Source organism: Pelodiscus sinensis, chromosome 10 (genome assembly GCF_049634645.1).
Source record: "Pelodiscus sinensis isolate JC-2024 chromosome 10, ASM4963464v1, whole genome shotgun sequence".
Classification (NCBI taxonomy): Eukaryota; Metazoa; Chordata; order Testudines; family Trionychidae; genus Pelodiscus; species Pelodiscus sinensis.
The window spans coordinates 50,184,090-50,253,997 of record NC_134720.1 but is presented as its reverse complement, the minus strand read 5'-3'; the positions used below and the strand labels follow the sequence as shown (position 1 = coordinate 50,253,997).

Genomic DNA, 69,908 nt, shown 5'->3' with positions numbered 1-69,908 from the left:
CTTGGCCTCTGGAGATAGGACAAGAAGCAATGGGATTAAACTGCAGCAAGGGAGGTTTAGGTTGGACATTAAGAAAAACTTCCTGTCTGTCAGGGTGGTGAAGCACTGGAATAAATTGCCCAGGGAGGTTGTGGAATCTCCATCTCTGGAGATATTTAAGAGCAGGTTAGACAAAGACCTGTCAGGGATGGTCTAGAGCAAGGTTTCCCAACGTATGGGTCGCCATTGCATTTCAAAAGGGTTGCCAGATATCTCCCCAGGTGGCTCTTAAGGAGCCATTCCCACATTTTTTGAATTGTCTTGGTTCACCGAGTTTTCCTGAATTGTCAACACGGGTCCCCATCTGGAAAAGGTTGGGAACCACTACTCTAGATGGTGCTTGGTCCTGCCATGTGGGCAGGGGACTGGACTGGGCCTCAAGGTCCCTTCCAGTTCTAGTATTCTGTGAAAACCAGTGTCCAAGCATCACAGTGACCCCACAGATCCCTGGAACCTCCAGCAAGTGCAGGACTTTCCACCATGGCTGGTCCAGGACTCTCAGGAGTGGGGCTGGGTGTTTTACAAGCTGCCCCCAGGAGTGGGTACTGCTAGAGTAGGTGGGCCCTTGCGATGGAGGCACTGAGAACACGCACTGACTCGCCTAGGGGGCGCCCAGGTTCCCTGGCGATGGAGCGGCCCTGAAAACACTTAGGATATGTCTACACTACAGCACTAATTCGAATTAGTTAGCTCGAACTAAGCTAATTTGAATTAGTGCATCTAGACCTAAAAACTAATTCGAATTAGCGTTTTGCTAATACGAACTAGCATGTCCACATTGAGTGGACCCTGAACTGAAGTTAAGGCCGGCCGGAAGCAGTGCCGGCAGGGCATCAGGTTAGGACTTAGGGTATGTCTACACTACAGCACTAATTCGAACTAACTTAGTTAACTTAACTTAGTTAATTCGAACTAAGCTAATTCGAACTAACGGATCCAGACTAAAAAACTAGTTCGAATTAGCGTTTTGCTAATTCGAACTAGCATGTCCACATTAAGTGGACCCTGAACCGGGGTTAAGGATGGCCGGAAGCAGTGCCGGCAGGGCATCAGGTTAGGACTTAGAGCGTGGAGCTGCTGCCTCAGGCTAGCCGAGGGCTGTGCTTAAAGGGTCCCGACCCCCACCCCGGACAGACAGTTCTCAGGGTCCCCGCTTGCTGGTCTACCTCGATGAGGGACAGCAAAGCAGTCCTGTCTTGGAGTGCCCTGAGTGCCCACACTCGGCACATCACAGCACTCGGCCATCAGCCCGGCTGCACTTGCCGCAGGCTGCCATCCGGGGAGGTCAATCGGGGGGCTGTCAGGATCCAGGAGGCCCTGCAGGAGAGCTTCCACCCCGAGGAGCCCGTAGAGCCACCCCAGTCCTCCCCATCAGGGGCTCGTGCCCCATTCCTCCCCCACCTCCTTCCACTTACCCCTCCCTAGCCCCCCTTCCTGATGTAAAAAATAAAAGACACGTGTGTTCAAAAATAGAAACTCTCTTTATTTAACAAAACTGGGGGGGGAGGGGGATTAACCTCTGGGGAGACTGGGAAAAGGAGGTGGAAGAGGGGAAGAGAGAGGGTGGGAGGGGGAGGGGAAAACCTGGGAGGAGGGAGCTGGAAGGGGGAAGCCAGGGGAAGAAGGAGGAGGGGAAGTATAAAACTATGGTACGCCATATCTTCAGTACTGTGTACAGATGTGGTCTCCTCACCTCAAAAAAGATATTTTGGCCTTAGAAAGGGTTCAGAAAAGGGCAACTAAAAGATGAGGGGTTTGGAACAAGTCCCATATGAAGAGAGGCTAAAGAGACTGGGACTTTTCAGCTTAGAAAAGAGGAGACTGAGGTGGGATATGATAGAGGTCTATAAAAGCATGAGTGGTGTGGAGAGGATGAATAAAGAAAAGTTCTTCATTAGTTCCCATAATAGAAGGACTAGAGGACACCAAATGAAATGAATGGACAGCAGGTTTATAACTAATAAGTGAACGTTCTTCTTCACCCAGCACATAGTCAACCTGTGGAACTCCTTGCCACAGGAGGCTGTGAAGGCTAGAACTATAACAGAGTTTAAAGAGAAGTTACATAAATTCATGGAGGTTGGGTCCATGGAGTGCTATTAGCCAGGGGGTAGAAATGGTGTCCCTGGCCTCTTTGTGGAAGGCTGGAGATGGATGGCACGAGACAAATCGCTTGGTCATTGTCTTCGGTCCATCCCCTCTGGGGTACTTGGTGGTGGCTGCTGTCGGCAGACAGGCTACTGGGCTAGATGGACCTTTGGTCTGACACAGTATGGCAATTCTTATGTTCTTATGTTCTAAGCTCAGGGCTTAGGGTTGGGGGTCTCACTGGACCAACTTGATTTTCAGGCAAACCTGCTCCTGAGTTCACATGTGGCCTTTGGTGGCCAGGGTGGCAGCTATCCTGCCCTACACGGCCGCATTCCTGTGCCTAGTGCAGAGATCGTGGACATTGGAGGCCTCCCCCCAAACCTCGATGAGGTCCACGATTTCCACACTAGACCAGGCGGGTGCCTGCTTCTTGCAGCTCGGGCAGGCTCCTAGGAGCCACCAGCCTGGTCCTGGGAAGAAGCGGAGGGCTGGGTGGCAGCAGGTGGCTGGCTCATGCTGTGCCAGGTGCAGGGTCTGCTGGCTGGGTGCTGGCAGGCTTGCAACTGGCACGGGCACCATAGCCAGACCGTGTCCCTTTAAGGGCTCCGGGGCTGGGAGGGGGGCAGAAGAGTTTCCCTGGTTGTGCCCAGAGTGGCCACCAGGGCAAGCTGGGAAGGGCTAGCCTCCCACTAGTTCAAATTAAGTGGCTACAAAGCCCTTAATTCGAACTACTTAATTCAAACTAGGCGTTACTCCTCGTAGAATGAAGTTTACCTAGTTCGAATTAAGCGCTCCGCTAGTTCCAATTAATACATGTGGTTTGCATGTAAAGGTGCTGTTAAAGTTAATTCGAACTAACGGCTGTTAGCTCGAATTAACTTGGTAGTGTAGACATACCCAGGGTGATCAAACACTGGAATGAATTGCCAAGCGAGGTTGTGGAATCCTCATCACGGGAGATATTTATGGGCAGGTTGGACAGACATCTGTCACTCAGAGGTGGCCTAAATGGTGCTTGGTCCTACCATGAGGGCAGAGGACTGGACTCAATGACCGCTAGAGGTCCCTCCCAGTTCTTTCTTTCTTTCTTTCTTTCTTTCTTTCTTTCTTTCTTTCTCCATACACCCACCTATTCTCTCCCCCCTATGTAGCCACCACTGTAGTATGTAGGCATTGGACGTAGATTTCTCCTCCGCCTAGGAACTAGAGATGGGAGGAGTTCACGGGATATAAGAACTGCCGGACTATTGCCCCCAAACTCAAATGAACACACGTTTAAAGTGCAGACCACTTTCCACGTTCACCCCCTGTTTTGAATGGAAGGGCTTTGAGCCCCAGGAAAAGCTCTTCCAAAAAGAAGGAGAAAACTCATCCACGTCTGCCCGACACTCAGACCCGGTGGAAGAGGGTAGGGTGATGTCATTCAGGTCCAACGTTGAGCACTGCGGGTGCGTTTCCACACTCCTCCTTCGGAAGGAGGAGTTCCACCCGTCACCAGCAGCGACACCCCACGGCTGCGCTAAGGAAGTACAGAAACCCCCCTGACTTTGGCGTTCAGGAGGGAGATGTGGGGAAGATGCCAGCATTCTTCAGGCTCATTTATCAAAATACGCAGGACATCTGAAATAAAGCTGCGTTTCGCTCCACAAGGGAGAGAAAAAAAACCCCTCTGCTGCAAACAACCACTGTAAAAACAGCCTTACAAGGCTGACACAGCCTGGTGGATTGATGGCTTTTTAATCCCAAAGCTGCGGTGATAAATCTGCTTTCTGGAAGCAGGGTAGACAACGTCACTCCCGTTGTCCAGCAGCATGGGGAGAGATAGCCCCATAAGCCACACAGGGAAGGGCAGCGACTCCTTAGACAATGGAAAGGGGCGAAATTCAGGGTGTTTGTTGTGGATGGGACATGAGCCGATTCCCTCTCCCGGTGGGGATGACGCCATCCTAAATCTCAGAAGATGGATGGCAGGGGCTGGCCAAGGATTCTTTTGTACAAACTGTTTGCGGTGGAAATTACACCCCGGAGCCCGGCCCCTGCGGCACGTCTGTCTTGCTGCATCTTCCAGGCAAGTCAAGCACAGACATCGCCCTCTGCTCCATCACACTGTGACCTCGGTGCCAACTGTGGGTGCAGAGAGAGGAGACGACATTTGCAAAATCTCCCCCCCCCATCCTGTTTCCTTCTAATGGATCCTCCGCCTCAGCGAGATGATGCTGAGCGTGGTGGCCACCAGGCCAGGCACCGAAACCTGCCTGGTTTGGAAGGGGTGACTTGCAGGAGGTGACCCATGAAACGGTATCATGGGGCTCTTGAGAAGCCATCTGCAGGGCATAATCACGACGTTAGTTGGGATTGGTCCTGCCTTGGGCAGGGGGCTGGACTTGATGACTCCTGAGATCTCTTCCAGCCCTTGGATTCGCTGATTCTATGATACTCAACCCGCAAGTTTCTGAGCAAGGCGAGAAGCTCTTATTGGCCAGCAAAGGGCACCCTTGGTATCCGCGAATGACACAGATACTGTTCTGCATAGATCCAGAGGGGGCCCATCGGGGGACAGTTTGGGGAGGCTGCCCCAGGCCCTGTGCTTTTGGGAGCCCTGCCATGGCTGCCCCAATCCTCTTATGGATGGGAGGGACTCAGGGAATTATGGGGGCCTGGCATGGCAGCAACAGGGTTCACCTCTGAAGCGGGGCACCGTGGTCCAGGAGAGCAGCGCGGTTGAGTGGAGCAGGCTGCTGGAAGAGTGGGGCGGGGGCGGAGCAGGGGCGGGGCTTTGGGAAGGGGCGGAGCACGGATTGCCCTGGGCCCCATGCCTGGAGCATGAGGAGGGTTGCCCTGCACAGAGCCCTATGGGGATATAACATTTGGTATCCGCAGCTGTATCTGTATCTACAAAAATGAGCGGCGGATTTCCCTGACCTCTGCGGATGCCTGGGGATGGAAAGCGGAGCTCTGCAGGGCTCCAGCTCTGCAGCTCTATCTCCTGCATAGAACTCCCAAAACAGCTGTGAGATGGTGCTTGACACTGGGAGGGGGGGCAAACGTTTTGGCCACAGGCCACGTTAGGGTCTGGGAATCGTATGGAGGGCCACGAATGCTCACAACATTGGGAGTGGTGGGGGGCTTCGGCTTGTGGTGAGAAATCTGGGATGGGACCGCCAGAGGGCCCTGGGGACCGGACCCAGAGTAGGGGGCGGGCCTGGGTCTCCCCCTTTCCCTTTACACCGCACCTTGCCACCAAGAACAGCGGCCTGTATGACTGTGGCGTGCCCTGAGGCCGAGGGGCCAGGCTTTGGGGTCGCAGTCGGCCACCGTGGCAGGTGAGACTGAGGACTGCTGATTCCCTGGAAGGGGGGCGAGAGACCGCTGTGGCGGGCACTGCCGGAGGACAGTGTCCCCAAGAGGACACCTCTCTGTCTTGCTGGGGCAGATCTGCTGGTCTCCCTCGGCCAAGGCTGAGATCACCCCCCTTCTCTGCTCCGAAGAGCAGTACAGACACTGCCACTCTTCAGCTCCGAGGTAAATGCAGTTTAGGGGCCAGCTTCCAGGGAAGCCAACCCCCAGATGGGATCAGAACCCCAAGGGGATTATTCAGGCAAGCCCCCTTTAACAATGACAGGAGGAGGTACACCGTGATGGCTCCCCCAGGGAATAATTATTTACACTGGGCTTGCTAGTAAATGAAAGTGATTTCAGGAGGTACAAGCGGGAGGGGGTAAGTGGTTGCAAGTGAAAACAGGCGGAGCAAAGCGAATTGCAAATTGAAAAGAACAAAAAACCAGCATCGCTAATTCTCTCCCACACTCCCACGCGGTACAAACTCACCCTCAGCCTGTTCTTAGTCCAGCTAAGCCTCCGAACCAAGGAAGCTCCCGGGGGCTCCTGCTGGAAGTGCTCCCCGCAGAGGGCTTGGAGGATGCGGGGAGCAGGGGAGCCTGCTTCATTGACTGCCCTTTCGTAACCCACTTCTCTCGGGGTTGCGTCCAGCCTGCACCAGCCTCTCCTGAAGGCATCTGCACCAGAGCCACCTGCTTGGTTGATGGCAGTTCAGGGAGACGGCACCGAGTGGCCTGCTCCGGGCCTGCAGGGTTTATGCAGATCGCTCTCTGGGGGAGCCGACAGTCCAGGTTGGCACTGCCAGACGCGAGCCCACAGACCGGGTGCAGCGCAGTGCCCCCCCGAAAGGGATCAGAGCAGAACTGAAACTCCCCGTCCCCTTCCTGGACCAGTTGCTCTGCTGAGAAGTGATGACTATGGCCGTGGCTTGGGACCCTTTGTCCACTAGTCATCACACGGAGAACCGCCCATGCCTGCCGCCCAGGGGCTGCCGGCCGGGGGTCAGCTGAGCTGAGTCTTGTCCTGGCAGCCCTGCAGCCATCCTTCAGGGCCAGGTGGTCCCAAAGCGGCAGCGCCATCGGAGTGGCGAGGGATGGTTATCACGCCGTCTCCGCCCCAGCACACCGACGGGGGGCGCCCTTGGGCAGGAATTCTTGGGGCTCTGTTCAAACTCTTCTCACTTGGAGCAGAAAAGTAAAAGATCCAAAACGAGTTCTAGCATCAGGTGGCCTGGTCACATGTCCTGGCAGGGCCAATCACAATCCAGGCTTACAGGAACACCAAACCTATTCACCTGGTTGGTTTGAGGACCGAGCCGTTACGTGTCCGGAGCTGCCCTCGTGAGCACCTCTAGATTTATCAACAGATGCTCACTCCCTACTTCTAACGTCACGTCCACGAATGCTGCGTGCACAGAGATAGAATAAACACAGTCAGCAGCTCCTACCTTTAGCGGTGCTGCGTCACGGGCGGCATTTTGCCTAAAGCGTCTTCCAGTTATGCATATTCATAAGCCAATTTTCATAAAGCAGCTGGGGGCCCGTGACATGGGGGTGAGAGGCAAATCTGGTATTTGAACAGCTGGTGAATATGGGCTTGATTCAGGCATTAAAAGTTAATGGCCAGGCTCCCGTGGACTTTAATGGGGGATGGATCAGCCCCTGCATGGGCTGGAAGAAGGCCACAGAGACAAAACAGAGTCACAGGGCCTAAGAATTGTATCATCTAAAACAGCAAAGGCCTATGGCATCGTGTTGGCAGCCATGGCTCCCTGGCACCTCCTGAATTTGCTTGGCCCATCTCTCCCAGCCGGGCACTATGGGCCTCAGGCTGAGCTCAATGCGGTTGCTATCAGATACATTAAGACCTGTCCTGCACCTTGTCTCATTGCCCACGGAGGGTGTAAAAGGCCTCCGAGCCTGAATTCGCCATCACCCTGTGCCCGTGGCGTAGAGCTTAGCACGGGTGCGACTAGTCACCTAGAGCCAGGCCCCCTGCAGAAACAACTAGCTAGAAACCCAGGATGTTAAACATCCTCACTCGACCACTCCACGCCAAGTCCCAGAGGTCCAGGGTCCTGCGACGTGTCGCTCCATCCCGCCTCCTGCAGGCCTGGGGGAAAGTGAAGTATCCCCCCTTCCCCGAAATCACCGGCTCAGGTCTGCCATGGGGCAACAGGGGTGACTGGGGAGATTCTGTCCTGTGCCTGGAAGCTGGCGTGGCCTCTGGTCGTCCCTGGCTAAGCCGCACAGCCGCTGACGTTATTTTCCACCATCAAATCATCCCACCCTTCCTTTAAACCCCAGCTGCCGCATCGACGCTGGACAAATTGCTCCCGCTGTCAAGAACGCAATTCAGATTGCTCGTTTAACCTTCCCTTCCCGTGGCGCGGCGCTACTGCTTCCCTGCGGCCTCCGGAGGCGCCGAATCATTTCTTCCATTTGTCTCGCTACCTTGGCGGGACTGAGACGGCGCTCATGCGCCCCCACGAGCCTGCACTCCGAGGCTAGTGACGTTCGGCTCCCTCACTCCTTCCTCTAGGAATTATTAAGAAAGGGATAGAAAATAAGACACCAAATATCTTACTGCCCCTGTATAAAACTATGGTAAGCCCACATCTTGAATACTGTGTACAGATGTGGTCTCGTCACCTCAAAAAGATATTTTGTCCTTGGAAAAGGTTCAGAAAAGGGCAACTAAAATGATTAGGGGTTTGGAACGGGTCCCATACGAGGAGAGGTTAAAGCGACTGGGACTTTTCAGTTTAGAAAAGAGTAGACTGAGGGGGGATATGATAGAGGTCTATAAAATCATGAGTGGTGTGGAGAGGGCCGATAAAGAAAAGTTATTTATTAGTTCCCTAAATAGAAGAACTAGAGGACACCAAATGAAGTTAATGGGTAGCAGGTTTAAAACTAATAAAAGAAAGTTCTTCCTCACACAGCGTGTAGTCAACCTGTGGAACTCCTTGCCAGAGGAGGCTGCGAAGGCTAGGACTATAACAGAGTTTAAAGAGAAGCTAGATAATTTCATGGAGGCTAGGTCCATAAAAGGCTATTAGCCAGGGGATAGAAATGGTGTCCCTGCCCTCTGTTTGTCAGAGGCTGGAGAGGGATGGCAGGAGACAAATCACTTGATCATTGCCTTCGGTCCACCCCCCCAAAAAAAAATACTGGGAAAATTTTTTATTGAAGGAAAAAAGGGGTGGGGGGGACGACCAAAGTTGTTGAGCAAAGAACCTGGATCACTGTTAGGGGTTACCAGGTATTCATTTAAAAAACAAAACAAAAATGCTTCATGGAGGGAGTGGGGGGAAGGACCGTCCAGGAAGGGAGCGGTGCTGGCCGGGAACGGTGGGGCCTGGAAACAGCTAAGGGGGGAGCAACGGGGCTGGCCGGGGGAGATGGAGAGGGCCAGTGGGAAGCAGAGCTGGGGGGGGTTGGGGACCACGGGGCTGGCCGGGAGGAAGGGGGGGCAGGAAGCAGAGCTGGCGGGGGGGGTTAAGGGCTGCGGCGCTGGCTGGGAGGAAGCAGAGCTGGGGGGGGGAAGGGTGCAGCGGAAGGGGAGGGGCAGGAAGCAGAGCTGGGGAAGGTTCAGGGGGGCTGGCTGGGGAAGATCAGGAGGTGAAGTGGGGGAGCAGGCTCCCAGCGACGCATGAGCCAGGAGGAGGCTTCCCCTCCTCCTCACACTCAACCGACTGAGGGCTCCCTGCGGCAATCGCGGCCCCGCCTCCCAGCTGGGACTCCCGGCCGCTCCCCCGCCCACGCCAGGCTTCCATCCGGTGCGCAGCCGGAAAAATCAGAAAATACCGGACATTGCACATTCCACATGTCCGGTATTTTCTGATTTTTTTTCCCGGACAGAGCGCGCAAATACCGGACTGTCCGGTACAATGCCGGACACCTGGCAACCCTACCCAGGCCTAGGGCACCTTTGGACAAGGCAGATGTTTTCCCCCTGCAGGTGCGGTCTCCCACCCAGCCCTGCCTCCCCCTTGGAGATCTCGCGGAGGGAGCCGGTCGCTGCCTGGCCTGCGACAGAGCCAACCAATCCTGCTTGCTAAGCGGGGGTGGGCTGGAGATCGGGGCATTACGTGGCTCTGGGATCTCGTAGGGCACCGTGGCTCCGGTGCCAGGGCTAAACATTGCAATGTAGCTACTCAGGCTGAGAGTGGGGCCCAGACTCCGGGAGGCCACCAATAGGTAGGGTCCCAGCCGGAGCATCTACACTGTCCCACAGACTGATCCAAGCCAGCCGAGCAGGGCCGGGCTGCTGTGGGGCTTTTATTGCAGAGCCGCTGCGCCTTCGCTGCAACCCGCTTTAGACCAGCAAGAGGCAGGTTCTGCTCCTCCTAGGGCACACGCTGCCCCAGCCTGGCCGGGGTGAACCGGGTCAGATCAAATGGAAAGAAACCCAGACTTTCCTCCCTCACCCTCTGCCATCGGCTCCGGACTTCCAGCACGCGTATGGGCGTGGCTATGCAAATAAGACGATGCCACATTAGCATGGGAGTGTCTGCCCACTGCCCAGCATGGCCCAGCTGTTGACAAAAAGCCTGCGTAGAGTCCGGCAGAGCCCGTGCCCACCCCCTAAGGGCTGGCCCGTTCTCCTGAGAAGGGCAGCTCAGTCTTACAGACCCGTGAGGGTCAGCGAGCTTGTGGGGGAGTCAGAGATCCACCCCCATCTTGGGGAGTTTATCTCCCTCCGCTGTGCTCAGCAGATATCCGGCATTGCTGGGGCCCGGCTACCTGAAGTCAGCTGGCCTCCCTGTACCGCCCTACACGGATCCTGTAACATAGGGGTTAGCCCTTGGTGGAATCCCAGTGCTGTAGTTAGTTACCTGTGCGTCTGCAGGTACAGCCGCTCACAATTCCTATTGGCTGGGGATCACTATTCCCAGCCAATGGGAGCTGCGGGAAGGAGCTCAGACCAGGACACTGTTTCCTGCAGCTCCCATTGGCCAGGAATGTCAATCTGTGGCCAATGGGAGCTGCGAGCGGCTGTACCTGCAGAGGCACAGGTAAACACAGCATCGGCATCCCACTGGGGCTGAACATGGTGAACCATGTCCCCACCCCGATGTAACACCTGGGATAGATTTGTGCAGGATCCGTCCCCAAAGTCCTGGTCAGGAAGAACAGGGGACTTGGCAAAGACTGTGAGTTTTGTACAGCACCGGACACAATAGGGCCCGAATTCACATCTGGGGCTGCCCAGCACCACTATATCTCCTGCAGCCTCCTGACAAGCCTTCCCTGTAAACTGTCTCCCCCCAGCGGGTGCCCTCGAGCTCTGGAGAGGCCTGGTAGAGGCATTTAACAACAGCCGCACGCGACAGTCTGACCTGACCCTGCCGGAGGAAAAGGCAGCTGCAGCACAGGACACCTCGCTAGCCAGACGCAGGGTCGGCTGCCTGCAACCAGAAGGAGCAAAAAGCAAAAGAAGCAAGAAATGACTTCCCCAAACCACCCCGAAGCAGCCATTTCTGCTGTCGAGCTCTCAAGCACAGGCTGCCCAAGCAAGCCGCGGGGAGCAGATTTCGGTCGATTTTCCTTGCTCCTGTTGCGTCCCTGCCAGCCGAGCGCCAGCTGTGTTGGGCCACTCACCAACCACGTTTTTCTTCCGGCTTCCGGCCAGTTTCATTTCTTTCTTAGGGCAAAAAGAACGGTGCAAAAGGGTCCTGCCGAAGGGCCGGTGCCCACTCATTGATCCTCCTTCCCAGGTTGCATCTCGCAGCAGGAGGCTGCTGTGATGGGACCTCCCCAGACACGCAGTGAGAGCGCCGTGGAGTCTGAAAGCAAGTCGAGCCAACCTGGTCGGTTTCTACAGGCAGAGTCATTAAAAATGGGCCACAGCCGTGGTCACCAACCAGTCGATCGGGATCTACCGGGAGATCGTGGAGCCTCTGACAGGGGATCCTGGCTGGTTGGGCCGGGAAGCTGCCAAGCGCTGGCACTTCAGTTACCCCCCCACCCACTGTCCTGCTGCTCCTGCCCTCTGCCTTGGAGCTGCCCCCCTGGGAGCCTCCTGCCTGCTGTGCCAGATGTGGGAGGGAGAAGCGGGGGCGCTGATGTCAGGGTGTCTCTCCTCCCCCCACTCCTGTACCCCGTCTCCACACGGAGAGGAGGGGCTGGAGGGAGCGTGGCAATGCAAATCTCTGTCACTGTCACACACTGTGTGGGTCTCGGCCATTCTCTCTCTCTCTCTCTCTCTCTCTCTCTCTCACACACACACACACACACTGTCCTTCCCTCTCAGCTCCAGACCCCACACACACGAGGGGGTGCTGGGGGAGGGTTGTTGTTACTTCTCGTACTGTTTGCAAAGTGGGTTAGTTTGGGGGTTGACTGGTCTGTGCACGTCAGAACTTTCATTTCTCTCTCACACTTCATTGCATTCGTTGAGTGGTGAGTTCTAAAATGCCGAACCCGTCGGGGCTGGAGTCATTATCCCCGTGGTAACTGCTGCTCCTGGACGTGGCCGGCATGTCCCTGCAGCCCCTGAGAGAGGCAGAGCGGGGGTCTCCACATGTCGTCCTGGCCTGCAGACACCGCTCCCGCAGCTCCCATTGATTAATAACCGGGAACCGGGGCGGTAGAAGCTGTGGGCTCAGTGCCGGTAGATGAGGGGCAGCACATGGCGCCATGGGGCCATTGCTGTCCATGCCAGCTGCTTTCAGGGGTGGTGCCGGGCCAAGGCAGGAGTAAACCTGCCTTAATCCTGCTGCTCCACCACCCGGAAGCCATCGCAGTTAAACGGTGCCCAGCCAGAGCCTGCATCCTGAACCCCTGTCCCAGTCCTGAGCCTCCTCCTGCTCCCAAACTCCTTCCCAGAGCTTGCACCCTGAACCTGCTTCTGGACCCCAATCCCCCACCCTGGGCTAAGCCCCGAGCCCCTCCCACACTCCAAACCCCTTGGCCCAAGACCAGAGCCTGCACCCCAAGCCCCTCCCCCAGCCTGGTGCAAGTGAGTGAGGATGAGGCCTCTGGGAAGGGGTGGAGGAGGGGCGGGGCCTCAGAGAAGGGGCGGAGCCTCAGAGAAGGGGCAGGAAGGAAGCCGGGCAAGAGTATTTGGATTGGAGGCAGGTCTTGCATTGCACTTACATTGAAAGAGTGACCTTGCGGTTAAAAAGGGTGGAGGCCACGGGGCGCTAGGACCCAGGGTGTTTCACAGAAGACGGGAAAGACTCGGAGGAATTGTCGTGGTCGTGTCCACAGGGAGCTGGCCCTTTCCCCTGCACCCCACTTTGCATGTGCTGAGGCCATGCTGCATTAACCAGAGGGCACACAGAGTCCGTGGGCTGGCTTCTCTCCTGCAGGGTGACCCCCCCTCCCCCAGCCACAGGGGATGTGAATGTGTTCGGAGCGTCTCGGCGGCAGGACATCACAAGCCCTTGCTAATGGCCCTTTTGTGGGCTGCACTGGCAAAGAAACCAATGAGCAACTGGCTATGTGGAGGCTCGAACACCTCTCTAATTTGACCCCTCCCAGATCCAGGCAACAGGTTCGCCCACTGCCTGGATCGTACCTGTTCTGCGGAGACACCGAGAATCCCAGCTGCGTTCGCCCTACAGGAAAAGCCTCCCGGCTGAGAAGTCAGGACTGTTTTAATTGAATGCGGAGCCTCCAAAGAGCCACTCGGATGGTTTCACTGATGCGGCGCCTCTACCTAGGAGGTATTTATTGGGATATTAAAAAATATTGCCGCTGCGGTTTGCTTTGCTGGAAACGCTGGCTGTCATTAGAGCCGAGAGAGATGGTCCAAAGACAATATCCTTCTGCCCTCTCTTTGGAGCTGTCTGCCCACCCTGGCATTCCATCCCACCGCTGGCACCAGCGCTGAAACCTCCTGTGGCCTGCATCCCCGCTAACTCCGCCTCTTCCTTGTCTCCTTGACCACAGTCCTTTGGAGACCCAGCTGATGGGTGTGAGGGTCATTTCCGCATGTGCCCACTGGCTGGTAACTTTGAGGGGGGGGGGTTCCAGAGAATCCTGCACCCTTCACCGTTTCTACTTAGAGTGACTCCCAGAGCCAGAGAAGGGTCGATTTCTGCCCTACTGCAGGCAGGTTGTGCCTATGCAGTTCCACGGTACTACAGCGTGCATAGCATATCTCACAGGAATACACTGCACAATCCCAGGAGGTGGGGTAGCTTAGTCGCAGAGGCATCTGGTCAACCTTTGAAATCAGCCCCCGAGCAGCCTAGAGGTTGCTCCTGCTTTCCAATCCCACACTCCACATTTCAAGCCACCTCGGTGTTCACCTCCAGTCCCTTGATGTCCAGGTGTTTTCCCAGAGCTTCTTAACAACCCAGACAGCATCCCGGAGCAGCCCCCTCTGCTCTGCTGAGCCATGCACACTTAGGTGCTGACAGACAGCTGCAGTGCTCCCGGCCTCCGGGGGACTGTCTGGAAAGGGGGAGAATGACCTTTAGCAATGCTAAACAGCTGCCTTCAGAGGCTTCGCTCCCTCCACAGATCTTGCCTGCTAGACGAGCCTCGTTCTCTTCCCCTTGTCTGGGATTAGACAAGTCCTTCGCAGACATCCATAACTCACCACTCCTCTCATTTTTTGCCCCCTGTTAAATCCTGGGTCTTGACAGCTTCCAGGCCGTGCTTTCTCCCCCAGAGATCTCAAAGCACGCTAGAAAGGAGGCCAGTCACTGCATCCCCATGTGACAGATAGGGGAAACTGAGGCAGAGAGCGATGGGGTAGCAGCTTGCCCCAGGTCACTTAGGAGACCAATGGCAGAGCCAAGCCTAGAAGCTGGGTCTGCTGAGTTGCAGCCTGTCGAGTCCACCAGCCACGATGCTGCAGGCCCCCACCACAATGGCAGCTGCAGAAATTCCTGCAGCTGGAGGAGACTTGGGCGTCCTCCCTGTGCCGTTGCAAACGCCCAAGCAAAGGGGGCTCCAAGTGGCTAGTCTGAGAGGGGAGGAAAAGTCCTTAAAGGGGCACGGGCTGGCTACGGTGCCCGTGCCAGGTGCAAGCCTGCCAGCACCCAACCAGCAGACCCTGCACCTGGCACGGCTCGAGCCACCCACCCGATGCCCCCCAGCCCTCCCCCTCTTCCCGGGACCAGGCTGGAGGCTCCCGGGAGCTTGCGCAGGACCGCAAGAGGCGGGCGCCCACCTGGTCTAGTGCAGACATCGTGGACCTCATCCACGACCTCCACACTAGGCACAGGAAAGCGGCCGTCTAGGGCAGGAGAGCTGCCAGCCTGGCCACCCAGGAGCAGGTTTGCATGAAAATCAAGGTGGTCCACTGAGACCCCGACCCTGAGCCCTGAGCTTAGAATGGCCGTCCTGGGTCAGACCAAAGGTCCATCTAGCCCAGTAGCCTGTCTGCTGACAGTGGCCAACCCTAGGGACCCTGGAGGGGATGGACCAAAGACAGTGACCAAGTGATTTGTCTCGTGCCATCCCTCTCCAGCCTTCCACAAACTTTGGGCAGGGACACCACTCCTACCCCCTGGCTAATAGCACTCCATGGACCCAACCTCCATGAATTGATCTCACTTCTCTTTAAACTCTGTTCTAGTTCTAGCCTTCACAGCCTCCTGCAGCAAGGAGTTCCACAGTTTGACTATTTGCTTTGTGAAGAAGAACTTTCTGTTATTAGTTTGAAGCCTGCTACCCATTCCTTTCCTTTGGTGTCCTCTAGTCCTTCTATTATGGGAACTAATGAAGAACTTTGCTGTATGCACCCTCTCCACCCCTCTCATGCTTTTATAGACCTCTATCATATCCCCCCTCAGTCTCCTCTTTTCTAAGCTGAGAAGTCCCAGTCTCTTTATCCTCTCTTCATATGGGTCCTGTTCCAAACCCCTCATCATTGTAGTTGCCCTCCCCTCTCCCACCCTCTCTTTTCCCCTCTCCCACCTCCTTTTCCCAGTCTCCCCCAGTTTTGTTCAATAAAGACAGATTCTATTTTTGAACACAATTGTCCTTTATTTTGTACATCAGGAAGGGGGGCTAGGGAGGGGTAAGTGGAAGGAGGTGAGGGAGGAATGGGGTACGAGCCCCCGATGGGGAGGACTGGGCTGTCTCTGCGGGCTTCTGGGGGTGGAACCTCTCCTGCAGCCCCCCAATTGCCCCCTCTCCCCAGATGGCAGCCTGCGGCAAGTGCAGCCGGTCTGATGGCCGAGTGCTGTGATGTGCCCAGTGTGGGTAGTTCGGACAATCCAAGCCAGGACTGCTTTGCACACCCCTGAGAACTGTCTGTCCGGAGTGGGGGTCAGGTCCCTTTAAGCACAGCCCTTGGCTAGCCTGAGACAGCAGCTCCACGCTCTAAGTCCTCATCTGATGTCCTGCCGGCACTGCTTCCGGCCATCCTTAACCCCGGTTCAGGGTCCACTCTGTGTGGACATGCTAGTTCGAATTAGCAAAACGCTAATTCGAACTAGTTTTTTAGTCTGGATGCGTTAGTTCGAATTAGCTTAGTTCGAATTAACTAATTCGAACTAAGTTAGTTCGAATTAGTGCTGTAGTGTAGACATACCCTTACAGCCCCGTGAAATTTCAGATTTAAACATCTGAAAACCTGAAACTGATCCATGTTCAAATCCTATGGCTGTGAAATTGACCATAATGGACCATGAGTTTAGTAGGGCCCTACACAGCTCTAAACTAGTCTGCCCGGATCATCGCACTCCGCCCACGGATGTTTCTCTAGGCTTCCAATTATTTACACCACCCATCTCCAGCCCCCCCTTTCGCCTGCTTTTTTGTAATACCGTGACTGTGAAATTAGACTGGTCAGTTTCACTTCCTGCTTATGGACTTTCCCTTCCCAACCCTGCAGCTGCTGTGTTTGCATCTCTAAAAATGATGAGGGGTTTGGAATGGATCCCGTATGAAGAAAAATTAAAAAGACTGGGACTTTTCAGCTTAGAAAAGAGGAGATTAAAGGGGGGTAGGACAGAGGTCTATAAAATCATGGCTGGTGTGGAAAAAGTAAATAAGGAAGTTATTCACCTGTTCCCACAATATAAGAACGAGGGGTCACCAAATGAAATGAATAGACAATAGGTTTAAAACAAACAGAAGGAAGTTTTTCTTCACTCAGTGCACAATCAACCTGTGGAACTCCTTGCCAGGGGATGTGGTGAAGGCTAGGACTTTAACAGGGTTCAAAAAAGAGCTAGATAGATTCATGGAGGTTAGGTCCATCAATGGCTATGAGCCAGGATGGGTAGGAATGGTGTCCCTAGCCTATGTTTGTCTGGAGGTGGGTGACAGGAGAGGGATCACCTGAGGATTACCTGTTGTGATCCCTCCCTCTGGGGCATCTGGTATTGGCCACTGTGGGCAGACAGGACACTGAGCTGGATGGACTGTTGGTCTGACCCAGTGTGGCCATTGTTATGTTCCTATATTCCAGGAAAGCCTAAAATGGGACATTAAAATTCTCCCCCCAAATTCTATTTTCCCCAGGACACCAGTTCTGGTGTGACGAGGTTTTTTGCCCCCACTCCTTGTGTTACAAACTCTGGTTGTTGGGTTAAACATCTCACTTTGGGGGTCCTTTAATTTTGGCATCCCCTGGAAGGCAAGCTGATTTCCCACGGCTCCAGGAAGTGCTTTGACCCTGTGTGCGGCCGCAAGTTGGCACAGCTGCCTCCCAGCCGCTTCCCTTGTACGTAGCAATGATACTCAGCGCACGTAGAGATCTCAAAGTGGGGGAGTGTCACTGTCCCCGTGATCAGAAAGGGGAAACTGAGGCACAAAGTGGCTGAGTGACTGGCCCAAGCTTGCGAGTCAGTAGCAGAGCTGGGAATAGACACAAGCTCTCCTGGCTCCCAGCCCCCTGCTCCACTAGGGGACAGAGAATTCAATATTTCCTTCGGATCAGAGATGTGGAGCACAAGCAGGGAGTAGGATACCCAGATAGATGGGTGTGTACGGGGCTAGATAGAACATAACATCAGAACAGCCACCCTGGGTCAGACCAAAGGCCCATCTAGCCCAGTATCCTGTCTGCCGACAGTGGCCAATGCCAGGTGCCCCAGAGGGAGTGAACAGAACAGGGAATCATCAAGTCATCCCCTCCCCCCCCCCCGTCTCCCATTCCCAGCCTCTGATAAACAGAGGCTAGAGACACCATCCCTGCCCATCCTGGCTAATAGCCATTGATGGACCTAACCTCCAGGAATGTATCTAGCTCTTTTTTGAACCCTGTTAAAGTCTTGGCCTTCGCACCATCCTCTGGCAAGGAGTTCCACAGGTTGACTGTGGGTCGCATGAAGTTGCGCTTCCTTTTGCTTGTTTTAAACCTGCTGCCTATTCATTTCATTCGGTGACCCCCTAGTTGTTGTGGTACGGGAACAAGTAAATGACTTTTCCTTATTCACTTTCTCCACACCCCTCGTGATTTTATAGGCCTCTATCATGTCCTCCTTTGTCTCCTCTTTTCTAAGCTGAAAAGTCCCCGTCTTTTTAATCTCTCTTCATAGGGCAGCCGTTCCACACCCCTGATCATAGACAGATATGGCAGCCACAGGTCTGCTCCGATGCAAAGGGAAAGCCAAGCACGTATCGGGTAGAGATCTAGAGTCCTCCGACGATTTCGATCCCTACAGTGATTAAGGCCTCTCCCTGCCTGTTGCCATCAGTTCCCACACACCAGCGTTCCCCAGGCTGTGCAGGGTAAATACAAGGTGGAACAGATGGTGAAGCAGGAGGCGTTAACTCATGTTGCTAAGCATGATTGTTATGCGCCTGTTCCCGCTTGTATGTAGCTGGGACGCGGTGATTACCTTCCCCAGACGTGTGGAAGGGCTCGCTGGGCAAGTGCCACCGCTTGTCACCAGCAGAAGTTAGTCCAAGCACAGATCTTACCTGCCCTGCCTGGTGTCACACTGAGCCCGGAACCCACAGGGCTGCGCAGACAGGTGACTGGTCACCTTACAAGAGTTAATCAGATCAGTTGGGAAGTTCAGGTGGGATAGGAGGAAAATCCTTTTAACTCTCACAAGCCCTGGCTCTAGGCAGGCTGTGAATTCCCAGCACTGGAAGTTTTTAAGAGCAGGCTGGATAAGGCATCTGCCAGGGCCGGTCTGGGCTTCCTTAGTCCGGCCTCCCAGAGTCCCTTCTGGCCCTGGGAGCCTGGCTCCCCTGCCGTGGGCGCCAGTCCTGGCGATGGAGGATTCAGAGCTCAGTTCCCAGTGGGGTCTTGCACACCCCACGTATTGGAAGGTTCGGCGCTGGGGTCCTGGTTTGGTCCAGTTGTGGCGAAGGTGTTAATCCTGACGTTCCCGGTTCTCCCTTTCTTTTCACTGCACTTTCCTAGGCGCTCGGCTCCGGATTCCCAGAGCTGCCCACCCTTTGGGGTTGGGGAGTTAGAGTCAGGGGACTTGCTATAAAGGGAGAGCCCATTTGGCTCCAGTTCCTTTTGGGGCTCCGAGCACACCTGGGCTTGAGTTCCGAGGTTCTGGTGCTGCCCGGATCCTAACTTCCCAGCCTGGAGCTGAGTTCACATTTCCACTCTCAGGGGCTCCGATTTGGTATTTGGGCCACCTCTCGTACAAGCCTCTTCCTGCACCTTGATGCTTTGGGGGTTTGCTCTGCAGGGCTGGAGATGGGTGGCGTGGGGACCAGCCCGGCTCCCCAGGCCTGTCGCCTGGCCACTCTCAGGGTAGGGGGTTCAGCCGCCTCGTTGGCACCCAACAGGACTCCTGGCTCTTATCTCCCCAGAGACTCCACCCTGCGCTCTGCTACACAGCTGGCCGGTCCTTGGTCTCATCTCATGAGCAGCTCCAAGCCAGGCCAGGCACACCCTCCCAGTCCCATGCACTAGACCAGCGGTGCTCAACCTTTTTTCATTCACGAACCCCAGAGCCGGGAACATTTTTGTTGAGCAAAAAAAAAAACCTGTTGTGGCCCCTTTAATTTAAAGCGCCAGTCTGCTCCCCTGCCACCCACCCCCTCAGCATGTACGCACCAAGCGGGGAAAAGAAAATACCACCTGACACAGATCAAAGCACAGCGACCCCCCAGGAAGACAACCCACTAGACAGCTGCCCTCACTGTCACATCCCTCCCCAGAACAAGGAGGCAATGCCCCACCTGGGCCCTAACAACATCTCTCGACTCTGTAGCTCCAAGGTTTTCCCCATCATCCAGGCCTGGATTGAAAGGGAGACCTGTGGTCCCCGATCCCCGTTCTCAGTGCACACAGGGACACGACGCCGGAGCAGCACCTAACCCAGAGCCTCTCTGGTGTAACCGTCCCTAACCGCCCCCTGGCCTTTTGCTGGGCTGCGTCTCCTCCCGGCTGTGGGCTCCTCCGAGCCAGGAACCTGACTGCTTTGTTTGTCTGTAAAGCGCCATGTGCCTCTCTGGCTCTGGAGAGCAATAAATAACCCGGCCAGATCTTCTCCCCATCTCCGGGGGAGCGCTTGGAGGGGCCCGTAAATAACCAGGGTGCAGCTGGCGCACCGCCTGGAAGCCGGCGTCGGTGCGGAGGTTTTCATGTGGAGCTGGCCAGCAGCCTCTCTCCGCTTCCCTCGGAGCACTTCTGAGGCTCCCCTCCTTTGCTTCAATCTCCCGGCCCGCAGCTAGAGGCATCAGTAGAACGGCCTCGTTGCAGCTTGGCTGTCTGCTTTGCATCGTTCGGATGATTTAAACAAGCCCCCCCCAGGCAGATCAATAAAGGAGACCTGAAGAGGAAAATTAATGGGCTTAGCTTCTTTAGGAGGTAGGCAGAAAGCTCGAACAGCTTGTTGTTTTCCCTCGGGCTTGCTGTTCCCCTTGGAAATATCCGGCCTCCTGTGTGCAGAGGGGATGCTCTGTGTCCCCACCAAGTGCCCCTTGCTTGCAAGGCTGGGACTGTTGAATTTTTGACCTTTTCTCCCACCCGTCGCTCTGCCGCCAGGCTCGTAGAGGTGCGAGCAAGAGCAAGGTACAAATAAAAACCCTTTCACGAGAGGGTTAGACAGCGATCCCTCCCCGCCGGTATCAAGCGGGGTTCAGTCTCTGCTTTCCGGGTGTCGCTGGTTTCAGAACCCCCCAGCGCTCTGGTTGCTCATCCGCTCGTTTGGGGGTAGCTCAGCCCTCAGCCCGGCGTTTCTCTTTGCTGATCACTCTTAGGGTACGTCTAAACTACATGGCTCTGTCGACGGAGCCATGTAGATTTGTTTGTTCGGCAAAGGGAAATGAAGCCGCGATTTAAATAATCGCAGCTTCATTTAAATTTAAATGGCTGCCGCGCTCTGCCGATCAGCTGTTTGTCGGCAGATCGGGGCAGTCTGGATGCTCCCGTCGACATGAAAGCCCTTTATCGACCTCCCCGGTAAACCTCATCCTACGAGGCATAACGGGGAGGTCGATAAAGGGCTTTCAGGTCGGCGCGGGAGCGTCCAGACTAGCTCGCTGAGCCGACAAACAGCTGATCAGTTTGTCGGCTCAGCGCAGCAGCCATTTAAATTTGAATGAAGCCGCGATTATTTAAATCGCAGCTTCATTTCCCTTTGCCGATCAGCCTAATCTACATGGCTCCATCGACGGAGCCATGTAGTTTAGACACACCCTGCGTGTGCAACGGCCCATCCATTTTTTGAACGGGGCTCTGCTGGCCTCCAGGCTGTGCGGAGTGGCCTCCTGTCACTCTCACGGCCTCCCCCTGTCCGACCCAGCAAGCGGGGTCCTCGATCTCTGTGGTTTAGGAGGCATCGTTTCTGCCTGGTGGGAGGAATCAGACTGGGTAGTGTCCTCTGTTAGCTGTGCAATTGTATGCGAGGAATAGGATCCACCAAATCTGGAAGCCCAAATACTGCCAGGTGGGTGCTGTTTATATAGCTCAGGGAAGGCCGCTCTCTCCTCCCGGCTTCCCCCTGGCCTGAGGGAGCTGCAGGATACTAGTCGAATTTAGCAGCGTGCAGAACTGGCCCCTACAAAGGAGCTCAGAGTATGGTTAGGAAGAACTCACGGAGGTTCTTCCTCCCTGCTTTGCACCACTGCTGCCGCCTGTGCAAAACGCTACCACTGGTGAGCAAGAGGAGAATTCCGACTTGCACCCGGTTTCGCTCCCTCTGCATAAAATTCCAGCCAAAATTGTGCGTGGGGTCCCGAAAAGGGCCTGGGAATTCAGCAGTAGGGCACGCCGTGTCCCCCGCAGCTCTGTGGCCAAGGTGGTCCGTTCCCAGACAGCTGGTGTCCCCGGTGTGTTGCCACGCCAGTGATGGGCGGTCACGTAAACCCGGCGGGAGCATCTCAGACTTGGGAGCTGGGTGTCAAACTGGAATCTCCCTGGTTTGTCATCGGCGCACAGCGCCCTGCGGGAATGGTAAAGACTCGTAGAGCCGCTGTCATGGACACTGAACAAGGGTCTTCATTAGGCTAAGAGAAAGGGGGTTATCCCCAATGCCACTTCAAACCGTCAGTCTGGAACACACACCCATCCCCGCCCTCTCCCGGCCCGGCTTCATGGGGTAGGTATCAGGCAAAATAGAGAGTCTTGCAACAAAGCCACTACTGGCTAGAAACCAGGCCCATCCTTACCCAGAGGCAGAATGTGCAGCTGTGTAGGGTGCCTGAAAATTAGGGGCTGTCCTGGGTCTTAAAGTCCACCCACTCACCGCGTCTGTCCCTGTTCTGTGAGTCTGCTTCCTCCAGAGCAGATCTTAAAAGCGACAAAGCCGGCCAGACCCATGGGCAGCGCACGGACCCTGCAAAAGAGCCAGGCCAGGGGTCATGAAGCTATTTCCAGGTGCGTGTCAAGCCCAACCGGGTGCGTCGACAGGAGCTGAGTTTAAAACGGTTTCACTAGTGCATGGCTGAAGGTTATAAAATCACAGCTCTAAAAAATCGTTCCCCCCTCCTCCCCGGCTGCGGTTGGGCACAGGGGCACCTGGGTCATTATCCTGCGAAGGGCCCCATAAACTCTAAGGACGGCCCTGCTGGGAACGCCCATGAGGTTCACACTCAGCCGTGCTGCCTTCAGACCTGGGGGGGAGGTGGGGGGAGTGCACACAAGAGGGGGATTTCTAGCTCGGAGCGCTGCCAGACCAGCTGTTCTCCCAGTGCGGGGAGCCTGCGTTCTGCTCGCTGGGCTGCTGCGGGGTTCATGGAGGCTGCTGAGCGGGGCTCACGGCTTTGCATGACGCCCGGCTCCGCTCTGGAGGCAGCGCCTGTGCAGTGCTCCTCCGATTCTCTGGAATTGCTCCTTCAGAGACACCCCCCCCCCCCCCCGGTTTAGTTCTCTAAGGCAGAGATCAGCTATTTCCTCTCTCTGCAGAAAGGCTGCGATTTATCAGTGGCGTTTCCAGACACCTCCGTTCTACGGCCCGCCCCCGCATGGAAGCCTATGATCTGTCATTCCACACCCTTCCTTTCCTGGAAACAGGCCAGAGCCATGAAAGCTTCCCCCCCCCCCCCCCCCCCCGCCTCCTCCATGGAAATCTCTTCCAGAGACTCTGTAGTCCCGTGAGGACGCAGGTTCCCTTCTGCCTGAGTTCACGGGTGACGTGAGTTTGCTGGGTCTCCTGCTGGCTTGTTGCCGACAGGGCGTCTGTCCTTGGCTTTTCCTCATCTCGCTAGTCTACACCATCTCCCTGGCTGCTCTCAGCTGGTCACCTGGCCTTACCTACCCCCTGCACACCACCGATCCGAAAACCACCCCGCCTCTGCCAATCTGCCCCCTTCTGTCCCACTGGACCTCCCCGACTCATCAACGTCACCACTCGATGGGTCGTCCCGTCATCAGGTCTGACCTGCCGGCCACAGAACCTCCCCTGCCCACTCTGGTCACAGAGCCCTGGTCTCTTGGCTTGTCTCTGCCCCAGTGGCCGTTGAGGACAGGAAGCTCTGATCTCCAGCCACCAGACATGACCTTCCCTTAGCTCCGGCCAATCCCCTGGGAAACATCAGAGCTATGTGGCGGCGGCGGCTTGGTATGGCGAGGGCGCTTCCAAAAGGGGGCTCGAAAGGAAGAGGGGAGTAGAGCAGCTGGGGTGGCTGGGCACTCTGCTCACGAAAGGGGGTCCCAGAGACCCCGAGCCCCAAAAGCATGTGGCTCTGGCCAGCAGAGCCTGTGATGAGCCTTGGTTCCCACAACCCATGGGGGGTGTCTCCAGGGACGCTGCCCAATATTCCAGCCCAATGAACCGCCTGCGGGCCCCTAGGTTCCTTCAAGCGGCGGCTTGCTGCTCAGCGAATGGCATTGGCTGGCTGTTAAATGGCTGGGGAATAGTCATCAAGGAGCAATTTCTTTCTCCCAGACTCATCACCCTGTTGGCAGGAACCGGGCGAGCGGCGGGAGGAGAGCACCCTCCCCCATCGCCTCTCTGCTCCACGCCGGTGACGCATGGCTAATGACGGGAGCAGGGACAAGCTCCGTAAGGATGCTGGTGGCTGCGTTTGTTTCCTCCACGGATCCCAGCTTGCTGATTGCCAGTGATGAGGGGAAGCGAAGGGGATCCAGCCCCTTCCTTCTTCAGCGCCCCCCGAAAGATCCAGGGCTCTGAAAGCGGGGAGGGGGGGAATTCACCAGGGCGCGGCGGGTAGCTAGTGATGTTTTCCCTTAGGGGGCAGCTGGCTTTGTCGCTGCACCAGGCTCCAGGCTAGTTGCTTCATCTCGCTGCTGAGGGGGAAACGTCCCGGCACCGTGAGTCCCAGATGGATCCAGGAGAAATGCAGCCCCACACGCAGCCCCGCTCAGCCACTGCGCCGAGAGCCCGGCACACACGGGGCAGGGAGGGGCCGGAGCCAGGAGCCCAGGTCGGGAGCTCAGCTCATGAGGCTCTTCCCACCCCAGGGCTGTAGGATCGAAAGCCCCGCAAGTGACTTCTGCCTGCCCAGGCAATCCCCAAGCTGGCTGCCTGGCAAGCCAACGGACGGGCGGCGGGGGAAGCCCCCGGGGAGTAGGCCTCAAAGCCAGTCTCCAGCTGGGAACCCCACAAGGGCTGGGAACAGCTGGAGCTGGGCTGCACCATCCTTAGCCCTTCCCCCGCCAACGACAAGGCAGGATCTTGTGCCCTGTCCCCCCCGCACCCTGGCAAGATGGGAGGTTGGGTCGGCAGGGGGCTTTGAGGTGATCGCTGGGCACAGGGAGAACCTGGCCGGGGCGGGGAGGGGGAGCTCTCTGCAGGCATCCGTCGGGAGCTGGGGAACTGGGTCGCAGCTGCCTGGGCTCCAGCCTGCCACAGACCCAGCTACGGTTCGGCGTGGCCAGCACTGGCCTGCCCTGTCCGTGAGGCCTATGGGTCTGATTGTGCCTCGTGTTCAGAGGCCGGGGGTCATGCATTGCGGGGGGGCCTCCAGGGGGTGCACCGACTCTCCCCCCAAACGCCCTGGACCCTGGGGGAACCCCCGGCCTTCAGAAACAGCCTGGGCAGCAGGTCCTCTGCCTGCCTCCCCTCTTCCCTTGCGGGACATGCACGTGACAGACTCAGGCTCAGGCTCTTTGAGATGAGGAGGGGCTCAGTCGCTGGGTCAGGCAGGCTCCGGCGGGATGGGAAGGGCGCTCCACGGTTCCTAGACCCCTCCGTGGCGAATCCCTTCAAAATTCAGACGCACGGGGGGATTTGTGAAGAGTCTCCCTGGGGCGGGCCCGGGCTGGGCCCAGCTCTTCGGGGGGAGCCGGGGCTGCTTGTCAGTGGCCTTTCCGTGTCTGACTATTTCATCCGCTCCGTGGGCCGGGAGACCCCAGGGGAATCCGGGGTATTGATCACAAGGAGCCATCGATTGGCCCTTCCGACGCAGGGACGTGCAGCCGCTCGGCCGGCCCCGCTCCTTGACATTTGGTGACATTTCCTGGCTGCTGCGTGTGGCGGGCCGGGTGCCGACTGTTCCCGCACATGGCAGTGGCGCAGGATAACGGGGGCGCTTTGGAGGCGCAGCCCCAGCCAGGAGCGGTGGGACATTGCGGTTCATGGCCTGGAAGGCGCAGCAGCAGGTCCCTGCATGTTCTAGGGTTCGGGGTTGTGCTCCGACATCTACAGCGGCCTAACCCGCTCCTGGCCCCGGGGCCAAGCTGCCTCATCTTGCACATGGAGCGAAAAGCCCTTCCTGTCCTTATGCCCCTCAGCCCTGACTCTGCAGGTGCGCCGAAGCTGGAGAAAACGGTGGCTGTGGGGTGCCTCCTGCCCTCCACAGCTGTGTGGCGGCGGTCAGAGGTGCTGGGGACAGGAGGAGGAGCAGAGGCAGAAAAAGGAGGGGGGAGGGAGGGAATGACGCCTGGGGGGAGGGGCCTTGGGATCGAGTGGGGGTGGAGCACCCTGGGGTGAAGCTGAAAGTCAGTGCCTGCCCTTATCCCCATTTTACAGGTGGAGAAACTGAGGCAGAGATGAAGGAACTTGCCTGAGATCACACAATACGTCAGTGGCAGAGCTCACAGGTACTTCTGACTCCCAGTCCTGTGCCTCATGCACTGGGGAAGGCTGCCTCCTTTCAGACAATCATTCAAATACTAATGTAGAAGTGGGAAAAACAAAGCCAGCCGTGGAATGGACAAAGATACAGTGTTAGGGTCTGACCCCCCAGTCTTCTGGAATCAGTCACAAGGCTCCCAGGGATGGATTGGATCCTGCCTGAGAGGAGAAGCAGGGATACGTCAAGGGGCTGCGGGACCATTTGGTAGGGGGCTCTGAGCGAGGTCAGCGTAGGCTCCGGAAGGCCATGCAAGTTTCTGCTGTGAGTATCGATCTTATTACAGCACAAATCTGGCTGCTCTGCATGTGATTGAGCTGGGCTTTGGGGCAGGTGTTTTTTTCAAAAGTAGGGTTCCTGTCATGACAACATAAGACTGGCCATATTGGGTCAGACCAAGGTCACTAGCCCATCTTCCTACAGTGGCCAATGCCAGGGGCTTCAAACAAGAGGGCAATTATTGAGTGATCTATCCCCTACCGTCCAATCCCAGTCAGAGGTGTAGGGACACACAGAGCATGGAGCTGTATCGCTGACCCTCCAGGCTAACAGCCACAGATGCACTTATCCTCCAGGAACTTCTCTACTTCTTTTTTGAACCCTGTTATGCTTTGACCTTTGCAACATCCCCCAGCAAGGAGTTCCACTGGTTGACTGTGCATTGTGTGAAGAAAAACTTCCTTTGGTCTGTTTGAATCCTGCTGCCTATTCATTTCATAGGTAAGCCCTGATTCTTGTGTAATGTGATGTGTGTGTGTGAATGACACAGTTTCATGTTCATTTTCCTCCATATCAGTCATGATTTCATAGACCTCTGTCATATCCCCTCTGAGTCATCTCTTTTCCAAGCTGAAAACTCCCACCGTTTTCAATCTCTCCTCGTATAGAAGCTGTTCCATACCCCAAATTGTTTTTTGTGTATTGCCCTTCTCTGGACTTTTTCCAATTCTATTTTACTTGTTTGAGTTGGGGTGACCAGGACTGTATGCAGAGTTGAAAGTGTGGGCATATTATGGATGTATAGCGTGGTATCAGGATATTTTGGTTTTATTATCTATCCCTTTCCTAATGGTTCATAACATTCTGTAGTCCTGTGGCACCTTAGAGACTAATATATATAGTATCATGAGCTTTTGTGGGCAAAACCCACTTCTTCAGATGAGCCGGAGTGGAAAGAAAAGGGAACCCAGAATTTAGAACAGAAAAAGAAGGGAGAGAGAGAAAAAAAGCACCTGTCAATTATAGTGCCGGTGCTAATGAGGCTAATTGAGTGGGCTGGAAGTGTCCTTTTTTTAGCTTTTGATGTTGGATGTAACAAAAGCAGGTTTTATAATGGGCCATCCAGTTCAAGTCTTTGTTCAGGCCCATAGACACTGTCTAATTTGCATATGCAGGCCAATTCCGCACTCCCTCTCTGTAATTGGTCAGTGACATTCCTTTGTAGAAGAATGGCTGCTTTTAAATCCATGATTTGAGTGCCCAGGCAGGTTACAATGTCCCCCTACAGATTTATGTGTGTTCCCATCTCTGAAATACCGTTCGCGCGTGTGACCGGCAGTGCATACTGAGCAGGTGTTTTCAGAGAACTGTCTAAGAAGAAGGAGAGAGCTCTCTCTTCAGCGGTAACAGCTATTGCACACCCCATCAGTTTGTATGTACAGTTGGGATGATGTTTTCTAATGGCCATTACTTTGCACTTATCAGCTCATCCGCTCTTTCATTGCCCAGCCGCTTGGCTTTGTGAGATCTCTGTGTAACTCTCTGCAGGCTGCTTTGGACCGAACTATCTTCAGGAACTTAATGGCAGCTAAAATTTTGCCACCACCCTGTGTACCCCTTGTGACAGCCCCCCCCCTCCCTTCCGGCCCCCGACATGTGTATGAAATTGTTTTATGCATACAAATATGCATAACTCAAAGCTGCTTTGGACAAAATACCTCATGTAACCTGTCAATTGTAATGTCACACTCTGCCGGGTCTGTATCTCTTATTTTGGTGCGTGTATCATTCTTGTGTGTAAAGTTAGCAACATGGGGTAGGGAACGGTTTATGGTTTTAAATGTGCAAGTGGAAGCCACCAAGGGTGTTACCCTCAACGTCTGGGTAATCACCTGTAAGCAGCCTCCTTTGTCCTTTAAGTCTAAGCAATGGTTGGACATAGGAACATAAGAACATAAGAACGGCCGTACTGGGTCAGACCAAAGGTCCATCTAGCCCAGTATCCTGTCTGCCGACAGTGGCCAGCACCAGATGCCCCAGAGCGGGTAGACCGAAGACAATGATCAAGCGATTTGTCTCCTGCCATCCCTCTCCAGCCTCTGACAAACAGAGGCCAGAGAGACAAGGAAGATACAGGATCACTCCAACTGGTAGGGCCCAACCAGGTAATTTTTCATGGAAAGGGGGAATGTTGAAACAGAATTTCCCCCCACACAAAGGAGGTCTATTTAAGATGCAAAGTTTTCAGGCTCTTTGTCCTTGGCTGGCATGAGATACCCAAAAAAGAGCCAGAGATCCCAGGGAGAAAAAGATCTTCCCTGGCTTGGAAGTTTAGCCAAAATAAGAATAGTTTTAGGGTACGTTTGCAATAAGCGTTAGTGTGTTAGAGCGCGCGATGCGTTTGCCTTTATTTTAAATTTGTAACTCACTTACAAATGTAAGTGCTCTGTCCATTTTCGCTTGCATAAAATCACTTGTATGTACTATCAAGCCCAGGGTAAACACATGTGACCTGGGGGAGCCATCTGGGTGTACATCCTCCTTTCGTTGTTAAATGGGGCTTGTGTGAATGGTTTATTTGGGGTTCAGATCCCAGCTGGAGGTGGGTTTCCTGGATGCTCCGCCTGAAACTGCCTTCTCCTCAGAGCTGAAGAGTTTCAGTGTCTGCATGGCTCTTGGTTGATCACCTCCGGTCACATCCACATTTCCAGATCATGCATGTTGAACAGCACTAGTCCCAGTACAGATCCTTGGAGGACCCTACTGTTTACATGAAAACTGACCATTTATTCCTACCCTTTGTTTCCTATCTTTTAATCAGTTACCAATCCACGAGAGGACCTATCCCATGACAGCTTACTTTGCTTAAAAGCCTTTTCTGAGGAACCTTGTTAATGACTTTCCGAAAGTCCAGGTACGCTTCATCCACTGGATCACCTTTGTCCACATGTTTTTTGACCTAGTAGACTAGCGAGGCATGATTTCCCTTCACAAAAGCCTTATTGAATCTTCTCCAACAAATTGTGTATAGCTATGTGCCTGATCATTCTGTTCTTTACTATAGTTTCTATCAGTTTCCTCGTGCCAAAGTTTGGCTTACTGGCCCAGAATTGCCAGGATCGCCTCCGGAAAATCAGTATCACATTAGCTTTCCCGCAGTCCTCTGGTACAGAGACTGATTTAAGCAATAGGTTCCATAACAGTTAGTAGTTTGGCAGTTTCATATCTGAATTGTTTCAGAATTTTGGGGTGAATCCCATCTGGTCCGCGGGATTAATTACTATTAAATGGATCAATTTATTCTAAACAGGGTCAGTCCTAACCAATTGGAGGCCCTGGGCGATCACCCGACTTGCCTGTAGAGTTGCCAGATGGTTTAAACAAAATACAGTAGACTTCCGATAATCCAGCACCTTTGGGACCTAGGTGGTGCCAGATTATCGGATATGCCGGAGTATCGGGAGGTACTCTGGCGGGGGTGCTGTGACGGGTCTGCCGGACCCGCACTGTGTCCAGGAGCTGGGCGGAGAACGGCGAGGAGAGAATCCTCAGCTATTTTGCAGGAAGGTGGGGGAAGCCCCGTACCGCTGCCGAGAGTTTCCAGGAGGGGAGGGGAGGGGAGGGGAGTGGGCTCCCCACCCTCAGACTGCAGTAGTTATCCCCAAGTAGGGGGGTGAGGGGCGGCGCTGTGGGACCAACCTGGCAGCACCTCAGCTGCTCTGCTCTGCAGCTTCCCTAAGTCTGCCGCTCATCAGTTTCAGCAGCGGCAGCGGCAGACTTGGGGAAGCGGTGTGGAGCAGAGCAGCTGGGATGCTGCCGGGTTGGTCCCGCAGTGCTGCCCTTCACCCCCCTGCTCGGCGCCCGGCAGCATCCCAGCTGCTTTTGCTCTGCAGCATCCCCAAGTCCGCCGCTGGTCAGTTTCAGCAGCGGCAGCAGCGGACGTGGGGAAGCGGCACGGAGCAGCTCCAATTGTCCGGCTGGCCAGAGCACTTCCGGGTTCCAGCTGGTGCCGGACTATTGGGAGTGCCGGACCTCTGGATGCCGGACAATTGGAGACTTACTATACTGGACAAAAGTCTGTCAAAATTTGCCCTCCGATATCTTGGATTCGGGAGGTCAAGCTGAAATGTGGTTGCGGCCTGCCCCTAAGACTGGCTCTGTAGGCAGCCCCTTGAAAATGGCGGCTCCGGGTGACCGCCTGGCTCGCCCCCCCTAAGACTGGCTCTGATTCCCAACATGTCAATCAGCTCCGCCGAGGAGATACCTAAAACGAGCAGCTGAAGTTTGGGAATCTCCCTCCCGCTCTCCACAGTGAAGACGGAGGGAGAATTCATTTAGCTTCTCCACTGTGACGTGCCCGATGCAAACGTGTTGACACTGACTCAAAACAGTGGGGCGGGGGAGAGAAATCATTTGAGCCCAACTAAGGAGAATAGCTGTGGGTTTGTTTTAATTCTCAAGTCAAGTGACAATCAGCTCATGCACTCTAGAGAGACCCACGGCTAGAAAACCCCCCGAACGCGGCACCGAGTAGCTGCCGATGTCGGAGGAGGGGCAAGGTGGTGGAAGGAAGAAAGAGAAGTGGAGCGGGTTCAAGAGAGCATCTGCTGCGTAGCCAGGCAGGCGCTAGCACTGCACTTTGTGTCTGGTGTTAGCAAAGGGGTAAGAGACGTCTCTGTGGTAGGACGGGTTGGCCTGTTCATGTGGGAAGGGCGAGCGATCCTCCACGGCCCACGCAGGAGCCAGCCTGGGGAAGGGTGAGTCAGCCTCACACAGCCCCTCTTCCTCCTTCTCCGGGGATGGAGTAAAACCAGCCCCCCTCTGCTCCAGCCAGGCCTTGGTAGCCCAGCCAGGCCCAGGCCCTGTGGCTGGCTCCCTTTGGTTTATTTACAGTCCCTCCCTGGAGGCTGGAAGGAGAACACGAGGGCAGCTGGCTGGTGTGTATCACGCTGAGCGCCCCACGCCTCACCAGGGGTGCCCAGAGCTGCCAAGGCAGACGCATGTCACACGCTCGGGTGGCTAGGAACGTGGTGCGGCTGGAGGTGGGTGACGCTGCCACTCGAGCGGGTGTTGACACCCTCAGCTCCAGCGCATCCGACCCAGGGGCTGCTGGGGAGCTCCCGCTGGGCATCTCTCTGCTCTGCCCAGCCCCCGGTAACCCTCCAGCTCGCCTTGCACAGCGGGCTAGGAGTGCAGAGCAGGGGCAGGAAGAGGTGCGGTGGGGGCGGAGTGGGGGTGAGACTTGGGTGAGGGAGCAGGGCCTGCCCACAACATTTTGGCACCTGAGGCAGGGAGCTCAAATGACGCCCTCCTGCCCCCTCGCTTGGGCCATAATTGAAAGGTCTCAATTCTGCCTTCCTCCTGTTCTACGCCTCTCATGGCTCTGCTCTGCTGCCTACCCCAATAAAGGAGAACTACATCTGCACCAGCAGCAGACACAGTGGCGCCCCCCCCCCCCCCCACAGTCTGGCACCTGAGGCCGCCGCCTCAGTTCTCCTCATGGTAAGGCCAGCCCTGAAAGGGAGTGTGTGTGTGTTGGGGGGGGGGAGGTGGCGGCGTGGAGCAGGAGTAGGGCCTCCGGTGGGGGTGTTGTCCCGGGTTTGGAGCATGGGGTGGAGCTCGTCCCAGGCCCCGCACTCCCCTAGGGCCAGCCCCATGCCATGGCGAGTCTGGCCTATGGAGGTGGGGGTGGAGATGATGCCAGGGCAGTGCTGGCAGGCGGCACAGCGACAGAGGAGACATAAGTGAGTGACTTGACACAGGACGCGGCCGTCCCAACCCTCGCTCGGTCCCTGTATCCCACCAGCAGCCCGACTCCCCGGGAGACCCCGGCGGTGTCCTCAGGGGAAGGACGACTCATGCTTCATGGCGTCCTCCCCCTCTGCGCCCAGGTCCTCCTCCCCCACGTTGGACAGGGGCAGCCCGTTGCCGGCGGGCAGGAGCTCGCACACTGTGCTGCGGGTGGTGGTGCGGGTGACGCTGGGCGAGTACTTCCTGGAGCCTCGCCTCCTGCGGCACATCACCTCTTTGAACATCTCCCGGAAGCGGGTGGACATCAGGTTGTAGAGGATGGGGTTGGCGGCCGAGCTCAGGTAGAAGAAGACCCCAGAGGTGATGTGGACATACTGGAACATGTGCAGCATTGGGCCCGTCCAGTGCGAGATGAAGCTCCAGACGAGCCGGTCGGTGTGGAAGGGGGCCCAGCAGATCCCAAATACGACGACCAGCACAACTGGAAAGAAACAGAGGAAGAGGCATTACATGGCCATCGGTGGGGAGCGGGGCTGGTTCTGTGCTTTGGGCCCTGACAGTCGCTGATCTCATGGGACAGGTTATTTCCTGCCTCGTAGTCTTTGTGTTCGCTGCATTAGTTGATGAAAACACCTGTCCTGCCCTCTTTAATGCCTGGCTCACATAGGACAGCAAAGGTGGCCTATGGATTAGGGTAACCAAGGTTCAATTCCTGGCTTTACTACTGAGGGATAACAGCCTACTGATACCATCACTGGATGCATCTGGCATGCATCTGACGAAGTAGGTCTTTGCCCATGAAAGCTTATGCTCCAATACATCTGTTAGTCTGTAAGGTGCCACAGGACTCCTTGTCGCTTTTGCAGATCCAGACTAACACGGGTACCCCTCACCTACCTGACATCACTGAATGGAACTCCTCCTTTGCCTTGAAGGATAAAGATCGGTGGTGTGGCAAGTTGTGATTTCTGTGCCTGCTGCCAACGACCCATCTGCAAGCGGCTGGTCTAACCTCTAACTTGCCACCCCGGGGTAAACACCCGTTTCTTGCATGGTGATTAATTTACTGCCGCTTTATGATTCCCTGGAGCTGGCATCATACAGCCATGGAAAGGAAACAGGCTCTTACAGTGAATGGACATAAACCTACAAAGGTTTTTGTGCCTGCAGGATTGAAAGAAAGTCAAAAAAGAGGCAGGAGGTTTTTGGTTGGTTCTGTCTGGCAGGCATGTCATTAGCTCTGCATTTTTTCAGATATGTTCTATTGATTTATTTTAATTAAGGGCAAGACATAAAAATAGGAATGGATGGCTGGAAAATACTACAGTGATGAGAAAGGAAGGAAGGAAGGAAAGGTATGAGGTTGCTCATTGCAGTGGAAGGACATTGATTTTATGTCGTGACATATCACTAGCCATCACGATATGCCACACAGCAGTTCTGCCTTGAGGGCGGGGGGCTGGACTCGATGACCTCTCGAGGTCCCTTCCAGTCCTATGATTCTATGATTCTATGATTAGTTTTGCCTCCTAGTCACACGGTGTCATGAATAGGAGCTGCTAAGGAGAGTGACTTACCTGGAAGGTGAGGAAAGGGTTAGGCTACTCTGGAAATGCTCTTGAGGGAGGGGGCTTTGGGCATTCAGCCAATGAAATGCAGATAGGAATTTCAAAACGAGAGAGGGTTTTTCCCCTCTCTTCCTTTGTTTTGTGATCTGAGCAGTTTTACCCCAGCTAACAGGAGAGACGGGCTTTCCCAGGAATGGATTCCTTGAAATGTGTAAGTAGGGAAAAGTTTAGCTAGTCTATCAGGTTTTATTGTTTTCATTGTTTGGGGGTTTGGAAATCATGTCTGAACTGGTTAATTGTTCTTCTCTTTTGTAACTAAGGATTAGAGCCCTTCAATTTCCCCTGAGTCTAGTTCACTCCATGGCTTTTAACACCCAGTCATTTACTATGCTTGCAACAGTAGTCTTATTTTGATAATAAAAGTGTTTTCTTTTTGTTTTGATTAATTGGTATTGGTTGATTTTTGTGTCCTTAAACTACATGCCTAAGTTACCCGGGAGAAGCAGAGCCCTGTTGTTCTCTGCAGATTCCGTCTGTTTGTTTTCTCAACTCTAAGCAAAACGGAGGTTGGGGCAGGGGGAGAGTTTTGCCTCAGGGAGGGGGATTCGAGTGACCTCTTCCCTGGTAAAGGGCTTCTTTTATATTTTTTATTGACACTTGATGGTGGCAGCAAACCGCTCGTCTTTCTTTTTGGGTCTCAGGGAAACTGAGACTGGACAAGTTTGTCGCTGGGAGTTACACAGAAAGGCTCTTACAGAGTTTATTCTGCTAGCCGGCCCCCATATCTGCACTCCAAGTGCCAGGTTGGGGAATTGAGCCATGACACCTGGTTTGTAACATTGCACAAGGCAAGAAGCGTATTCAGTAGGGTTTATAAACTGAAGAGTTTATCAAGAGTTAACAGAGGGTTAGCTGTTTTACTAAGTGGCGAACCTGCTGTAGAACCCAGCAAGTCGCCAGACTCCTTTATAACCATCTCTAGTGCATCCCACACCTGTCTGTAATGCCAACCCTCTGTTAACCCTTTATTTGTAAATAACCCCCGAATAGTAAGTATGACTCAGTTCTTCCCAGCCTCCACTCTCTATAAGAAATATTAAATACCTGAGAGCAGCCAGAATGGGTCGGACCAAAGGTCTATCCAGCCCCGTGTCCTGTCTTCCCACAGTGGCCAATGCCAGGTGCCGCAGAGGGAGTGAACAGAACAGGATAACTTTGGGGTGATCCCTTCCCTGCCATGGACCACTCTGTGCCATTTCCTGTAGCTGCTGCTCCCTCGGGCCCCTCTGGGTTCTTGGACTTTCACCCTGGCTCCGTGACTCTTTCCCCGTCTGTTCTTTTTGCTTCTTTCTGGCTTCCCTCTTTCTGCTGCCGCCCCTCTCCAAGCCAGCCCTTGCTAACTGTGATCACACTGACTGACTTTGCTCCTTGCCCCGTCTCCATCCGTCGTCCTGCCTCCAGGGGCTGTTTCCCTGTCGCTTCTCCCAAGCTCCTTGGCAAACACCGCTCCTATCCCCCGCCAGGGCTGCGGCTGTTGCCCCAGGATACGCCACAGGTAGAAGTCAGGTTCCTGGTCTCCGAGGGTTTATTTGTCCTGGTTAAATACACAGGTCTGGCACAGTGGAGTACAGAGCAGCCTTGTTGCTCTCCGGGCCCATAGAAGATTGCTGGCCTGTGCATGGATTCCCAGGCTGGTGACCGGAGCCAGATCGACAGTCCTGCGCCTTCACAGCAGCTGTCAAGGCTGTTCCCTACTCTGGCACGATGAATGCAGAAGTGGGGGCCCACAAGAGCACTCTAAAACCTCTGGTATAAAAACTCCTCCCCCCAAAAATCCTAATACGCAGATTTTGGGGAAACCGCTGCCACCACCCAAGTAATTCCAAGAAAACCAGGGAAGAGATCACTTGGGAAATCTCCTCCCTACGGTAAAACTCTCCCCATCCCGCAACCTCCGTTTTGCTTGGAGCTGGGAAAAACAGAGGGGATTTACAGACAACAATGAACTCCGCCCTTGTAACTAGGCACTGAGTCGTAAGGACACAACAATCCACCAATTCCGGTTAATTAGAAAAGACAACAAACCTTTATTATCACCACAAAACAAAGCTACCGTTGCAAGCAGAGTAAAGTGGCTAGATCAGTGGTTCCCAAACTTTTCAGTATCATGCCCCCTTTTTGATTTTTGAGACCCCTCCCCCCCAAAATAGCAGCAAAACTTGTTGAGCAAAAAAAAAAGGAACTGACCGGGGCCAAAAAACAAAAAATAGCAGCAAAACGTATGGGGGGGAAAGACAGGGCAGAGAGCTGGATTGCCTTGCACCCCCCTGGAATTTCTTCACCCCCCCCCAGGGGGACATGCCCCTCAGTTTGGGAACCCATGGGCTAGATAGAAAGAGCCACCAATTGATAAAGATTCTCAGGGAAACCTCCTGGGCAAAAACTTAGTCACAAAGAAAAAAAAAACCACGTAACAAGCTCAGCCATTATTTCCAGATCCCCAAACAAGGAAAACAACAAATCCAGACAGACTCTCTCAGCTTTTCCCTGCTTACGCATTGTAAGAAGTCTGGTCTTGGCGAGAGAAGTGTCCCCCATCTCCCTCAGTCTTGGAAGAAACTGCTCTGAATCTCGAACAGAGAAGAACGCCTCTTCCAGTTTGAAATTCCTACCTGCATTGCTATTGGCTGACCACCCGATACCTGGCTAGCTACAGGAGACATTAGTTAACCCCTTAGTCACCGGGTGCTGGTCAGCAACTCCTGATTATGACAGCAGCTCGTGGGAAAACCGGGCTCCCATCTTTGCTCCCCCTGAGGCCTGCCAGCTACTGAACATGCTGGTGCTGGCCAGGCCTTCTCCTGTGGGAGGCCGGCAGCCTCCTGCCTTCCCTGCCCCGGCAGCTGGGATCTCATGCCCAGCTCCATGCCAGGATGTGCCCAGCTCCTCCCGGCTGTGAGCTGCCTGATGCCAGGGTGACCAGCCCAGGTGGCAGGCTGAGGCAGAGCCAGGCAGACTGCAGGGAGTGTCCCAATCTGGGGCGAGGCCATACCCCCGCTACGTCCCCTCCCTGGCATAGCACCCCAGCGAGGCGCCAAGCCCCCCAAAGCCCAGGCCGGAAGGCGGGACGTGCCTCCGGTCTCTGCAAGGTGGGAAAGGGTTACGGCACCGCGTTCTCCCTCCTCTGAGCCCAAATTGGGCCTGGGGCATTGGCGGATGCTGGATGCTGGGCTTAGCCTTCCCTCTCCGCGTCCGGCGCTTGCCAAGAGGCTGCCTCCAGTTCCAGGGGACTGCGGGGTTTCCCCGGCCTCCTCCTGCTCATCCCCTCCCCAGTTCTCGGGGACGCCACTGGGTGTATCTGAGGAGCATGGTTACTATGCATGGAGCCCTGTCAGGGCGCCCGGCGCTCGCTTCACCGGCCGGGCATGGGGCAAACAGACAGCGCCCTTCAGCCGCATACACTGGGCAGAGGAAGCCAGGGAGAGATGGGGCTTGGGGCAGTCTCCGAAGGAGGCGGGCAGGGAGCTGGTGTGGCCAGCAGGAGGGTGTGTGGAGGAGACAGGAAGGAGATAAGGTGGTTGATAGGGAGAGGCAGGGGCAGTAGGCGAATAAAGGGCTGAAGAGCAGGGGGGAGAGCCATGAGCCTGCAAAGTCTGGCGGGGAATGGACCCTCCAGTCGCTAACCGCCTGGGCTGGATGGAGGAGGCACCAGCGACCGTGGCTGCACCAGTGACCGTGGCTGCACCAGTGACCGTGGCTGCACCAGCGACCGTGGCTGCGGGCATTGTGAGCCAGGCCGAACACCCCCCTCACCCAGGCCCCTGCGCTGATCCTGTGCTGGGGAACAAGCCCCATCCCACCCCCACTTGTCCCCGCAGGTGTACAGACCTGGGGCCCGGGCTCTAAGCTCCCTGTGACCCCGTCCTTCTGGCCACTCCTGTGCCCGCACCAAGGGGGGGGGCAGGGAAATGCCCCCCCCCCATGCCCCTCACACACCTATGCCAGGGCAGCTGGCTCAGAGGGCATGGCTGGGCTCCATAGCCTCAGGCAGCGTGGACCATGGGGCGTAGGTCTCTCCCCTGCGGCCAGACGTGCACGCTGCCAGAAGAGCGCGGGAGGGGCGCGTCAGCCCCCCCGCCCAGCCTGCCTGGGCAGCGCCAGGCCTCCTGGGAGGTTGAACTCCAAGTGAACGGGTCCTGCTGGCGTTTCACTCCCAGGGCTGTTCCTCTTTCCAGCAAAGCTCCTGTCCCCAGCTGCAGCTGAATGGGCCCGGGGAGGGGGGGTGGAGGCAACTTGGAAGGGAGCCTCTCCCTTTGAAATGCACCGTCCTGGGAGAGGCCGCACCCATGCTCCACGAGGGGCCGGCGGGGCAGGTTGGCTGGCACCCCGCGGGTGGCAGGGCCCCGCATACCAGGTAAACTCCCGGCTGCTCGTGGGTTGGCGGCAGAGCAGGAGGGCAGAGAAAGGAGTTCAGGCCTTACAGGCAGGACAGAAACGTGCCAGCTAACCCGAACTTCGATTAGGCAGGGCTTGCTCGTGCAAGGCCCCCGTAGACCACGCTACTGTCCTGACCACTTTTATTTCTAGCGCCCCTTTCCCATGGGCAGTAGGTGAAGGCCCAGCTGGGGAAGGCATCCGAAGCCCCGCCCCTTCCCCCCAAGGCCATACCCCTCCCCACCCAAGACCATGTTCCTTCCCAATCTTTTTCCTTCTTATTCCCCAGCCAAGACCCCACGTCTAAGCCCCGCTGCGAGTGGGGGCTGTCTCACGGTGCGGCCCCAGCCTTCCCCGGCCACCAGAGAGCCGCATGGCTTGGTTCCAGCCCCTCCCAGGCAGCTGAACAGTGCTGGCAGTTTTTGGAAGGCAATGCCTTTCCTTGCCTGCATTACCCACCGCCCATGCCTTTTCCTCCCCGAGCGCATCGCAGACAACGAGCAGGCGGCAGATTCCATGGTGAGGGGAGCGAGCTGGCTGGAGCAGACGGAGTGAAATGCAGCTGCTTCTGAGGTGGAGCCCTGGAACGATGCACTGCAGAGCAAGGGGACAGAGAGACATTGGGGCCCAGGCCACTGGGACAAACCGCTGTTCTGATGAGGAGTGCTCTGGCATCAGGCATGTGCCGAGCAGACGGGAGTCTGGTTCTTCTCTCCTCCACAGGATGGCGCCAGGGACTCAGACCCATGGCAGGAGGACGAAGGGCCCCGGGGATCGGTGTTCCCAGGGGGTCCAGGAATTCCAAACCTAGTGCCCAGCCTGCTCCTCTGGTCACCTCTGTTGGGAGAGGGAGCAATGCATTGTGGGACACGTCATCTCTGCGGGCTGCACCTTGGCCTCAAAGGAGGGCCAGGCCCACGAAGTGTTGTGGGGAGCTGGCAGGACAGCAGCCATGCCAGTCTCCCAAGTGCCTGCCTGCCAGGACGCAGGGCCCCTGGGGCCCTTTCATCCCTCCGGCAGCCCCCTGGGGGTGTTCTCACAGCCACATACACTACAGCTGCCCCACGGCACCGGCCCCCTAACAGAATCAGAGAAATGTAGGGCTGGAAGGGACCTCGAGAGCTCACCTAGTCCAGCGCCCCGAGGCAGGGCTAACTGCGACACTATCCCCGACGAGGCCTTGTCGAAGCTCCTCTTCGAAACCTCCAGCGAGAGAGATTCTGCAACCTCCCTGGGCAATTTATTCCAGAGCTTAACCACCCTGACAGTTAGAAAGATTTTCCTAATGGCTCACCTAAATCTCACTTGCTTCAATTTAAGCCCTTTGCTTCACGTCCTGTCCTCCGGGGTTAAGGAGAACAATTTATCGCCGTTCGCCTCACAACCACCTTCTACACACTGGAAGGTGGTTATCCCCGCCTCAGGCTTCTCCTCCGGGCTAAACTAACCCAGTTTTTTCCCGTCTGTCCTCGCACGCCGTGCTTCCATTGCTCGCCTCTGGACTTTGTCCCATTTGTCCACTTCTTTCCCAAAATGGGCCACCCAGAACCAGACACAATCCTCCAGCTGAGGCCTTTCCAGAGCTGAGGAGAGCGGAAGAATCACTTTTTGTGTCTTACATACAGGGGGGAAAGGAACGTACGATTTCTGACAGGTACTGTCCTATCGCAAGCCACGTCCCTGCCAGCTCGTTAAATAGCTCCCTGCTGGCTTTTGCCGCAGCTCAGCCAGCTCCTGCAGGAACTGCGTGCCTAGGGCTCACCTGCTTACTTTCGTCTCCGCGTATGCACCCCCCTCCTGAAAATACATCCCAGCTTGATGAGTCTGTGTGTGTGTGAGTCTGTGTGTGTTTGCTTGTTTTGCAGTAGTGTTACACTGACCTCTCATATTTCATCTGTGAGACGCTGTAAGGAGAAGACTGAGGGAGGACACGATAGTATCTAAAAGGGTGTCACAAGGAGGAGGGAGAAAAATTGTCATCCTTAGCCTCTGAGGATAGGACAAGAAGCAATGGGCTTCAACTACAGCAAGGGAGGTTGAGGTTGGACATGCAGAAAAACTTCCTCACTGTCAGGGTGGTTAAACACTGGAATAAATTGCCCAGGGAGGTTGTGGAATCTCCATCACTGGAGATATTTAAGAGCCGGTTAGATAGCTCTCTCTCAGGGATGGTCTAGACTGTGCTGGGTCCTGCCATGAGGGCAGGGGACTGGACTCGATGACCTCGCGAGGTTCCTTCCAGTTCTAGTGTTCTGTGATTCCATGATTCTATAATTCCTAGAGCCCTGCACGGTCACCAAATTTGTATCCGTGGCCACATCTGTATGTGCACGAATGAGTCGCGGAGAGCCGCATCCACATGCGCGGGTGAGGAGACCTGCAGCTATAAAGTGTCTATCTGCAGATTTGCAGGGCTCCAACGACAACCCCCAGATCCTTTTCTGCAATGCACCCTCCCAGCCAGCCATTCCCCACTGTGCACGGGTGCAACCAATTGCCCCTCACTCGGGGGAGTGCTTTGCACGTGCCCTTCGTGCATTTCTTCCTCGCTGTTTCACGTCTCCAGTTGGCCACCGTCGTGCTGAACCCTGAACCTCACTTCCAAAGTGCTTGCAACCCCTCCCACTCTGCGGCGGGGAAGAAGGGAGCAGGTTCGCGTCCGACGCCGGCACAGTGCATCGTGGGATGGAGGTAGTGCGAGGGGAGCTGGCCAAGCCAGGGGGCTGCAAGGCGTGTGGTTTCTCAAGGGACGGGACTACACTGCAGACAATGCCGCTGCAAGCCAGGCCTGAGTTAAACCCCAGACTCTCCCAACAGGCTGAGGCTTGGGACAGCTGTTGCAGGAGGACCCGAGGCCTTGGGCAGGCACGGTGATCCCAGGACCGTCCCCGCCAACGCTTCTTTGCAAGGCGAGCCAAGTGCCGGCCCGCAACTGGCTCTCTGCACAGCAAGGCCAGAAGAAAAGGGGTTCGCTCCCCCCGCCCCGGCGTGTTGCTCTGCTCTCCGGGAGCCGCGGGGGAAGCAGCCATGGAAGGACGTGAGGTCTGGTTAAGCTCTCTCCCCCGTCTCTTGCCAGGGCTGCTCCACACATTCCCCTGCCACGTGGCTTTGCTTCTTGGCAAGCACGGAGCCTGCGCTGGGCCTCCAGCCACAGTGCTGCAGCCCGGGGAGAGCACTGTAGCGCCGCGGAGAGACACAATGCGCTCCCTGGCTTGGCCTCCCCATGGGCATCGTCCCTGGGCAATAGTTCCTGCCCTGGATCATGCCTGCGCCTCAGCAAAACCCTCCCACCAGCCAGGGCCTCCCTGCAAGCCTGGTGTGTTTATTAGCCTAATGAACCAGCTCTCAGTTAACGGAGTCATCACCGTCCTGACCCGGAGAGTAACGAGCAATTGGGGAGCTGCCGGTTCGGAGCTGTTTGCTCCAGCCTGTTGCCAAGTCTTGGCTGGTGAGTGCTACTGTGACAAAAGCCATTTTCCCTTGCTGAGTGCCAAGCTGAGCCCAGCCAGGACCATAGCAGGGGTCTTTCCCGGGACACATCCCTGCACACGCAGCAGCAGGGCAGGTGAAAAATAGGGATATCAGCAACTAATCACTAGTCGACTATCCGATAAGCAAAAGCATATCGGATAGTCAACACATCAGTCGATTAGTTGCTTCCCCCCATTGCTGCCTCTATCAGAAAGAGGCAGTGGGGGGGAAGAAGAAGGGGTGCTGGGAGGAGCCGGCTTAAAAGCCGGTTCCTCCCAGCCCCGTGGGGAGGGGGGATGAAGGCACAGTGGCAGCATTCCACCTTTGAAATGTACAAGAGCCCCAGCAGAGGCCCCACATGGCCCCGGGCTCCACTTGGCATTTCAAAGGAGAAGCGCTGCATGGCACTTGGGGCTCCACATGGCGTTTCAAAGGGGAAGCACTGCATGGAGTTCGGGGCTCCACATGGCGTTTCAAAGGGGAAGCACTGCATGGAGCTCGAGGCTCCACTTGGTGTTTCAAAAGGGAAGCACTGCATGGAGCTCGGGGCTCCACTTGGTGTTTCAAAGGGGAAGTGCCGCATGGAGCTTGGGGCTCCACTTGGCGTTTCAAAGGGGAAGCGCCACATGGAGCTCGGAGCTTGGTGCTCCACTTGGCGTTTCAAAGGGGAAGCACTGCAGGGAGCTCGGGGCTCCACTTGGCATTTCAAAGGGGAAGCACCGTATGGAGCTCGGGGCTCCACTTGGTGTTTCAAAGGGGAAGCACTGCATGGAGCTCGGGGCTCCACTTGGCATTTCAAAGGGGAAGCACCGTATGGAGCTCGGGGCTCCACTTGGTGTTTCAAAGGGGAAGCACCGCATGGAGCTCGGGGCTCCACTTGGTGTTTCAAAGGGGAAGAACTGCATGGAGCTTGGGGCTCCACATGGATTTCAATCTGTGAAATGCACGAGAGCCCCTGCTGGGGCTCTTGTACATTTCAAAAGCGAACGCCGCGCAGCACTTCCCCCTTTGAAATGTAGCAACAGTCGGGCAGGCGCTTGCTACTTTTCAAAGCGGAAGCGCCCATATCGGCTAATCGATGGAAATTCCATCGACTACTGGATGAGTTGATTCATCTAATGTTAACATCCCTAGTAAGGAACCCACATATCCTCTGGCACCTGATTCCAGTATTCCAGTGTGAGCGGCGCCCAATCACACTGGGAACGTTTGATGCCCACTTTCCCCAGCTGCACAGGGACCCAGGTGAGACTCGGGGCCTGCTTGGTCAGAACTTGCCTGCTGCGCACCTCGCTCTCAAATAATCACGCTGCAGATCTCCGCGCAGGGGTGGTGCCAAACCCGCCAGTCCAGGAACGTAGCGCGGCGCTCATCAGTGCCCCTCTACCTGCAATTCTGCTAATATGCTGCCAGCGCACTCCCACCCTACAGCGTGGCACTCAGTGCCTCCATGCTACTCACTCACGGCCTCACACAGTTCCTGCAAAATCCCTCCGCCGGGGTGGGGAACCTCAGGTCCAAGAGCCAGGTGTGGCCCCCAGCTTGCTTGGATCTGGCCCCTGAAGCTCAGGCCCCTTCCCCAAGTATTGGGGAGCCTACACTGGCGCTCCAGCCCTCCTGCTGCCCCACCCCAGGGCTGGAGCACACAAAATCTACTAGACTGGCCCCCCAGGCTCTGGTGTGGGAGGGGAATGTGGGGAGCGCCCTTCTCCTCCTCAGCTGGGGGCCACAGCGAGGTTTTACTTTTGCTTCTCACTTGTGTGTTGCCCCCGACTAGTTTTTCTGTGGGTCACCAGCTCCCACCCCAAAAGTTCCCCGCCCCAGGCATGATCCAGACCAGCAGCTCCTTGAGACAGGGCGTGGAGCCTCTCTCATTCCGTAAAGCGCTGTGCATTCTGGGGGCTTTGCCCCGGTAATCCCCAGGCTGCACCCCCGGAATGCCTGTGCCCCACAACATGCTCTCGCGCCGGGAGGGCGACCAGTGAGCAAGCGTGGGACTGGGATGGGCAGTAGGCACCTAGATATGACAGAGCCCCTAATAGCGAGGGTGTCCCTGTAAAAGTGGGACGTCTGGTCCACCTAAACCCTGTATACCCTCACAATGCAACACCAGCACTGCACGCATACAGGCAACAACGCTAAGAGATACACACACACACACACACACACACACACACACACACACACTACAGCCAAAGGGGCCAAGCGTCAGCTGGAATAAGTCTGAGCCCGGCTCTACTGACATGCACAGACTAGGTTGATGTCCACCCTGGCCCAAGCCACAGGCGTTACACAGGGCGGGGGTATCTACGTACAGGCCGACCGAGGGGCTGGGTTTGGCTCCAGATGGCTGCGCTCCCAGAGCAGGGCCCTGGGTGGGGGAAACGCTAGGGAGCTGGTGGGTGCTGGGCAGAGAAGGGCAGGGGCTGGGGGCCACACGCTGTGCCCCAGGAGGAAGCAAGTCCCATGCCAGAGAGGCCCCCTCCAGGGCAGCTTTGTGGGGCTCCAGGGGCAGCCTTCACCCCCACCCCAGCACCACACACCCCCTCCCACGAGGCTGCCAGGATTGTGCCTGAATCTGTCCAAGAGCTGCATTCCCAGCACTCCCCAGGGAGCTGGGGACCTGCCGTGGGGCTCCTAACACCCAGTGTCAGCCAAGGGGACTGAGCGGTGTAGCTCTCAGAGGGTACGTCTACACTAGCCCCCTAGTTCGAACGAGGGAGGCTAATGAGGGCGACCGAAATTGCAAACGAAGCGCAGGATTTAAATATCCAGGAGGAATACCAGCTAATTCGAGTTAGGGCTTTACTTCGAACTCCCGTTTCACTGCCGTGTGTAGACGCGGGCAGTGATTCCGGGCTAGTCAATTTCCAAAATGGCGACCACCCGGGAACATGCTAAGGAAGTGTGGGATATTTAAATCCTGCACTGGATTTGCAATTTCGGTCGCCCTCATTAGCCTCCCTAGTTCGAACGAGGGGGCTAGTGTAGACATACCCAGAGCCTCACTTAGCAAGGGCTTATGGGGGTCTCCCTGCCTTTGCATCGGCCTGGCTGCAGCCTGGAGGGGGCGGCCAACGCCATGTCACCCGGAGCTCCCTGGCTCAGATCCCCAGGCTAGGTCCTCTCCAGAAGGAGGGGAGGATCGCTGGAGGGGATTTCTCCAGTGCGTGTGCTCCTAGGGGCTGTGGATGAGCCTGGCCAGTTCCAATCTGCAGCCCCCTTTGCGATGTCGCGGAGTGGAAGGGCCACGCAGTTCCCCTGGAAGCCCTTGCTCGGTCCGGCGTGGGACGCAGGGTGCCGGCCCGAGCCAGCCGGCGGGGATACCTCCCCTGCCCTGGGTGACGCAGGCGCCGGCGCACGGGGCCAGCGTCCGAGGGCGGCAGCCAGGCGGAACCTGGCGCTGATTCATGAGCTCTCCCCGGTCTTGCCCCCTGCCGCCCTCCACTTACACAGCATCTTAGTCACCTGCCGCCTCCGGAGGGTCTTCTGCTGGAGGCGGATGTGGCGGGAGTCGCAGCCCCCGCCCGCCCGGGCCTCCAGGCCTTCCAGCATCTTCTCCCTCTTCAGCTGCAGCCCGATGAGCAGGTAGAGGACGCTGATGGTGCCCATGGGCAGGAAGAAGAAGAGGATGGTGGTGATCTGAATGACCAGGTTGTAGATCAGGCGGGGCTTCACCAGGGTGCAGATGGCTGAGTCCGGCACCACCCCTCGGCCCGGCACGTAGAGCATCTGGACGCCGTGCAGGCTGGTGTTGGGGACGGAGCAGAGCCCGGCCAGCGCCCAGACGGCGGCGATGACCCGCTTGGCGTGCCTGCGGGTCACGACGTACTTGGCCTTGAGCGGGTGCACCACGGCGATGTAGCGCTCCACGCTCAGCGCCGTCACGTTGAGGATGGAGGCGAAGCAGACGGCCTCGAAGAGCAGCGTCTTGAAGTAGCAGCCCCCGGCGCCCAGCAGGAAGGGGTAGTTGCTCCACATCTCGTACAGCTCCAGGGGCATGCCCAGCAGCAGCACCAGCAGGTCGGAGACGGCCAGGCTGAAGAGGTAATAGTTGGTGGGCGTCCTCATGACGCGGTGGCGGGCGATGACCAGGCAGGTCAGCGCGTTGCCCACGGCCCCCACCACGAAGATCAGCAGGTAAGTGGCGCAGACGGGGAGGAAGAAGCTGGACCGCCGGGGGCCCAGGTATTTGTCCCGCAGCTGCTCCACCGTCAGGTTCAAGTCCTTGGGGTCGACGTGGCTCAGGACGGAGTCCGGCTGGCTCCGGTTGCACAGAGCCTGGTAGTCGGGCTGCGTGGGGAAGCCGGGGTGAGGCAGGTCGGAGCAGTTGCGGGAGGGATACATGGCGTCCCGCTGCAGAGAGACCAGACTGGATTAGAGAGACGCCCTCATACCACCCTCACAGCATCCTTGGGCGGGACGAGACCTCAGGAGTCATCGAGTCCAGCCCCCTGCCCAAAGCAGGACCAACCCCAACTCCATCATCCCGGCCAGGGCTCTGTCAAGCCGGGACTGAAACACCTCTAGGCATGGAGACTGCACCCCTCCCCAGGGAACCCAGCCCAGCTCTTCCCCGCCCCCTAGGGAAAGAGTTTGTCCTAATATACAACCGAGACCTCCCCCACTCATAGGCATCCGGTAACCTAGGCCGGGGGAGGCGTTGCATTCCCAAGCCGCCAGGCCTGGCCCCGCCCACACTCCGCCCCCTGCCTGCTGTAGGCGTTCTGGGGGCAGAGTGTCGCTACCCCCAACACTCGTCCTCCCAGTGTTCCGAGGACCTGGGAGGCTCGGGGTGCTCAGCTTCCTCCCTTCCCGGTGCTCCGTGCGCCCCTCCCATTTCTTCCCCTCCCCATGGTAGTGGGGGGTGTGCACATGCTCAGTGTGCTGCCCCACCTCCTCCCCTCTCTATGGTGGGGGCGGGGCCTCACCAAAGGGGGTGGGGCCTCACCAGAGGGGGCGGGGCCCCAGCTGCACCAAATGCCCATGCCCCTTAGAACCATTGCTCCTCGTTCTGCCATCTGCCACCCCTGAGAACAGCCTCTCCCCATCCCCTTTGCAACCCCTCTTCAGGGAGTTGAAGTTTGCTATCAAATCCCCCCTCACTCTTCTAGCTGTCTAGGATGCTGACAAGTGGCCAGTGGGTGGAAACAGATTCTCTGCCCTACAACACTGCGGGGCTGCAGTGGTGTGATGTCCAACCCGGGCCACGTTAGCCCGACCAGTGCACCCTCCTCGGGATATGGACCGCGGCTAGCACAGCCTGCTGTACCCAGCGTGGGACCCCTGGCCCGGCTTGGCCCTGCCAGGCTGTAAGCGGGTAGCCGTGACGCAGGCTGGCGGACAGCGGCTGTAAGGGACCCATGCGACATCCCTGCTCTGCCCAGCATGATGGGAGGCAGACGGCTAGAAGGCCCGTGGGGGCCCGTGCGGGACAGCGTGGTTGCTCCACATCTCATATTGCTTCAGCAGCATGCCCAGCAGGTCGGAGTCTCAGAGGGGTGACTCACAGTCATGCTGCCAACCAGCTAGGTCCAAATGTGGCCCTTGATCCAAGTTTACAAACACCGAGGGCCACGTGCCAGGGAATGTTGCTGGGCGGTTGGGCTGGATGGGCCAGGCTGCATCACTGACATGCCAACTAGGCGGGGGGTGGGGAGTTAAAACTTCCATCCGCATCCAAACCGCCCCGTCTCTGTGATCCCGCCTCCCAGGCCTCACTGCTCCCTGCACCCCTGCCTCTCTGAACCCGCTCGCTTCAGTCCAATCTAGGGATGGAATAGTGCAGCCAATTAACCGATTAACCGATAAGCAAAACCGTATAGGTTCATGCTGTATGCTACATGCATTTCCCTCCCAATAAACTGTTTAGCAGGCGGGCCAGCAGCCCGGCTCAGTCCTGACTTGCGATGGGTCCGGGGCCTACCCCGCTGCGGCTCTGCATTTAAAGTATTAGGAGCCAGGCGGGCAGGCAGCCCGGCTCAGTTCCAGCTCGCACCAGGTCCAGGAGCTCACACTCCGCCCCCCTGGACAGTGGCTGTTGCCACTCTGCACTGCTGCCTCTTGATCAGAGGCAACAGCACAGGGCGACAGGTAGTGGGTCGGCAAGGGAAGCTGCTTTTTAAACTGGCCCCCTTCGCGGACCAGTTCCCACCTAACACCCCGCAGTGCTGCCTCTGATACAGAGGCAGCAGCATGGAGTGGCAGGAGGTTCCACGGGAGTGAGGCTGGAGCGCACTGGCTACTGACCCCGCCCCCAGGGACTATAGAATAGTCGAGTAACCAATAAGAATTCATGAGGTTACTCGGCTATTCAGGTCACCGATATTTAACATCCCTAGTCTAATCCATGGTTTCCTCTTAACACCCTTCCTCATCCACCCTCCCAGGAGCCAGGCCAGGCAGAAGCAACAAGCCCAAATTTGCCTGTCCCCAGCCGACCTGGGGGCTTCCCGAACTTCATTACAAAGAGGCGCTCCCCCGGCAGCTAGAGCCTGCTGTATTTCCTGAACCCCCCGTGTGAAGAACGCCAAACACCCAGGCACAGCTCAGCCACAGGGGCTGCTTTTGCCTGGCTCCGGAAAATTGTACTTCAGTCTCTCCTGTCTCTCGGAGTAGCCTTCCCACTAGGGCTGCGTTATTCAAGAGGCTCAGCGTCATCTGATAACCCATTCCAGGGCTGCTCTGGTGCTCTGTCGCCGTCTCTTTCCAGCAAAGCTTCTCGGCAGCTGCTCACAGCTACTCATTACAAAAGCCATTACCAAGAGATCTTGGCATTGGAAAAAGTTCAGAGAAGGGCAACAAAAATTATAAGGGGTACGGAACGGCTGCCATCTGAGGAGAGATTTATAAGACTGGGACTGCTCTGCTTGGAAAAGAGACGACTAAGGGGGGATATGGTAGAGGTCTATACAATCATGACAGGTGTGGGGAAAGTAAATAAAGAACTGGTATTTTTTTTCCTTCTCATTACACAAGAATGAGGGGTCACCAAATGAAATTCATAGGCAGTAGGTTTAAAACAAGCAAAAGGAAGTTTTTCTTCACACAACGCACAGTCAACTCGTGGAACTCCTTGCCAGAGGATGTGGGAAAGACTAGAACTTTAACAGGGTTCAAAATAGAGCTAGGTAAATTCATGGCGGTTGGGTCCATCAATGGCTATGAGCCAAGATGGGCAGGGGTGGTGTCCCCAGCCTCTGTTTGTCAGGGTTGGGAATGGGTGACAGGATGAATTGTTTGATTCCCTGTTGTGTTCCCTCCCTCTGAGGCACCTGGTGCTGGCCACTGTGGGCAGACAGGATACTGGGCTAGATGGACCTTTGGTCTGACCCAGTGTGGCCGCTCTTATGTTTACGTGCCACTTGGCAGGTCCAGGCAGAAGAAGTTTTTCTCCATGAGGACATTCTGCCTCCCGCTCCCCGTTCTAAAGGCAAGAGTGAAGCCGGGATACAATTCCACAGTCCATCCGGAAAAGCTCTGAGCTTCCCCCAGTTCAAACCTCCCTAGCTGGGCAGAGGAAATACCGGGACAGCCATAAACCCGTCCTGAGGGAAACGACTCCTCACCCAGGCTCTGCAGGGGACAACTTACGCGTGGCCTGATGCTGCTAGATTAAGAGCAAACCCCTGGGCTGCACAGACACCAGGAGTCGGGCTTTGCCAACTTAACCAGCAAGCTGGAAGAAAAGAATCTCTGGTGCTTTCAACTTCACTTCCCCGTCCGTTCGGAGCCTGCCTGCCAATTATCCCGCCTTGCCCTTCCCTCGCCTTTCGCTCTGGGATCCAGATGCTGCTTGGCAGGGTGGGCACCCCTTGGCAACTGACGCCTTTCGCTCTGCGAGAGGCGCGTTGGCACCCTGGCGAGCAGCGCGCCCTCAAGATGCTCCAAGTAAAATCAAGTGATTGTGAAATCATCCCCCAGGTGAGAAGCAGGCGAAGGAGCCTGTCACTGATGGGGGAATGAATCCAGTTTGTATTTGTGCTCGGTGATGGAGGAAATGTAAAGAACTCCGCTCCCGTCTCGCTGATGGTCGGCTAGACCCCGGGAGGCACATCGCCTGCATGGGAGATGCCCTCTCTTCAAGTGACAGATGCAGAGATTTCGCCTCTCTGGCCAGGCAGGCTGTGCCTGCCGCGTTAAACCCACCCGCTGCTCGCAGCCAGCTCAGAGCTCCAAGCAGAGTCCGATTTAACAGCCCAGGAAAGTTTAATCCAAGAGGGGTCCCTTAACGCTTTGCAGGATTCTGATAAAACAGTCACATCCACAAGCTTACACGCCTGCCTGCGTCCCCAAGTCTTTCTTCAGAACCTCTCTCTGGCGTCTGGGTAGCCATCCATCTCTCTTTGTCCGTACCCTGCTCCTAACGAATCAGTGCATATCTAGCTTCTGTCTGACTACCCGGTACCTCTGGGTCTCTGATACCTGTCTATCCGGCCATCCGTCCATTGGGGATTTGTATCCATCCCTTCACACTGCCCCTGTGCCTGCTCCTGGGGGCTGCACTTTCATAGTTTTGTCGAATCCGTCTCGTCGGTTCCAGCCGTCCTACCCCAGCCTGCCGGCTCCCCTCGCCCTGCTCCGGTCCACGCGGCTGGCTAAAGCTAGAGCAAGGTTTTACCCTTGCCACTGCTCCATTTTCCAATTCTGCCCCTCTGCTTGGCACACGCCCCCCACCCTCCAAGCAGTCTGCTGTTCCCAGGCCGGGGGTGTCTAGGCTTTCTCCAGCGCCTCGGGACGCGCCGCAGACTCCTGGGCACTCGACGCTCCCTTGCTTTCCCATCCCCACAAAACCATGCACAATCCCGATTTTCCGAGGGCGGAGGGGGAGGCTCACCTTGCTACGCAGCCCGGCTGGGGAAAGACTTCCACAGGCTCCGGGCCCTGCTCATTTTCCAAGCTCCCTCGCTGAGTTTGGAGGAGGCGAAGAGGAGACGGCTGAAGTATTCACTCCCTGGTAGCGCTGGGGCGTGTGAGCGTGTGACAGACTGGAGGGAAAAGCATCAATGAATGGGGAGGCTGCCTGCCTGGGGGTAGGGGGGGGCCGGGCTGTTGGGAGCTGCCGGCTTTTCAAGCACCACCAGGGGGCATTGCAGTCCAGCAGGTCCTCCCCGGCTAAGCACAGCCACCTGGCTGGGGAAGGGGGGCTGTGCCCGCTGGCAGCCAGCCCCATGGAGCCTTTGGCCCATGCAGGGGACCTGTGAGACGTGGAGGCAGCAGGCAAGGGCAGAGGGAAGGACCGGTCGCTAGGAAGTAGCATCTCTCCCTGGAGCGGATCAGTCCCCAGACAGGGTAGGACCGGGCGGTGCATGGGACTTTCCGGATCGGGGCAGGGCCCCCTCTAGGCTGCCTCTTCCCCCCCAGGGGCTGTGGCTTGAAATGCATCGGGGCCCATGATGAAGTCAGAGGGATCCGGGGCCAGCCAGGCAGCCTGTGGGGAACAGGAGCCAGGAGCCGATCCCGACGTGCATCCTGGCTTGTGGGATCAGGACCTTCGCTCCCCCGGCGTGGGACTCGACCCGCAAGCCCCTGCTGTGCCAGCCTGGGACCTGCCCCACCACAGCGCTGCGGCCGCTCTGTCCTGACCCACAGCCTCCTGCCTGAGCTCACTCCCTCTCCTGGGCCTGCGCAGATTACAGCCCTGCATGCCCCCTGCACCCATGTTTTCTGGCTAGGAGCAGGGGGCTGAGACCCAGCGGATCCCTGTCCCTTGCAAGCCACGCCGTGCCACAGGGGACGTGTCCCCTCGGCACCCCAGAGCACTGCTGGGAAAGTCCCTCATCATTCCTAACCGGATTGACCCACCCTGGGCCCCCTCTCCCAGCGGATCCGACAGCACCTTATGAACTCAGCACCACCAGCCCCGTTTCGTGCTCCCCCCCGCCCCGCCGTAGTGAGTGGTCTGCTTTTCAAAGCGCTCGCTGTGGACGGAGGCAGCTGTCTTTAGGCACCCACCCTTGAACAGCTTGACCTTTGCCACGATGGGCCTCAGTTTCCCCAGTTGGTGCAGTGCAGGCAACAATGATCTAATCGAGTGGTTCTTGGACTACATTGGTTCACGAGACGAATTAATGGGGGGAGGAATTCGTTGTTTCATTCCCAACAATGCTGAGAGAGAGAGAGAGAGAGAGAGAGAGAGAGAGAGAGTATGTGTCTGTTTGTTATGAGAATAATAGAATAACCCAGCACAAGCTGATAACCAAATTGGCCAGTGACACAGCAGAAGCATCCTGCGTGGTTAATAACCGGGACCGGTTAATAAGTAAACCACGTTTTGTTTTAATACCCTGGGCTGCACAGAGCTGCAGGAGACACATCAAAGAGCCCCTTGTGGTTTGCGAGCTGCAGTCTGAGTCTCCCTGATCTCACCCCTAGGGAACGCTGCCTGGGTTGGAGTCTGTGGGGTGCATGGCCGTGTCCCTAGGGCGATGATTAGCTGCCCAGCAGCAGGGGGGGGGGCTCATTTGATGAGATGGGAGGCTTGAGCAGAGGGCTGGGATGGGGGGGGGGCTAAGAGGCTGGATGTGCAGCCTGTACGGCGGCGGGGGGGAGGGCGGATTTTCTATCATTTGTTTCTATAAAGATTTTGGCAGGCCAGGCAATGTCCCTTCCCGGGCAGGACAGAGTGTGTGGAGCCGGCAGCAAGGATCCCAGGCTCTAGGTCAGGAGCTGGGGGGTGCTGCAACCTCCCCCCACATGTGCACCCCTAATTCCTGCGTCTATGCCCCCACAGGTGCTCAGTCCAGATGGCGCTGAGGGACCCTGGCCGTCCGTCCCAACAGACATTGCGGCGGCAGGAGCTTGGCTGCTGAGGCCAGGGACAGCCCAGAATCCTCAGCGAGAGGCGACAGACCAGGCATTGCCCGCTTCCCTCCCCTGCTGCCCCTGTGCCACGTAAAGTTCTGGGCTGCGGTCACCAGGCGAGCAGCAAGCAGAACAGGGCAGAGGCAGGCCCCCGTCTGGCAGCAGAAAGGGAGCGCTAGCGTGGGTGGAAACAGCCTCTGTGCCCGGCCCCCTCCCACCCAGGCAGGGCAGGCCAGAGTGCATTGCTCCAGGTCGCTCCGGGCCTCCTCCGGCCCACGGGCTGAAGAGGGAGGTGTAGAGAAGCCGCAAGGCTGCTCGAAATGACACAGGGCCCGGTAAGCGCCTTAGCACAGAGCCTCGGGCCTGAGTGGCTTGGGAGAAGTGGACCCCAGTGTGCTGAGGGAGATGGAAGGGGGGCCGGCGGATCTCTGAGGCGAACGGGTCCAGCGTGGCCACTAACGGTGCCGCTTGCCCGGGGATCACGGACGTCACTAGCTTGCCCGGCCGCGGGTTAAGCAGTTGGCTTGGTCTGGCCAGGCCTCGCCGTCCCAGCCGCGGTCGATCTGCACCAGCGTCCCCAAGCTGAGCCCCACAATCAGCAGCACGGCCGTGCCCACGAGGGACTCCCAGCGAAGGGGACAGAGAGCCGAGCGCGTGGCCGGGGGAGCTCGGTGGGTGCTTTGTGCTTGGTCCGGGCACAGCAGCCGGAGGGGGCGCTGGGGAACAGCCGGAGGGGGCGCTGGGGAACAGCCGGCCTCGTTCTCCCCACGCCCCGCTGGGCTTGTGCCACGCGCCTGGCGTTACGTGGCAACGGGCCAAGAGCGACTCACGTGCAGCGCAAATACCGGGGAGACAGGGGGCCCCCTTATCGCAGGATCAGGCCTGTCTCCGGGGCCAAAGTACAGCCCCCTCCCCTGCTCCGTCTAGAAAGTCAGGCCACCGCGTACGCACCCCACAGTCACGCACACAGCGGGGGGATCGCGTGGCCGACGGCAGCTCCAGCGGGGGCCAGGCAGGGAGCTGCAAACAGAGAGGGCCAGGCCACGTGCCTCTCCGCCAGACACCACCGGGGCGGAGGGGCAGAGGAGGGGCAATCACACGGGGCCCAGGCAGCTCTGTGGGGCTGGATCTCCCCCTTGGGGCTGTCGCCGGCTGCTGTCTGGCTGGACACCGGGGGGCACCTCCTTGTCTCTTGTTCCGCTTCCCAGGTGGGTCTGGGCCCCTGTAGCTTGCAGGGCGCCAGGAGCAGGGGAGAGTCACTGACCCCGCTGGTTCCAGTGGTGCTTCCCTGGCCAGAGCCCTCTGTGCGCTGGAGAAGATGCCGAGATGCTGCCGTCACTCTGAAGCAAAGGGCTTGCAAGCATCTGGCCCCCAGCCAGAGACAAGCTCTTAGAAACCTCCCCATTCCGGGAGGGGGTGGAAGGGAAGGGCTGGAATTGGCAGCAATGGGCTGAAAGGAGAGGGGTTGTGGACGGGCAGGGGCTGTCCCCTGCAAACCAGCCTCCTCCCCGGGCAGGGGGCGAGTGGAGGAGCCGGCCCGGTCACACGGGACGGCGGGGAGCAGAGCGGGGGCTGCGCGAGACAAGGACGACAGGGCGCCGGGGGCGCAGACAGAAGGAGCCGAGCCCTGGGAAGTCGGAGGCGGGGGTGGGTTCCCTGGGCGGGTGCCGGCAACCGGCCTTACTCAAGTGAGAGGCCAAAAAGAAAAAGCAAACCCTCACTGGGGTGGCCCCGACTGAGGAGAAAGACCCTCCCCACATCCGCCTCCCACACCAGAGCCCGGGGGCCCAGGCTGGTAGAGTGTGTGTGCTGCAGCCCCATGGCAGGGCAGCTGGAGCGCCAGCATGGGCTCCCCAAGGCTGGGGGGGGGGCCCTGAACCTGGGGGGCTGGATCCAGCCTCTGGGTCTTAGTTTCCCCACCCCTGTTGTAAGTTGAAGCTGCCCACGGGGTTGGCACGGAGGCCCAGAATCCCCACCCCCGACAGAACCCCCAAGCTGCCCCCCGATTCTGCCCTGGCTGAGTCCCGGCCTTGCACACTCCCTGTGGCCACATCCCTCCCCAACACCTGATTCACTGGCTTCTCCCTTCCCCTCGGCTGTGTCCCTTCTGGAGCCCGATGCTCCCGGAGGCCCTCAACAGGGCTGCGGAGGAGATGGAGGGAGGCCGGTTCTGCCACTGGAGTCAAGTCGGGAGCACGAAGCGCCCCGCTGAGGACTAGATGGCGTCAGAGCCCAGCCCGCCGCGGCCCTGCTAACGAGGGTGCCAGGAAGCGAGTCCCCCTCATTTCCAGTAATGGCAGGGCTACAGGCTCGCGGCCCCAGAGCTGTGCGGGTTCCCTACATGGGTCTGCGCCGGTTCAGAGCAGCTGGTATTTGGTACAGGAGGGCAGCAGGCATCCCGGTCCCTCAAGATAACACGCGAGTGGCCAGGCCCAGGCGACCACAGGACCATCCCACGAGGCTCCAGGGAGTCACACGATGGGGGTGGGCATAGGGGACGTGGGTCAGGGGTGAGGAACATCGGCTGTGCTGTGGGGGGGGGAGGGAGCTGAGGAGGGGAGTGGCCGGAGGCTGCAGGGCCGGATGCGGGCGCAGGAGCAGCGCTGTGGTGGGAAGCCCAGGACTGAAATGCCAAGGGAGCCGAGAGGTGAGACTGACGGGCAGGGCCGGGAGGGGAGGGGGATGCTGGCTGCTGTGGCTTCTGCAGAATATTCTGGGGTATTTAACACCTGGGGATGCGGGGCATTGGCTGACAAGGGGCCGGGTTTGACACTCTGTTCTGGGTGAGCCCGGTGCATTGAGAGGGGGCATTTATACCCCCCGTAATGGACAGGAGGAGGGCTGGCCAGCACCTGGAGGCTAAGGGGTTAAACTCAAGTAGCTAGCAAGGGTGTTGGTGGGGCCAGGAGAACCAATGGAGATAGAGGGCTGAAATTTGAATTGCATATAGATCCCTTGCCTGCTTTCTTTGTGTGGGAGAGTCAAACCAGGAGTTGAGACGCACAGAATGATTTAAACCCAGGCAGGATTACCAGGCCTCCAAGGAATTCGGGGCATGGAAGTGGACTGGACCAAGAAGGGATCGTGAGTAAATAAAGGGGGAAAAAGTGAATCTAGTTGTGATCTGTGTGAATCTCTGCCTTCCCTCCCCTCTTCACCATCTAAGAATTGTTCCCGGAGATTTTCTCTGTGTGTCAATTTGTTTTCCTTAGCTACTCGGTAACACCTAGCAATCAAGTCTGCTTTATCAAGTAGATCTTTTGTTTTGCAAGAAAAATCCCTTTTTTTAAGGTGATGATTTGCTTCTTGTGTCCTGCAAGGCAACAGCCGGCCGCTTCAGACTAGCGGTCTGAGACTGCAGTTTCTTTTTCTCTTCCCTTGTTTTTCAAGCTTTCTTGTGGTAAAAGAGCTTGGGATACCCCTGAGGGAGAATTCAAGTGTTTCCTCCCAGGGGTGTGGTTGCCTCCCCAAGTCTCTTCACTCCCAGCCTCCATGGGGCCAGGTGGCAGTGAGGCCCTCCCACTGGCATGGCCTCTGACCTGCTAGCACTCAGTCTCCCCCAGCTCCTAAGGCCCAGCAGCTCCCAATCTTTAGTTGTAAATCATTCCCAGGTCCAGTGAGATCGGGCAGGGTGAGACTAAGTGACTTGCCCAAGGTCACACAGGGAGGCAGTGGCAGAGCAGGGAATGAAACCCAGGCTGCCAAGTCCCTGACTAATGACCCAGTCCCAAAACCAGCCTGTCTCCATACCCAGGGCACAGCTACAGTTGGCCTTCTCCGCTGGCAAGTGCCAGGGTTTTCTCAGCCATCCCTCGCCGCAGCCTGACCAGCCAACGCCCCTCCTGTCTATACCGATCTGGAGCTGTCCAGCGCCCGGAGCTGGGAGTCCACCTGGACTCTGGGCTCTTGTCTCAGTTCTCCGGGTGCCATGCCACGCAGCTGGAGCAGGCTGAGAAAATGAGGCAAGAATTTCCCAAGGTTTCCTACACCTGACAACTGCCTGAGCCACTGCTCCTGGGCAGGGGGGGGCTAACAGCTGCTCCAGCCCCCCCATGGCAGCAGACAAACGGAATCCATGACCTCCGGGGGAGATCGCGTCCTTACCAGTGACCACACACCTGCAGGCTGGTGGGGCCCGTCCCCAAAGCGCCCCACGAACTCCTCTAGCCGGATGCTGCTTTAAATGCGGTACCCCAGTTAGCCAAGCCCTGGGCCGCTTTTCTCCTCTTACTCCTTCCTGTGCCATGCGCCTGGCTCCTGAGGAGACATGCAGGCCCCCCTCTCTCCCTGCAACCTCCTCTGCCCGTAATCACATCAGCCTCCCAGCCCCCGGTTACCTGGGCGAGGCACGTGCCGCTAACCTCGTGAGCGAGGCAGCGAGGAGGGGCCGCTGGGGAGAGCGTAGCCTCCTTGGCTGCGTTGGGTGAGGAGAGGCGTGCTCGCAGGATGCTGCTAGCAATCAGTCTTGGTAGGCAAAGGGCCCCTGGGGTCCCCTCGGGAGGGAACGCGTCTGGGCTGAGATGGATCGAGTTCTGTTCTCGGTTAGTCGCGACGCTCCCTGTCTCCGGGACGGGACGCTAGTTGCCTGGCGCACTGGGGAGTCCTGAGTTTGGCAGGGCTCAGCCCAGCTCCTGGTGCCACCTGTCAGCAGGGTTCCCAGGCTGCCCTTCCCTTGCCAGCCGGCCTTTGCATCGTGTCTCCGCAAAGAGCTGCGCCCAGTTAATTCCCAGCAGCAGGAGGGGGAGGTAGCTCGGCAGAGGCAGGGCGGAAGAGACGGGCGTCCAGCGGAGAGCAGAAAGACGAGTGGCAGCAGCAGGGAGGAGACGCAGGCCCCTGACCGGCACACGGGGAGCGGGAGGAGACAAAGGCATGAGCTGAGCTGCAGAGAGGAATCCCTCCCTGGCAGCCTCATGGAGTGAAGGTGGTGAGGACATGCTCTAGGCAGCGTTTCAATGCGGCCACTTCTGGGGCAGAACCTTCTCGCCCCGGATCAGGGCTGAGACCCACTGGCAAGGAGGTACCCTGGGACAGAAAGCGACGATCTGTGGGTCTCCCCGGGGAGCTGGAAGCAGGCAGAGCCAAGGGCAGCCCGAGAAACCCCTCGTAATGTGTCAGACCCCAGGAGGAGTCAACCGGCAGCTTGTGTCCCTGCAGAGCATCAGGCTGGCTGGGTGTCCTAGGCACAGAGCCACACATGCGCTTCTCCATGCTGTCCAGTGCTCACATCCTGAGCCAGATCACCCCCCAGGCTGGTGGCCAGTGGCTTGTTGCTTTATTACTCCCCCCACCCCAGTCAGCTCGTTGTCTGGCGTTCGCATGCGCGTCGTACCTTAAAGACAGATCTGAATGAGGCCTGGCCTAGCCGGATGAGGGGGTCATTTCACGCATGCCCGAAGGGAGCAGCCTGGGAGAAGATTGGGAAGCAGGGAAACAAATGGAGCATCTCATCTGGCACCATTAGGGGGTGCAAAGAGGGTGAGGAACCACTCCCTCCCCCCCCCCCGTACTTCAATGCAGCCACCTCTGGGTGGAAGCCGGAAGCTGTTTAACCACACGCTGCAACGCCGGCCGGTAGCATGGGGAAGGAAGCAAAGAACACTGTGTCCAGCTGATGCTGCAGGAGAAATTTAGCTGCCCAGAGTGGAATTAACCCAGACGGTGGCCAGGACCCCAGGGCGAACACCCCAACTCTTAGAAATGAAGCACTGTGGTGTCTTCATCACCTCGGGCAGCCGGGACCTGAGGATTCTTTTCCCCCCCTCAAAGGCCAGTTGTCTGCTGGAGGGTTTCTAGTCCAGTGTTTCTCAAACTTTTTTTTTTATAAAGAACCCCCTTTTTCCAAAAAAAAAAAAATTAAGTACTGCTGGTACTTACAGTTTTCAGACACAAAGACATTTTTTCCATGGGCCAGACCCACTTCCTCAGATGGGTCTGGCCCACGAAAGCTACTCACCTACTAAACCATCATGTTAGTCTGTAAAGTGCTACACAGTCCTGTTGTTTGTTTCAGCTCGACTAGACTCACACGGCTACATCTCTATTACTATGCAACATTTTTTCCTACTGTTGCAACACATTTATTTAAACAACTTAATCGTAGCCGGGCGGGCGAGGAAATTTTTGGGTGTTAAAAAGTACACAACTAATAAAACACTGTAAAACTCAAAACAAAAATTCAGTTTTCTCCAAATTTCAGTTGTGTTGACGTACCCCTCAGACTTCTCTCGAGTCCCCCTAAGGTTACTCATACCAATGGTTGAGAAACACTGCTCTAGTATACCAACCCAGACCATGGGTTGCATTCCTCTGTACACGCACTACAGGGACCCATTCTTGCTCGGGTCCCAGGTGTTCCCATGAGAAGAAGGCGGAGCCCTGGCTCTGAAAGAAGAGCACCCCCTGGTGGCTCGCTCCACCCCACCACCAGCCGCATCCTGGGCTTTCCAGGCACATCGGGTGGCATTATGACGGTAGCACAAGCCCAGGCAGCGGAATCGCATTTTACGGCTGTTTTCTTACCCCCCGGTCCTCGGGGACAGTTTTGTTGGCTGAGTTATTCAGGTCCATAAAACCAGTGCATAAACCGCCGGCCTGTATGGTTATCGAGGCATAATGATCCCGCCGGGGGAGAGGCCTGGTTTGATGGCCCCTATAAAACATTTGATTCGCTCCATTTTATTATCGGCAGGTATCAAAAGCAGAGGAGACAGAGCTGATTAGAGCCCGGCGTGGGAAGCCAACTCTCAGCAAGACCGGGTGCTTCGGCCCTGGAAAGCTTCCCCTTTTTGATTCATTCACGAGGGGCTGAGATCACCCTGAGACGGGCGGTGGGGTCGGGGGGCAGCATGGCCAGGGGTTACTCTGCGGCGTCAGGAGTGGAGGGACTTGGGGGCACGGCGTCTCCAGGATAGAATTGTGCCGTCGGGTCAAGTCACAGGCAGCGTGTTCGTGCCTGAAAGCGTAGCCATCGGCAGTGTGGTCTAGTGGTTAAGGCACTACGCTGGGCTCCAGCTGATCTGCTTTGATTGCCAGCTCAGCACATCTGCGGGGTGAGATTTGGCAAGTCACTGCCCCGCCCCGTGCCTCGGTTTCCCTTCCCCACCCTTTGTCTGCCTTGCCCATTCCAATTGCCAGAAGCTCTCCAGGCAGTGAGCGTCTCTCGTGCTCTCTGTACAGCCCCTGGCACAAAGGGGGCCCACACTGGGGCCAGCCTGTGCTCCTGTAGTTCACAGTCCTTGGTGGGTTGGGCCCGATCCCCGTGGAGACTAAACCCCACTTGGTGTCGTGTCCTCGTGCTGCTTCCTGCCACAACTGCCCCCTCCATGCCCTCCCCCAGCTCCTGGGCAGGAACAGCCTTCACGCTCCAGCGTGGCAGGAGAGGCTGCAAGCGCTCGGCCCGGGTCACAGGTACTGGGGCGAGTGTATCACCCCACGCAGTCATCCCAGACCAAACGCTCACCCCTCCCCTGTTGTGTCTGTCTCCGCTGAGAGGCCCAGGCTAGAACAGGCCTGGCTGACTCGGGGATCATGCTGGGGGGCCTCCCTCTTCGTCAGGGCCGGGGGACGGGCGTGGAAAGGGGCTCACGCTAATCTCAGGGCCCGGCTCCTCCACCCATGGGAATCAGGCTGCCTTCCGTGCATGAGGGAAAACTGTCTACCCACCTCCACGGCACCTCCAGACACACGGTACAAGTCCTGGACACTCCCGGGTGACCTGACAATCAGATTTCCCGCTGGGTTTTTCGCGCTCTTCTCCCTCGCCGCCCTGGTCGCATGGCACCTCTGAGGAAGAGCGAGCAGAGAGTGCTCTTAGTCACGCCTGTTCTCACCCACAGCGGGGCCCACCCACGGTTTCGCAGCAGCCGATGGGCCCGGTCGGGCGCAGCTGGGAGCGGCGTCAGTCTCATCGCACCAATACCACTCAATGGCTCTTCCTTATGTTTATGGCCCATAAAACTGTTTGAAGGGGATTCCCGGCTCTGAGAGACTCAGGCTCGTTCATTGCTTTGTAGGCTGGAGCGGCGCTGGAGGATCCGACGGGGTCGGGGAATCCTGGAGCGCGAGGTCCTGCCCGAGGCCAGATCTCTGCGCAGCCACGAAACAACCCGGCGAGGCCGACTCGGCTGGGCCAGCTGTGCGTAGACAAGCCCCATGCAGACTTCCCTAGGGCCCCCCGCTCCCACAACCAGGCACACTCAGCAACTGCTGTGTGGTGTCCCACGCACGAGACAGATCATTTTGTAAAGCAGGGGTGGGGAACCTAAGGCCCGGGGGCCTGACTTGCCTGGATCTGGCCCCCCTGCCACCCCACACAGGGCTGGAGCGCACAAAATCTACTAGCCCGCCCCCCAAGCTCTGGTGTGGGAGGGGAATGTGAGGAGGGTCTTTCTCCTCAGTCGGTGGCCACCTCCGTGAGGATTTAGTTTGGGGGAGGGTTGGTTTTGTTGGGGTTTTTTTGCTTCTCATGTGCAGCCCCCGACTTATTTTTCTGTGGGTCAGCGGGTCCTGGCCCCAAAAAGGTTCCCTGCCTCCGCTGTAAAGGATTTGAAGCATGAACCTAAGAGCCACTCAGCCCGACATCCGTTCTTGCAGACGAAGTAAGGTCAGCACTCCGAGCCACCTCCCCCCCTCTCCCCCACACTACTTCCAGGGGCTGCCGGGAGAGCTGCGGTGTCTCCAAAGGGGCTGCCCAGGGGCGGTGCTCACCCCAAGGTAGCGAGGCATTGCAGGGAGCCATGGAGGTGGCTCAGCAGGGGGCGCTCTCCCCTCCGAATCAGTGCTGCCCTCTGATGTGACACAAGGGGGCGCTGCGCTCCAGGTGAAAGAAAACCACAAGCGCAGGGTGGTTTGTGGGCATGAAAGGTGCCGTGGCATTTTGTGCCTAATTTGATACATGCAGCTCCGAGACCTGTCGAAACTCCAATCTGGGTAATTTCACTGGGTCTCTTTCCCGTCCCCGCCTTGCAGTTCCAGCTGGATACAACATTCTTCCTCTTCTGGAAGGGCTCTGCCCTGCTGCTATGAGGCTCCTCCACAGCCGCCAGGGCCACGTTCCACCCCAGAAGCAGCCGCAAGTTAACAGTGGACAAAGCAATTCCCCTTGAGTCCACATGACGTGAGCAAAGCTCTCTGGGAATGAATGCTGCTTAGAGAAACAGACAGGAGCAGTGAGACCCCTTCTGGAGCTGCTCTGCGCTTGGTGGAGACAGGACCACCAGTCTGAGATGCACCCTGTATATAACCATTCATAAGACCAGCCAGACTGGGTCAGACCGAAGGTCCATCTAGCTCAGTATCCTGTCTTCTTACAGCAGCCAATGCCAGGTGCCCAGAGGGAATGAACAGAGCAGGTGACCATCAAGCGATCGCTCTCCTGTGTCCCATTCCCAGCTTCTAGCCAATCAAAGGGATGTTTTGGGGGAAGATGGGCTTTTAGTACTAACCACACTTGTTTGTTTGATTAAATGAAGATAGTCAAGTTTGCTAGGTGATGATGGTCACCCATCTAGCACAGGTGAGCTGCCGGGGGAGTGGCAGGGACTGCAGCTAAAGCACATGGGCTGGGAATTTCAAAGGAATCTCAGGGGGTTGAGTGCAGAGGGGTTGGGTGCTTTTCTCCCTTGCACATCCCTCCTGAGTTGACTATTAACAGCTGATTAGAGAGTAGGTCCATTGGGGTCTTGGCAGCCCCTTGGGGCAGGGACTGGCGATTGGTTCTGTGTTTGTACAGCACCTAGCACGGTAAGTTCCTAATTTATTAGTGGAGTCGCCAGATGCTCCCATAATGCAAAAACTTCTTTAAAAAACGGTCTTTGGGGATTGAACTGATTTTTCTCCAAGTCTGCCTGGGCAGCCATGTCCCCACAGGCAGGCAGGTCCCCCTGCATCTCTGCTTGCATGTGTAAAGTGCATTGGTGGCAGCGGTGGGATCTCTTTCGCCTTTCTGTCCGACTCTGCTCTGTCCGGCTGTGCTTTCTCGAGCTGTGCACGGGAGACAGAACTCGGCCTTTACCCATTGCTCTCTTCACGCCACGCGCAAACCTGCCATATAAATCAGTCGGTCCTGCAGCCAGCGAAGCCCCAGGGGATCCCCAGCTTGGCAGGCGGGAGAGTCAGACTCTCAGGAGGGGGAACATCAGCGAGGCAAGGGATGTGACAGACGGCCCCCGACGCCGCGGCTGGTTTTTCTGAGCCATCGGAGGCCCAGCAGGAAGGCTGAGGAATCTGTCTCATGGCTGATGAAACCCATTTGGTGTTGATTGGGCTTTAAAGATGTTCACAAATCACCCAGAACAACCCGGTGGGAGCAGCTGGCTCAGCTTCGCAAGATACTTCATTCAGCCTGGGCTCTTCGAGCGAGCACCCGGCCCTTCCCCCCTTAGCCTGCCCCAAAGCCACGGGCAGGACCCAGCAAAAGGCAGCTCCACTACTGTCCTGGCCTAGGAGGCTGGGGTCAGAGCAACGGACAGCAGCAGCAGCGAGACCCCTCCTGGAATCGCTCTATGCTTGGCAGTGGCCAGGCCACCAGAGGGTATGGCTAGACTACATGCCTCTGCCGACAGGCATAAGGGAGCGGTCAACAAAGGCGATCCCTGTCGACCGATCACGTGCTGTGCCGAAGATCAGCTGAGCCGGCACGGCACGGTGGCCATTTTTATTTTAACGAAGCGGGAGATATTTAAATCCCCACTTCACTGACTATGTTGGTCTGTCTAATTTACATGCCTGTGTCAAAAGAACATAAGAACGGCCGTACTGGGTCAGACCAAAGGTCCATCTACCCCAGTATCCTGTCCGCCGACAGTGGGCAGCACCAGGTGCCCCAGAGGGGGTGGACCGAAGACAATGATCAAGCAATTTGTCTCCTGCCATCCCTCTCCAGCCTCTGACAAACAGAGGCCAGGGACACATTTCTATCCCCTGGCTAATAGCCTTTTATGGACCTAACCTCCATGCAATTATCTAGCTTCTCTTTAAACTCTGTTATAGTCAGCAGAGGCATGAAGTGTCTAGACATACCCTGAGACTCACCCTGAAAGGGACCGGTATCCACCGGGGGGAATTTCAGCAGCAGCTGTGGCTGCCATGCAGACGTTCCTCAGCCCATTCACCAGGGGGGAGTTTCCCACAACTATTTGGCATGCAGCGAGGAGTCCAGAGCTTGGCACCTGGAGGGACAGGGTAGGGGACATGATGGCAGTGAGCAAAGTCTTCAGAGTGCTTCCTTCTCTCCTTCCTTCTCTCCCGCCCCCAGCATCACCTGTAAGAATCTGCGATACAATCTAGAGAGCTGGCTACACTGTGACTGTCTCCTGCACTGAAGCTCTCTGGGAAATTTATACTCACTTCTCTCTCTATGGTCATGTATCAAGGTTAACCCTTTGCTCACCATGTGCATGCTAGATCTCTTTGCACCTTCTCATGTCCTCAGGCGCAAGAGGCGTGGGGAAGATCTGTGCAGGGGGAGTGCTCAGAAATGACAAAGCAGGGATAGACCTGAGCAGGCGGGTGTGTGGGGGTTTGTGTGCGCGCGCGCGCAGGCCTGCCCTTCAAGCAAAGGGCTTTTGTTTCATAGGCCTTGTCTACACTGGCCAAAACAGTGAGAGCGTTTACACTGCAATGCCACTTTTGTTGGGAAAAACACCCAGTTTGGGCAACAACAAACTTCCAGCCCTGCGAGAGACTTTTGTCTTTTCCTTCCCCTTATTGCTGACAATGTGGATTCTGTTTGTTTTGTTGAGAGAACTGGCCTCTGCCAGTATCCCACAATGCTGGCCCTGATGGCTCTGCTCAGTGGTTTGTGATCTCTGCTGCCCTGCAGGCAGGTGCCCCTTCCCTTTCAAAGCTTCAGGAAGTGTCTGACAGCTGAGTGAGCTGCTCCCTTTGGGGAACAAACAAAGAACAAATCATGGGAATGCCCCTGTTCTGCCCTGCTAGGAACGCAGTGGGAGGCCGACTGCTATTGCAGGGGGAGGGCTGGAGAGACGGCCGTGCTGCTTTGACATTCCTCAGCACGGAGAGTGCCCAGAGCTATGAGGGAAGCCTAAGAAGCGCAGGGATCAGCTCTGCCTTCCCCCAACACTGCCCTGTGGGATTCTTACCCACAATGCTTTGCTCTGTTGACAGGGGAGCTAGCAATGTGGCCATGTAATGTCGACAAGGGGAGACAGAAAAACCGGTTATGCCGGTTTTCACTTTTGGCGACATTTGCATGTCGACAGCACTTTTGTTGCCAAACCTTCCCCGTGTAGACAGAGCCGTAGTTAGGACAAAGTATTTGAGGGAGAAAAGGGGATTTTAAAACAACCAAAAGCCAACTCTCCTGCAGCTTCAGTCTTGTCCTGCCTTGCAGAACAGAACATGGGTTCTCCTGGCTAGCTCTCCCCTCTTGCATTTGAAAGTTTCTTAGAGCTTTTTTCTGAACCTCCTTCCAGACTGTCAACATCCTTTTTAAAGCTTGAACACCAGAACGGGACTCAGCATCTGATCATGGTATTATCTCCATACGCGGCATTATACAACCTCTCTACTGCTACTTAATAGTCTCCTCTTTGTGATCCAGGATCACATTTGCCCTCTTAGCTAAAGTGTTGCACTGGGCATTCATGTTCAGTTGGTATCTACCATTCCCCCAAGTCCTTTTCAGAATCACTAGCAAGAGCTCCTAAGACAGCATCTTGCTGTCAGTGGATCTGAAAGGCTCTTATTTCCTCGCTAAACGGAAGATTGATGCCACAATTTATCTTCCGGAGTTTGATTTAGCGAGCCTAGTTAAGACTTGCTAAATCAAACTCAGAGGTTCCCCCTCCACTGATGACTGCCAGTACTCCTGCTTCTGCGAGGAGAAAGGGAAGCTGACAGGAGTGTTTTCTCCTGTCTGCTTCCCGTTGTGGGGACAGTGAGGAACCTCAAAACAAGGTACATCAACTCCAGCTACATAATTACCGTAGCAGGAGTTGTGCATCTTGATTTGATCTTTCCTTTTAGTCTTGACCTGGCCTTACCCCCCAGGAGATAGTTCCACTTCATCAGGGTTCTCAAGCAATTCCTGCCATGGCCAGACACAACCTAGTACAACAGAGTACTCAGAAATGCTTTCCGTCCCCGTTTCCACACTCCTGGCTTTTCTTGAGAACAATGCGGAGAGCTCTGCCCATTGCAAGTGCCCACCCAGCAGGTGTAGAACTACAGCTTCATCTTCGTAACTCATTTGTTTTTACATATTTTGCTGAAAGGAGAATCACTTTGTGGTTGCCAAGGTGCAATCAATCAGCATTAAGGGGAGGAAATGGCCTTCATTACCACCCCTCTCTCACTGCAGGGCCGATCCGGGGATGGTGGGAGAATGTTGGCTGTTTCCGAACACGTCTTCAGACTCCATGGCAACCGTCATTTCTCTAATCGAGGCCAGCTGAAGGAATCGGGATGGAGGCACTTTTGCATCAATTAACCAAGTACCAGGGGTCAGGAAGAAAATTCCCCTGTCGGCAGGTTATTCCGTAATTGCCCAATTGTGAAGCAGCTGCTGCTGGCCACCGCCAGACTCGTGGACAGGATAGACCCCCGGTCTGAGCTGTTCTGGACCCTCTGGCATTCCTGTGATTACTGGCTGAGCCTTTGTGTTTTTAATCCAACACATTCCTCATTAAGTTCCGAGGCCCCCCTAATGCCCACATTAAATCCTGCCTCCTTCCCGCATTTTCAAAGCCCTCCATCAATGAGAGGCAACCGAGGCTAGTGCGTGGGCCACACGCGTGGCCCTCCTTCCTCTCGCGGGCCGCAAGGGTGTCTTCACCAAGACGGTCGGCCTGGAGCGGGCAGTTTTGCTCGCATCCCTCGAATTTGCCTGTTGACCCGTAGCACGTGCTTTGATTGGCCGCAGAGGGAGCGTACGTGGCTCTCACAGTCAATGTTGTGTGTAGTCAGGACGCACCTCCCTTCACGTGCCCATCTGAGGAAGTGAGCTCCCTTCACCTGGGTGTCACTTTAGCGATACCAGTCCGAAAAAAACGATGCAGACGGACACCAGCAGAATCTGGCAACCCTGCACATGGGCAACAGCAAACAATACGTCCTGCGAACCACCCTTCGAACCCTATTGGGCCACTTGCAGCCCACTGGTTGCCCACCGCAGCTCTGCGTTGTAGCCGCAATCCTTTGGACTCCAGGTCTCTTTTCGAGAGCCTGAGGGAAGGAGGTGTTAGGGATGCAGCAAGACAAGGCGGGCGAGGGGCTATCTTTCACGGTTAGCAACTTTTGGCTGAAAGCAGAGAGCAAGCACCCTGCGAATCTCCACTTAACATCCGTGGGTATCTACATCTGCCGATGTGGAAACTGATTCCTGCAGCTCATTTTTGCGGCCATGGCCGTGGATACACATTTTGTATCTAGGGCTCTGCAGCTCTGGGGCTATCTGCCTTATAGCAGATGTGGATATCCATAGATCATTTTTGCAGATACCAATGTTGTATCCACGCTGAGCGCTGCAGCTAACAGATCAGAGCGCCATCTACTGGCAATGTGACAGAACCCATCTCCTTTCCTCAGTCAGCTGGAGAATTCTCTGATCAGAGGTATGCTCTTTGCCGCTTAACTTGCTATTTCTGCAGGCCTCCCTCTCTCGGGCCATGGAGCAGGGATCAGTCAATGGAGAAATCCTTCTCTTGGGATTACATTTACCTCCACTGCAAGAGCCACGCCATGCTCCAGTGATTTCTGTGTGGTTTCTCGGAGAAGTCTCCCAGCATAAAAAACACCCTGCCGTACCCAAGTACCTCATCCAAAAGACCTGCTATTAACCAGCAGGAAGCCTTCAGCTTTCTGCAATTTATTGCTCAAGCCATAATGAGGTTTGGATTGACTCACCTAAACAGCACTGTCTTCGGAAGGTGTCTAACCAGAATGCATCTCTCACGGTATATCACCCCGTGGCTCGGGGCGATTTATTGGGCTCTGCAACGTCTGATCCAAACCTTCTTTATCGCCCACAAAATAAAAATAAATCAAGCCACAAAAATCTAGAAGCCACCCTGAAGTTCAGAGCCAATTTGCATACACCAGCTCAATACCAGAGGGCGGCCTCTTTGGATTTATTGTTATCAATTTATTAGCTCCCCCTAGCCCGGGCATCAATGGGAGATATTTCTCCTCCTCCTCTGAATCACCTCTTAGCACCCATTTGAAGGTCTGAAAGGTCTCAGAGGCTTTCGATGCTGACAAAGCACATCAGAAATAATTCTTCCAAACCGCGTTTGTGAAGGGTGCCAGGCAAGGAGCTCATAAAAGCCTGCGATCTGTTTCCATTTGCTAGGCAATTACTCAAGTTCCAAATCAACACAACCAAGACAACGAAACGCAGCCGCAAATAAAACATATAATAAAAAAAACCCAGAGATGCCGAGACATTTATGGCCCAATTTGTGCTCAGACGCTTTTCTCCCCGTTATTTTATGGGAGCGTGCGGGAAACGTGCACAGACCTCCAAGCCGGGATCCGGGCGCAAGGCGCGAGGAGGCAGCACCTCACTGGGAACGGGGCTGCTGGCTGGAGCCGGGAGGCTCGCGTCTTTCCAGGCGGTCGTTCGCCCCAGGTGATGATTTAATGATCTCATTGCACGGCAGAAAGGCGTCCGAAGTTGTGCAATTAATTTGCTGCCCGCTTCCTGCTTTGCAGGGTTGTTTCCCAGCTAGTAGCTGGGCTTCTGCTGCTGATCCGTGGCGTGCACCGGTTAGCAGGAGAACCAGGGACGGTGGCTCATTCTTTTTAGAAGGAACAGCTAGGGGTGCTTTCGCACTGCTGAGCCTTTCCCACTGCTGCAGCCTACCCCAAATCTACTGTGCCCTTCGAGAGGGATCCCCGCAGGAGGGGGCAGGGCACGGGCTGCAGGATCCAAGGAAAGCAGCAGAGAACAGGAGCACAGAATTGCTGGGAATCCGATTTAACAAACTTACTCTCCCCCACCATGGGCAGTGGGGAAGGCTGAGCTGAGGAAGGCAACCAGAGGCCACTCCCCTTCCACCAGAGGCCACGCCCCTTCCATGAGAGGCCACGCCCCTTCCACCAGAATCATAGAATCTTAGAGCTGGAAGAGACCACAGGAGGTCATCAAGTCCAGCCCCCTGCCCCAGGCAGGACCAATCCCAACTAAATCAACCCAGCCAGGGCTTTGTCAAGCCCCGCCCCTTCCACAATCTCCTCCCCATGGAGTCAAGCCCAGCCCCCACCCCAGGTTACCACCCCCAGACCAAGCAGGTGGCCCGGCCTCACCCTTCTCAGGTGGCCAGAGCTCCTGGAGCAGCCAAGCAGCAGCCTGATCCTTCCTGGCCAGCTGGAGAGCAGAGGCAGTTTTGGGAAGGCAATGCCTATGTTACCCACCAGCCATGTCCCCCACCCTGTCCTTACACTGGATGCTGTAGCCACTGTGAGCTTCACAGCAACACCTGGGCCAACGCTCCACTGCTTCGGCTCCCCCGACACAATCTCCTATCTGTTGTGCTACAGGGGAATCTCCCTAACCAGTGCAGGGCCTGTGACACGCGGCTGAGCCTGTAGAGACTCCAGGGACCCCGACCTCTAGCTGGGGCGAACGCACAGCTCCAGTGAAATCGACACTACAAAATGAAGACAACCCAAGTGACATCAAGGTCCAGCCCTCGCGGTGGCTGCATCGATGTCACACGCTCCGCTCCGTGGGAGCCCGTGTGCAGCTGGTGAGACACCACAGCCCTCAAATCTTCCCCAGAGCCACGGCGTCCGAGGAGAGAGTCCCCCATCCTGCAAGCACGGCCTACACCAGCAATGGGCAGCCAAGAGTAGAGGATGGCCGGCAGTGGTGGGCAACGTGTGGACCGCAGCTCACCAGGGTTCCACCTGCAGCCATGCACCCCCTCTCCACCCCCTTCCCTCATGCCTCTCGCACACTGGGGCACTGGGGCCCCGCACCGCAGTCCTTCTCCTCCCCCTCCCTCCCAGCACTTTTTGAGCCACGAATCCACTGATGCGCGTGCTGCCTCCGCACCGCCCCTTCCCTCCCAGAGCTTGAACAGCTGTGACTAATAGCTTGACAGGGGAGGGATAACTCAGGGTTTGAGCACTGGCCTGCTAAACTCTGGGTTGTGAGTTCAATCCTTGAGGGGGCTATTTTGGGATCTGGGGCAAATCTGTCAGGGATGGTATTTGGTCCTGCCGAGACACAATGACTTCTCAAGCTCCCTTCCAGCTCTATGAGATGGTATATCTCTATGGCTACGTCTACACTGGCATGATTTTCCGGAAATGCTTTTAACGGAAAAGTTTTCCATTAAAAGCATTTTCGGAAAATTGCGTCTAGATTGGCAGGATGCTTTTCCTCAAAAGCACTTTTGCGGAAAAGCATCCATGGCCAATCTAGACGCGGTTTTGCACAAAAAAGCCCTGATCGCCATTTTCGCCATCGGGGCTTTTTTGCACAAAACAATACCGCGTTGTCTACACTGGCCTCATTTGCGCAAGAGGGCTTTTGCCCGAACGGGAGCAGCATAGCATTTCCGCAAGAAGCACTGATTGCAGACAGTAGGAAGTCACTGTTCTTGCGGAAATTCAAGTGGCCAGTGTAGACAGCTGGCAAGTTTTTCCACAAAAGCAGCTGCTTTTGCAGAAAAACTTGCCAGTCTAGACGCAGCCACCGTTTGCCTGCGCCCTGTTTACCAAGTGAATTAATCTCGGACACAGTGAATCGGTGCTCTGTTCTCATCCATATTTCCCAGTCCTCCTGGTGCTGGGCCATCTGCATCAGTGAGGGGTTAGTTTGCTTCTAGGTCACCGATAAAAATGTGAATGAGAGTGAGGC

The 69,908-nt window shown here is 56.5% G+C and overlaps 1 protein-coding gene across 1 annotated transcript; it reads right to left on the bottom strand.

The window, feature by feature from the left end:
* Positions 1–29,919: 29,919 nt before the first annotated feature.
* Positions 29,920–50,265, bottom strand: NMUR1 (neuromedin U receptor 1). The gene is made up of 3 exons (XM_006112383.4): positions 50,115–50,265; positions 44,731–45,634; positions 29,920–32,286 (listed from the first exon to the last, which is right to left on the bottom strand). Exons 2-3 carry the CDS (start codon positions 45,623–45,625, stop codon positions 31,895–31,897), a joined length of 1,287 nt encoding a protein of 428 aa, XP_006112445.2. The 5' UTR covers positions 45,626–45,634; positions 50,115–50,265; the 3' UTR covers positions 29,920–31,894.
* Between the last annotated feature and the right edge of the window lie 19,643 nt (positions 50,266–69,908).

Excerpts from the sequence above, each read along its gene's own strand:
- NMUR1 (XM_006112383.4), bottom strand. The coding sequence starts at position 45,625 with ATGTATCCCTCCCGCAACTGCTCCGACCTGCCTCACCCCGGCTTCCCC. Across the intron at positions 32,287-44,730 it reads GCAGGTGACTAAGATGCTGT|TTGTGCTGGTCGTCGTATTT; the intron begins GTAAGTGGAGGG and ends GTTTCTTTCCAG.